Raw genomic sequence first — 62,825 nt, forward strand, 5'->3', positions numbered from 1 at the left:
TTACACTGGAATATGAATTGGCTAGCGTAAAGTTATGGGACATAATCGTTTTAGAAGGAGAAACTCCAAGAAAATTATTTCAAAAAGACAGCCAATATAAACAAAATGAAATCCATAAACTCAAAGACTAAAAACAAATACTTGCTGAATTCTGAGCTGAACTGGAAAAATAATCAGAATAATAAACAAGATTATTGGAAGGAAAATGAAAAATACCTGTGACATAAGATAAACGAGCTAAAGATAATTTTTTCATTAAGGATAAATCTCAGAGTCATGAAGCTGAGCATGTACAAAGTCCATAATAACCCCTATGAAGCATTCTTGCCAAAAATACTCAACCTAAATCAAATCAAGCCTTTCAAACTTAAATATGTACAGAGTGAAACTATATGTATAAAATTAGCAAAACAGATAAATTATATTATAAAATGTTTATGGCTACCCACATATGTACTAACAATATTTAAATGCGCTTTGAAATAACAACATCAATATCAAGGTAGTAGCTAACCTGAAAGGAAGAGGAGAGGAATTGGAGAAGAGTAGACAAGGGGATATAATTATATCTGTAACATTTATGTCTTAAGATAGATGTTAAGTGTTTCTTACATCATTGTTTTGTAAGACTGAAATATTTGCTGTCTTTTTTTAAAAGCCCCTGAAAATGAATTTAGTAATTTCAACAGACAGAAGAGGGGCTATAGAATTACTTAACACCAATCAGGCTTCTGTTTCTCCATCAAGGATAGTAATCTTCAAATTGGGAATGGTAGGACAAACATTAATATGAGGAAAGTAAATTTCGGGACATACAAGGAGATAATGAAAGAATAACTACTTGCCTTAAATGAGTGCAAGTCTTCATATCCAAATAAAATGGCTATAAGGATTCAAAATACCAATTGCAGGTAGATTGACCACAGGGCCCCTGAAGGCCATTTTTAAGAAGTGTGACTCTTGGCTGAGATTGGCAAATATCCAAATTTTCAAAAACTAAAAAAAAAAGAGAGAGAGAGAGAGATGAACTGTGGAATTAGGCTGAAAAGCTTGACATGGATCCCTGGCAAAATTCCAGCATTAATTATTTTAGGAGACTTTATGAGCTTAGCATTAACCAAGAATAATGTAAATGAATTATATCTCAATCGGGCTAGATTATTTAAGTCATAGTCTGAGGATCTGCTGTGTAAGGAAGGTATCTTCATGTCTGCAAAGGTTATAGCAAAGTCTCTCGTAAATGTACCCTGTGATATGTGTACTGGCCGTTAATACTGTTAAGAAGATTTATATCAGGAAGAAAGACTGTATCAACTCAGCCTGGAGGGTGAGTTGTCACGGTCTTTATAGACCGGCACCTGGGAACTGGAGTCTACGAAAAGAAAGACACAGGGGACCCAAGTCTCAAGTGAAACAAGGGTACTTTATTTGTAGCAGCGTGTGCTTTATATATCTCCATACAAGAAAGCTTTAAGCAGCAAAAATAAAGTTGAGCAAAAACAAAACTAGGCTGTCAGGGAATGTTCAGCTTTAAGGGATCCAATATGTTATTCTTTTCTTTTGTGTGCCGTTTCTCAAAGATTCTCTATTCCGTATCAGTTCCTGGAAAACAGGAATGAGCAGAGTTGCATGCAGTTCTTAGGACTGAGATCATGAGAAAGGGCACCTTCTTGGATTCCTTTCAGTGACTCCCTTCAGTGACCTTGAAAGTGAAAGTGAAGTGGCTCAGTCGTGTCTGACTCTTCGGGACCCCGTGGACCATAGCCTACCAGGATCCTCCGTCCATGGGATTTTCCAGGCAAGAGTACTGGAGTGGGTTGGCATTTCCTTCTCCAGGGTATCTTCCTGACCCAGGAATCAAACCTGCATCTCCCGCATCGTAGGCAGATGCTTTACTGTCTGAGCCACCAGGGAAGTCTATTCAGTTATGCCCCTCTTACTCAGGATATGGAATGCTTTCTGGCCCTTTGAAGATCGTTATTTGCTTGGCTATGTTTTTGCTCAATTTTTTTACTGCTTAAAGCTGCCTTGTATGAAGATATATAAACATGCTTTTCTGCAAATAAAGCACCCTTGTTTCACTTGAGACTTGGTTCCCCTGCGTCCTTCTTCTCGTCAACTCCAGTCCCCAGGTCCCGGCCTACAAAGACCGTGACACTAGGCGAATAACAATTGTCACAGGGGCCAGAAGACAATCCATATCCTGAGTAATAGGGACGTGACTGAATAGATTACATTAAAGTAAAAGATCACTGAAGGGAATACACGCATGCACTCTGTCTCATGACCTCAGTCGTGAGAACTGCATGCAGCTCTGCTCATTCCTGTTTTCCAGGAACTGATAAGGAACAGAGGGTCCTTAAGAAACAGCACACAAAAGAAGAGAACAACATGTGGAGTCCTTAAAGTTGAACGTCCCCTGACAATTCCCCCTTTTTTATTATTTTTGTGAAAAAGGCCCTGACCAACTGAGTTTATTTAGTTTGAACAATTTTAGTTAAAAGGCATCGGTATATTACAAATATAATTACCAGGACAATTATCAATGTTACAGTTCCAGACCCAATACTATGAGTAATGCTTCGGAACCATCCTCGAGGGTCTAGCCCAGATAATTGATCAGCTAGCTGTTCAGCTAAAGTTTCCAAATTGTTGGAAGAGGGCAGACTCTTAGAGAAGGCTCTAAAGATTTTTTTTTTTAATAATTGTACATTTAAGGAAGCATTATCATGTTTGTCTTGCAAGTGAAATTTGATTTGTTCCCAATTATAAGCACTATAGTTGAACCGAACAGGAGTGATACAATTGAGTAGAATTCCAATCACATTTTAGTAATACTTGTTTTTGTAAATCTACTAATTGATCTCTGACCCACTGGATGACTGTTCTCAGTTCCTGTATTTTATCTTGAACTTTTTCACCTATCTGAGCCTGAGTGGCCCACATAGTATGAGCATCTTTGGTCCAATTTTGAATGAAGTTTTGTGTTTGAATTGAAGTTTGTAAAGCGATGCCTGCTACAGTGGCAGTAGTGCAAATGGCTATTAATCCCAAAATGCCAAGAATTAGCCATCCAATGAATTGTTTAGATCACCAGAGTAATTTATTGAGTAACCGGGAGGCAAGTCCTGCCATGAGACCCTCCTCTCAGGGTCGTTGGAGATCTACTGGCAACCACAGACTGCATCAAGATCAAAGAATCAAAAGGGATTCATTTTTTATACAAATAGAGGAGTTAAGACAAGTATATAGTTTGCAATCTATAGAAGTTACAGAACTTATTGAACTGTAAGTTCCATATGGCTATAACAAAAGGAAGAGGAACATAAGCCTGTATGAAATATAAATGATTATAATGAAAGAAATAGTCACTATGAGTACGACTGGTCCTTGTGAAGTATCCAGTCCAAGTTCCAACTTCTTTGGTGCTCACAGCAAGTTTCTAGATGTCCCTTTGTTCAGGCCCAATCCGTTTATTGAGAATGATTTGAGGGTGAGGAGGTGCCATTCCACCGTCAAGCCAGCCAAGAAGTCCTTTGTCATGGAAATGTTCCATCGTAGTTTTGGTAACCTTCCATGCTACTTGAGTAGCATAATCCCATATAGTGCAATTAATGTCATCTGAGTGGTTAGATAACCACGTACCATGGGGTCCCCAGTCGGCAATGGTGTAATTGGCCACAAACATTAATTTCCCTGATTTAGCTTGACATCTATCCCAATAAACAGGAGTATATTTAAAGTTCTTATAAGTAAACCCCTTGCATAATGACTTTTGTCCTTTTCCTAGAGTTTTAGTAGTGTTGACATGGTTCTTATAGAAAGATAGGGCAGTAAACAGTCCAAGCAATGTACAAAAGTTCTTTTTTGGAGGCAGGACAAAAGCCCACATTTGTCAACTAACATTAATACATAATTCTGTTGGACCCATGCATAAAGGAAGGCTTTCATAACCTAGAGAAATATTAATTATTCTTCCTTCTTCCTCAGGATGAGAGGGCCCCTCCAAGCTCCAAGGAGGAGGCATATGTACTGAGTCATTGGTGGATACAACCGGTCCTTTATCTGTCCATTCTACAACCTGCAATAAAGGGGGGTTAGATATATAGGCCCAATAAGTATGCTTAATCAAATCAGCTTGAGTGGGGGAAGCAAAAGCAAGCATAGCAACAAAAATATTTTCAGGATTCCAAGGTATTCCCTGTTGAGAAACCAGATTTTCAGCTTGATTAGTAAGGGTTTTTATCTGTCCCCAAATAGGGAGGACATGAGGTTGATGATGTCGAGGGCAGTGCTTCTTGGAGATTTTTAGAGCCTCCATTGCCTGTATTGAAATTTCTTCCTCCTGGGGATTTTGTCTTTTTTTTTTTTTCTATTTTGAATACTGGAGGCTCCCTTGGGAGAATCTTCCGAAGAGGGAGCCAATTGATTTTGTTGGATCCACCTAGAGAAATGCAAGCATACCCCTTTCCCTGTAAGATTAATTTTCCAGATTTCCATTGTTTAGTTAGCCTGTCTTGATACCAAATGTGAAGTCAAGTGGGCCTTAGAAACCATCACTATGAACAAAGCTAGTGGAGGTGATGGAATTCCAGTTGAGCTATTTCAAATCCTCAAAGATGATGCTGTGAAAGTGCTGCACTCAATATGCCAGCAAATTTGGACAACTCAGCAGTGGCCACTGGACTGGAAAAGGTCCGTTTTCATTCCAATCCCAAAGAAAGGCAATGCCAAAGAATGCTCAAGCTACCACACAATTGCACTCATCTCACACACTAGTAAAGTAATGCTCAAAATTCTCCAAGCCAGGCTTCAGCAATATGTGAACCGTGAACTTCCAGATGTTCAAGCTGGTTTTAGAAAAGGCAGAGGAACCAGAGATCAAATTGCCAACATCCGCTGGATCATGGAAAAAGCAAGAGAGTTCCAGAAAAACATCTATTTCTGCTTTATTGACTATGCCAAAGCCTTTGACTGTGTGGATCACAATAAACTGTGGGAAATTCTGAAAGAGATGGGAATACCAGACCACCTGACCTGCCTCTTGAGAAACCTGTATGCAGGTCAGGAAGCAACAGTTAGAACTGGACATGGAACAATAGACTGGTTCCAAATAGGAAAAGGAGTACATCAAGGCTGTATATTGTCACCCTGCTTATTTAACTTCTATGCAGAGTACATCATGAGAAACGCTGGGCTGGAAGAAGCACAAGCTGGAATCAAGATTGCTGGGAGAAATATCAATAACCTCAGATATGCAGATGACACCATCCTTATGGCGGAAAGTGAAGAGGAACTAAAAAGCCTCTTGATGAAGTTGAAAGAGGAGAGTGAAAAAGTTGGCTTAAAACTCAACATTCAGAAAATGAAGATCATGGCATCTGGTCCCATCACTTCTTGACAAATAGATGGGGAAACAGTGTCAGACTTTATTTTTGGGGGGGCTCCAAAATCACTGCAGATGGTGACTACAGCCATGAAATTAAAAGACGCTTACTCCTTGGAAGGAAAGTTATGACCAACCTAGATAGCATATTCAAAAGCAGAGACATTACTTTGCCAACAAGGGTCCATCTAGTCAAGGCTATGGTTTTCCCTGTGGTCATGTATGGATGTGAGAGTTGGACTGTGAAGAAGGCTGAGCGCCGAAGAATTGATGCTTTTGAAGTGTGGTGTTGGAGAAGACTCTTGAGAGTCCCTTGGACTGCAAGGAGATCCAACCAGTCCATTCTGAAGGAGATCAGCCCTGGGATTTCTTTGGAAGGAATGATGCTACAGCTGAAACTCCAGTCCTTTGGCCACCTCATGCGAAGAGTTGACTCATTGGAAAAGACTGATGCTGGGAGGGATTGGGGGCAGGAGGAGAAGGGGATGACAGAGGATGAGAAGGTTGGATGGCATCACTGACTCGATGGACGTGAGTCTGGGTGAACTCCAGGAGTTGGTGATGGACAGGGAGGCCTGGCGTGCTGCGATTCATGGGGTCGCAAAGAATCGGACACGACTGAGCGACTGAACTGAACTGATACCAAATGGGCAGAGGAAGAGAGGTGCCCTTCAATTCCTCGAAATGTTTTTCTGATCTTGTCAAGATATCTCCTTGTGATAAGTTTAAAAAATTTAAAACAAATAAAGCTGTATTAACAGTCATTATAGGATTAAAGAATATATTGCATTAGAATCTAGTAAAGTCTGCTCTGGATAAGGAAGATAGAAGTGTTCCTGTGTATTCCCCCTTTTTTAATTTTTTTATTTGTAGTCTCAGTGTGTGATGTGCTCATTCAACTATGTTCTGTGTTTGTGAATTATAAGGAATACCTGTAATATGTTTAATAGGAAATGATTGTAAAAATTGCTTGAATTGCCTAGAAACATAGGCAGGACCATTGTCTGTTTTTATAGAACTAGGAGTTCCCATTACTGCAAAACAAGCTAATAGGTGAGTTAATGTGTCGTGTAGCCTCACCTTGAAGAGGTGTGGCCTAGATAAAAGAAGAATTTGTGTCAAGACAGACATGCAAGAAAGAAAATGGAGAAAGTTCAAGGCAACGAGTTACATCCATTTGTCACAGTTCATTGGGTTGTAATCCTCGAGGACTGATACCTTGTGCAATGGGTCAAAAATGTAGGGGTCTACAAGTAGAGCAATTATTGATTTTCTTGGCATGGTGGTATGGAATTTTTCAAATTTGGTGTAAGGAGTCAGCATTATTGTGCAATAGAGCATGTTGCTCCTCAGGAGTAGCAAAAGAGACGAGTTTATCAGCTTGTTCGTTACCATGAGTCATGGGGCCAGGAAGGCAGGAATGTGTTCAAATCTGGGTAATATAAATGGGGGAAGTGCGGCTCCTAATAAGAGACTGTAGTTCGAGAAAAAGCTATTGAATAATAGGTTGATTGGAATTTATAGTAGAGGTTTTTATATTTCTTAATATAAAAACTGAATATAAGGAGTCAGAAACTATATTAATAGGGTAAGGATATAGGTGAATAACCTGAATAAGAGCATATAATTCATTTTGTTGAGCAGAATGAAATTTAGTATAAAAGACTTTATAGTCTTTGAGAGACCAGAATGAGGTTTTGGGGTTTTTAGTCCCATCTATATAGAAAACATCAGCTTGAGGTATAGGTTGTGATGTAACAATGTGAGAGATAATAAATTAAGTATTTTTGAAGAAATTCCAAAGTTTGTTAGAGGGATAATGAAATGAAATTTCTCCAAAATATTCCAAGAAGGCTATTTGGAAATCGGTAGAAGTTTGTAATGCATTCTTGAATTGAGATTTATTAATAGGTATTACAGTTTTATGAGGATCGGAGCCAATTAGAGTCTTAGCTCTATTTCTTCCTTTGATAATGATTAGAGTGATCAAATCAAGAGAGGGTGTAAGTGACCTTGTCCCTCTAAAGTGAGTATATATCCATTCTATTGGGTATTCTTGTTGGGCAAGAAGTCCTGTGGGTGAATGGAGAAAGGAGAATATAAACAACTCTAGAGGTAATTCAAGTCTAATATGAGTAAGAAACTGCTTTTGCAATTTATTTTGTACTAAACAGAGATTCTTTTGTGCCTCTTGTGAAAGTGAACAAGGGCTATTTAAATCTGGATCTCCTTTCAAAGTATTAAATAGATTAGTCAGTTGATAACTTGCAATGTCTAAAGAGGGTCTAATCCAGTTTATGTCACCTAAAAGTTTTTGAAAATCATTCAAGGTTGATAATTTACCAACATGAATCTATGTTAGTTGGGGAGTAATATGTTGTCTATTAACAATAGATCCTAAGTAATGGTAAGGTGTAGAGGTTTGAATCTTTTCAGGGGCAATGATTAATCCAGAGTCTTTTAAGCATCATTGAGATATGTCAAACATCTGTTGAGTTTCTATAACAGATGGAGCTGAAAACAATATATCATCCATATAATGAATGAAAAGAAAGTTAGGAAATTGTTTTCTCACAGGTTCAAGGGCTTTGGCTACATAATATTGACACATGATGGGAGAATTCATCATTCCTTGAGGCAACACAGTCCATTGATACCGTTTATGAGGCCCAATATGATTAGGATAAGGAAGAGAGAAAGCAAATCTCTCTGTCTAGAGGGTGTAAGGGCATAGTAAAAAAGCAATCTTGTAAATCTGTAATAGTAATATGTCAGTTCTGAGGAATAGTGGTATGTGATGGAATTCCTGGTTGCAATGCACCCATAGGTTTCATAGATGCATTAACTTTTCTAAGGTCTGTTAAGAGACGCCATTTGCCAGATTTCTTTTTTATTCCAAAAATGGGAGAATTCCAAGGGGAATAAGATTCCTCAATATGTTTTAATTTCAATTGTGTATCTATAAGTTCCTTAGTAGCCTCTAAGGGGCTTTTGTAAGGGGCCATTGCTCTGTCCAAATAGGCTAGTCATTTCTGGCTTCTTCTCTGATTACACTACAGGAAATAGCAACTTCCAGTCTAGCTGAAAAATCAGCATAGGCTTCATTAGGCCCTTGTAATATCTTAGTAGCTACCTTTAGGTTCCCCTTGAGGAGTAATTCAATCCCAAGCTTCAAGGGCAACTTCTTTCAATTGCTCATGCAACAAAGGAGGGCATTGTATTTGAGCTTTCACCTCATCAAATTGCCCTGTACCGGTTAACATTTCAAAAGTAATTTGGTTTGGGGGAGTGCCAGCTCGAGCACTAGAATTGGCACGATCTAGGGCTACATCATTAAACCACATTGTCCACTAAAATCGAAATTGCCTTCATCGGGGAACCAGGGATTACGTTCAACCACCGTTTGGAGACAAGCCTCTATTCATTGACGTGAAACTGAAAGTCCCTGAACCTTAAATAAATGGTGAGGTAAAGTAGAAAAGTGGTGGGGCTTTCCAGCCGTTTGTCCCATAACCCCGCACTTACTGACCTCCGTAGGTCCTAACAGTCACTCCGTCCACCTGCCAAGGGCGTTCACCAGGTTCTTGTTCAGGCGCCTCTTGTCACGGTCTTTATAGACAAGGACCTGGGGACTGGAGTCGACAAAAAGAAGGACCCAGGGGACCCAAGTCTCAAGTGAAACAAGGGTACTTTATTTGTAGCAGCGTGTGCTTTTTATATATCCATACAAGGAAGCTTTAGGCAGCAAAAATAAAGTTGAGCAAAAACAAAACTAGGCGTATAGTAACAATCATCACAGGGCCAGAAGACAATCCATGTCCTGAGTAATAGGGACGTGACTGAATAGATGACATTAAAGTAAAAGGGCACGGAAGGGAATCCACGCTCTGTCTCATGACCGCAGTCCTGAGAACTGCGTGCAACTCTGCTCCTTCCTGTTTTCCAGGAACTGATAAGGAACAGAGGCCCCTTGAGAAACAGCACACAAAAGAAGAAAACAACATGTGGATTCCTTAATGTTGAACGTCCCCTGACACTGAGGAACCATGTATTGCATCTTTCCTGCAGCCTCTTGCTCAATGCCTTTGTGTAGTATTCCCTGAACTCAATTTCAGAATTAGGTACTTAGGGATCAGTCTAATCAAAACCCAATTTCCTTTAGAGGAGAAGGATACATTTATATTAAATTGGAGAATTGAAGAAAATTTTTAATATGATGATCATTATTTAGCAATTATGAGCTATGCACTTTCATATATAATATATTGTATTTTCATCCTCACAATGTTGTTGTTTAGTTCTTCAACTCTTTTGCAACCCCATGGACTATAGCCCACCAGGCTCCTCTGTCCATGGAATTTTCCAAGCAAGAATACTGGAATGGGTTGCCCATTTCCTTCTCCATGTATGAACCAGCATCTCCTGCATTGGTAGGTAGATTCTTTACCACTGAGCCACCAGGGAAACCCTAACCTTACAATGAGCTGAGATTAAAGAATTTATTACAGTTTTACAGATGCAGCAACTGAGATGCAAAGCAGTTAGATGACTTGCCCAAAATATCAAGCTAGTGAGTGGCAGAGCCAGGAATCAGGTCTTCAAAACATAAGACTGATGAACTTTCCATAGCACTGTTTTGTAACTAATGTGCCAAGTACTTTCAAATCTCTTTTATTTTTGAATAGATAGAAGCCCTGATAGGTCTGAAAGACTGCTTTTTATCAAAATAGCCCCAGTATGAGATCCAGGACTCTGGAGTCATTCGTTTCTTTTCTAATTTTATCCTCCTTTGTAGTTTTAGACAGAATTTTAATCTCTTGGGCCTCAGGTTTCTCAAGAGTGAATGAATGAATCTTACCTTGGTCAAAACTAGGGTCTCTTTCAGACTCGCAGTTATATTATTTGAATCATGAAATTTGATGCCAGGTAATGTGTTAAATGATTTCCGTATATTGTCTCCTTGGACCTTGCTTAGGTTCTCATGTACCTGATTACCAAGTAATTTAGTATGAATTCAATCTCATAATGAAGTTAATTTTATTTGATTTTGATAAGCTGTAAAAGAAGTTATAACCATTCACAAAGCTATGCAATCACTCATCCCACTGAAAGGAACCAAGACTCCTTGGAGAAATGGCTAATTCCAGGTCTGGAGCAGGAAATAGAGAAAATGATCCTGAAATATCTTGTCCTGCCAGAACTAAAAAAAAAAAAACTATCAAATATTCAGAGTTAGATGAAAAGAACACAGGAAACAAAATAAAGGGACTCCCACTGGCCAAAGATGGAATCACTTAAACATCAAAAATAAAATATAATAATGACTGCAATTAAGACTCATTTGACAAAAATAAGCTCAAAATGGATTAAAGATCTAAACGTAAGGCCAGAAACTATAAAACTCCTAGAGGAAGACATAGGCAAAACACTCTCCGACATAAATCACAGCAGGATCCTCTATGATCCACCTCCCAGAATATTGGAAATAAAAGCAAAAATAAACAAATGGGACCTAATTAAAATTAAAAGCTTTTGCACAACAAAGGAAACTATAAGCAAGATGAAAAGACAGCCTTCAGAATGGGAGAAAATAATAGCAAATGAAGCAACTGACAAAGAATTAATCCCAAAAATATACAAGCTGCTCATGCAGCTCAAAACCAGAAAAATAAATGACCCAATCAAAAAATGGGCCAAAGAACTAAACAGATATTTCTCCAAAGAAGACATACAGATGGCTAACAAACACATGAAAAGATGCTCAACATCATTCATTATCAGAGAAATGCAAATCAAAACCACAATGAGGTACCATTTCACCCAGTCAGAATGGCTGCTATCCAAAAGTCTACAAACAATAAATGCTGGAGAGGGTGTGGAGAAAAGGGAACCCTCTTACACTGTTGGTGGGAATGTAAACTAGTACAGCCACTATGGAGAACAGTGTGACGATTCCTTAAAAAACTGGAAATAGAACTGCCATATGACCCAGCAATCCCACTACTGGGAAGACACACCGAAGAAACCAGAATTGAAAGAGACATGTGTACCCCAATGTTTACATTAGCCAGGACATGGAAGCAACCTATATGTCCATCAGCAGACGAATGGATAAGAAAGCTGTGGTACATATACAGAATGGAATATTACTCAGCCATTTAAAAAGAATACATTTGAAGCAGTTCTAATGAGGTGGATGAAACTGGAGCCTATTATACAGAGTGAAGTAAGCCAGAAAGAAAAACACCAATACACCAATACACCAACGCATGTATATGGAATTTAGAAAGATGGTAATGATAACCCTGCATGCGAGACAACAAAAGAGACACAAATGTATAGAACAATCTTTTGTACTCTGTGGGAGAAGGCGAGGGTGGAATGGTTTGAGAGAATGGCATTGAAACATGTATATTATCATATGTGAAACAGATCGCCAGTCCACGTTCAATGCATGATACAGGGTGCTCAGGGCTGGTACACTGGGATGACCCAGAGGGATGGGATGGGGAGGGAAGTGGGAGGGGAGTTCAGGATGGGGAACACACGTACACCCGTGGCAGATCCATGTCAATGTATGGCAAAACCAATACAATATTGTAAAGTAACTAGCCTCCAAAAAATAAATAAATAAATAATTTAAAAAAAAAAAAAAAAGACTCCTTTGAAGGGAAAAAAAAAAAAAAACTCCTTGAATGTTTTTTAAAAACCTGTGAGTTAATGATGCTCAAAAAGAGAAAACAATAAGAAATATTAGTTACCAATTACTGCATAATAAACTACCCCCAAATTTAGAGTCAAACAGCAAATATTATCTCACACAGTTTCTACAGGTCAGGAACCTGAGAGCAGCTTGAAGATTGGTTCTGGTTCTGTCTTAAGGTTGCAGCCGATTTGTTGACCCAGGTTGCAGTCATCTGAAGGCTTGGCAGAGAGCTGACAGTTCCACTTCTAAACTCACTCATATGGCTGTGGGCAGAAAGCTTTAGTTCCTCCCCACCTGGGTCTCTCCTTAATGTATGGCAGCTGGCTTTCCCCAGTGTGAGTGATCTGAGACTATGGGAGGAAAAGAGAGACCAAATGGACACCACAGTTTCTTTTATTACCTAATATTAGAAGTAACATCGGAGAACGTAATGGCAACCCACTCCAGTACTCTTGCCTGGAAAACCCCATGAACGGAAGAGCCTGGTAGGCTGCAGTCCATGGGGTCGCTAGGAGTCGGACACGACTGAGCGACTTCACTTTCACCTTTCACTTTCACACCTTAGAGAAGGAAATGGCAACCCACTCCAGTATTCTTGCCTGGAGAAGCCCAGGGACAGAGGAGCCTAGTGGGCTGCCGTCTATGGGGTCGCACAGAGTCGTTCACGACTGAAGCGACTTAGCAGCAGCAGCAGCAGAAGTAACATAATATCATTTCTGCCATACTCAATCGGTCACACAAACCAATTGGTATAATATGGGAAGAAGCTACACAAAAGTATGAATACTGGAAGGCAGTGCTCATTGATGATTATTTTGAAGAATAGTTAATGTGTAATAACAGCAGCCATGGCACCTAGGGCACGGCTGTTTACCCTGAAAATTGGCAGTTAAATAGAAAGGTAAACATTTATTTTGTCTTTTCTGTTAGAACTCACATTTCAGAATAACCAAACAACCGTGAATTGATAGGTTAAAGAGATAAAATCCTTCTTTTAAAAGGAATTCCAAATCATAAATATGAAAAAAAAAAAAAACTGAATTAGAAAATCCCGGTTTTGCAATAAAATACTTGATTCAGGCAAAGATCATCAGTGGATGAAACCACCAGATGAAAGGTTGATGAACTTTACCTGGAAGGATCCAACTATTGGAAAGATCCAATCGATGTCAGCCTCACAGAGAGTGAAATTATCTGACTTTATATGCCTCCTAATGTAAAGCAAACGGAAGTAGGTAGCACCACGTAAAAATAATGCTTACCCATAAAGGTAAACCAAACTAAACCTTTAGAGCTAACATCTAGTTAACAAATACAAGGCTAGAGAAACAGATTAAATGGGGATGGACTTAGACCAAGCCAGCATGTGGAATATTCAGGACAAATGACCAAATGTGTACGATAGGGGAGAAAGTGAAAGATGGAGGAACTATTCTAGATCTAAGTATAAAAAGAGTTAAGACAAATAACCAAATAAAGTACATAGACTTTAGATCTTGATTCAAAAAAGCAGCATATTTTATCTATTTGGGAAATTCAAATATGGACTCAGTATTAGATGGTACCCGGGAGTTATTTTAATTTTGATAGGTGGGATAATGACATTGTGGTTCTATTTTAACAGATGCATTCTGAAGAAAGTAAAACAAGAAATAACACATTTGGGCTGCGGTTGCGGAGGGTTTCTAGGGAACTCCTCAACCAGCGAGTTGATGATTTCCTAGAAAGTCACCGGAAATGATTATTGAAGGACTAGGAAGTGGAGCTAGAATAGGTTCCTTTATTTTGTCATTTCTAGAGGAGAATATCGGCAGGAAGGTCTGTGTCGCCAGCCAACATGGGATGGGACTGTAGCTGACGGGCTCCCAAGCTGCCACTGGGGTCTCCAAACCCACCGAGGGGCGGCTGGAAGGAGGCCGACACCGCCACCTGCTTCACTTAAATCATAGTATTAATACACCTCCTCCCAGGGGCCCGGAACGGCGGGCGGGGGTGGGGCGGGGCTTTGGGGCCAGGTTCCCCAGGATCTGGAGTCCGCCGCGGGCTTTTGCCCCACCAGGGCTTTTTCCTCCGCCTCCCCCGCGCTCTTCTTGCTCTCAGCGGCCCCTTACTTTTTTTTTTTTTCCTCATTTATTTTCCTCCGCAGCATCCATTCGTGCGTTCTTTCATTTGGCCAATTTCTAGCTGAGCGACTGCTGGTGCAGGCACTGTTTTAAACGTTGGGAATAGGTCAGTGAACAAAATAGACAAAAAGTCCGTGCTCTCAAAAGCCTAGGAGCTTACATTATAGGGAAAGGAAGACCTACAATAAACAATGGAAAGTATATAATTAACTTATGCACCTTGTTGGAAAGTGCTGTATAGGTGAAAGCAAGGCATGTCGGGATTGGAAGGAGGGGGTAGGCTGTAATTTTAAATAGGGCACCTAGAGTAGGTTTCCTAGGGAGGATTACATGCAAGCAAACAGTTGAAGGAGGCAAGATTATTCATCTTGAGGATAGCTTGAGGTAGAGGGAACAGCCAGTGCAAAGTCCCTAAAATGGAACCGTGCCTAAAAAGGAAGAGAAAGATCTGTGGGACTGAAGGGGGTTGAATGGGGGGGAGAATAGTAGGAGAGGTAATAGCAACCCTGTAGACTTATATGCCACTGTAAGGACTTTAGCTTTTATTTTGAATGAACAGAGGCGATGCAATGAGATTCTTTAGGGCCTTATATGCTACTCCTTATTTTGAGTAAGATAGACGCTTAAAAGCAGAGAGCTGAAATAATCCAACTAAGTTTTAAATAGCCCACTTTATTGTATTGAGAAAAGACAAATAGAAGACAAAAGACAAGGACAGAAGCAGGAGACCAGTTTGATGGCTAACACAATACAGGTCAAGGCAGGCAATGGTGGCTTGGGCCAAGATGGTGGCAGGAGAAGTTGTGTTCTGGATTTCTGGATATATTATCATCTTCAATTTGTTCCTCTTCTCCCTCATCTCTCATAGATACTCCAGATTCTCAGTGATTCCTTCTTTTCACTTTGGTCACATCCCTCTATTCTCTCTTCCCTTCATCAAATATACAGGAAAACAAGGTATGGGATCACCTCTAGCTTATTACTGCTGATAAACCCCACATCTAGGGCAGTATTGATACATCAAACCAAAAAGCAGCTGCCCTGTGGGTCAAGAGCAGTCTTTTGACTGGTATCACCAAGGCTATATCCCTGAAGGGAGGCTGATATCCACTGGAGCCACTTCAAAACTGGTTATCTGGGCAAAGCCAGGATTGACTTTAGGAGCTGGATCCAACCAGCAGAGAAGAAACTGGGACAGTGTTAGAAGACTGGAAAAGAAAAGAAAGAAAGAAGACTGGAAAAGAAGACATGCAGCAGGTAAAAAGAGGAGAATCTGCAGTATATCACAAGGAGAAAGAAGTGAGTCCAGGAAAGGAGGAAAGCATTGGAAGTGTGGTGAGGTTGGATTGACTGTGAGGAAGTTTTCTCCTTCAAAATACTTTTTCTGGATTACCTGGTGATGTTTTTAAGTTATAGAATAATTGGATGCCATTTCTGTTTTTCATAAGGTATATCAGAGACTGAGCCCATGTTTTTCTCACCCTTTTTGGTAGTTTGGAGAGTTGACTTCCATGAATAGAACTTTATAGTTGGTTGCATAACCAACCAATATGCAGCTTCCCATAAATTTTCTGTCCCTCCATAACTTCTCCAAATGTTTTCTATTCCTTGCAATAGATCGTGATATCAGATGAGAGTCCAGGATCACCAAACCAGCTTTGCATCCCTGATAGCATGTTCCTACAGGAAAGAGGTAATGTACACAGGGTATTGTGGCAGGAGTTATGGCAGCTAAAACTGGGGCAGGGACACAGACTAGGTGAGAGATGCTTCCTGGGGCCTGGAAATTTGCTCATTATTGAGTATTTATAGAAAAATCTATTATTTCTATACTAGGCTTCGCCTGGTATTGACAGGAACTAAATTATTCAGTTTCTGCCCTCATCGTAAATCAAATTTGGAAAAAAATAAAAATTCATAAGAAAAGATTCTTCAAAGCAGTTTATGGAAGATAGTGAATGTATTCATCCACTTATTATATGTTCAACTCAATATATATATGACAAGTAGCTTACATATGTGTATATAAACATTTGCACATGTTAAACTTGTATAATTTGGTAACGTCTCCCCAACCACAGTTTTACCAACATGTAAATTTTGATTGTATGTCATTTTATTTCTGTACATCTGTTAACCCTGAGATTTTTACATTTTAGTATAACTGAGAAATAGAAGATAAAGCCATGGCAAAAGAAGGAGCAAAGGTTTTGTTGTGAAACTCTGGGAAAAATAAAGAAGGGGAAATGTGGGACTGGGCTTTAGATATGCGCTTCGGTGGCATATATGAAGAGAAAAGTGGATAAGATTTGTATGCTGTGCTAAGTCTCTTCAGTCGTGTCTGACTCTGTGCAACCTTATGAACTGTAGCCCACCGCGCTCCTCTGTCCATTGGATTCTCCAGGCAAGAATACTGGAGTGGATTGCCAGTCCCTTCTCTAGGGGATCTTCCCCATCCAGGGATGGAACCAGCATCTCTTACGCCTAACCAGCATTGGCAGGCGGGTTCTTTACCGCCTTGTATAGACAGAGGCTGTTAGACAGAGGCTATTAGACAGAGGACTAGGCACCTGGACACCCCTAAAATAGGCTTTTAGGATGATACATATTACGTGCAAAGAAAAAAAAAGGTAAAATGAATTTCTAAGCATATTATTGGAACTTCCAGAAGAGAAATCTTGAAATTTCTACTGTAAAGTAATCATAAAGGAAAACTTAATACTATAGAACATATTTATCACAAATTTAAGAGGTAGAAAATAATAGATATTGCTTAACATGGTTGTTAATTTTATTTCATTTTTTTAAAGTTTAAAAATATATATAACTTTATGGTTCATATCCTACCTGAGTATTCCAGTCCTTTTTCTCAAAAGATATTGAATTATCTTCCTATAAGTGATTTTTAGAGCCATAAAGTTTACAATTACTTAGCATAATATGTAAATGAGTTAATCTCATCCTGGATAATATCTGTACATTGCTTTAACTAATAGTTTTGTCATGGGCTGAATGTTTCTATCCCCTCAAAATTCATATGTTGATGCCCTAACCCCCACCCCAGTGTTATGATATTTAGGGGTGAGGCTTTGGGAAGTAATCAGTTTTAGATGAAGTCATGAAGTTGGGACCCCAATGATGAGATGAGTGTCCTTAGAAAAGGAAGAGACTCTCACCCATGTGTGAATTCCCCCAAGTTCATTTTTAACTGATCTTTCAAATTCAGAAACTAAGAAATAAAGTTTAAGAATCACTACAGTGAAGAGAATTCCCTCGCACTCCAGTCGTTAGGACTGCTGCTGTTGCCTAAGTTCAACCACTGATGGAAGAACTAAGATGTCACAAGCCGAAATGCACAGTTCAGTTCAGTTCAGTCTCAATCTGTCCGACTATTTGTGACCCCATGGATTGCAGCATGCCAGACTTCCCTGTCCATCACCAACTCCTGGGGAAAAAAATCACTACAATGGTTACCAGGGGCTGAGGAGAAGGAAAAATAGAGTTGTTGTTTTGTTGTTTAATGGGTATAGAGTTTCAGTTTTGCAAGATGAAAAAGTTCTAGAGATCTGTTATGATTTTCAGTTCAGTTCAGTCACTCAGTCGTATCCAACTGAACTGCAGCACACCAGGCCTCCCTGTCCATTACCAACTCCCGGAGTCCCCCAAACCCATGTCCAATGTGTCAGTGATGCCATCCAGCCATCTCATCCTCTGTTGTCCCCTTCTCCTCCTGCCCTCAATCTTTCCCAGCATCAGGGTCTTTTCAAATGAGTCAGCTCTCTGCATCAGGTGGCCAAAGTATTGGAGTTTCAACTTCAACATCAGTCCCTCCAATGAACACCCAGGACTGATCTCCTTTAGGAGGGACTGGTTGGATCTCCTTGCAGTCCAAGGGACTCTCAAGAGTCTTCTCCAACACCACACTTCAAAAGCATCAATTCTTCTGCACCCAGCTTTCTTTACAGTCCAACTCTCACTTCCATACATGACCACTGGAAAAACTATAGCCTTGACTAGATGGACTTTAGTTGGCAAAGTAATGTCTCTGCTTTTTAATATGCTGTCTAGGTTGGTCATAACTTTCCTTCCAAGGACCAAGCGTCTTTTAATTTCATGGCTGCAATCACCATCTGCAGTGATTTTGCAGCCCGAAAAAATAAAGTCTGACACTGTTTCCACTGTTTCCCCATCTATTTGTCATGAAGTGATGGGACCAGATGCCATGATCTTAGTTTTCTGAATGTTGAGCTTTAAGCCAACTTTTTCACTCTCCTCTTTCACCTTCATCAAGAGGCTTTGTAGTTCCTCTTCACTTTCCGCCATAAGGGTGGTGTCATCTGCATATCTGAGGTTATTGATATTTCTCCCGGCAATCTTGATTCCAGCTTGTGCTTCTTCCAGTCCACCGTTTCTCATGATGTACTCTGCATATAAGTTAAATAAACAGGATGACAATATACAGCCTTGACGTACTCCTTTTCCTATTTGGAACCAGTCTGTTGTTCCATGTCCAGTTCTAACTGTTGCTTCCTGACCTGCATACAGGTTTCTCAAGAGGCAGGTCAGGTGGTCTGGTATTCCCATCTCTTTCAGAATTTTCCACAGTTTATTGTGATCCACACAGTCAAAGGCTTTGGCATAGTCAATAAAGCAGAAATAGATGTTTTTCTGGAACTCTCTTGCTTTTTCCACGATGCAGCGGATGTTGGCAATTTGATCTCTGGTTCTTCTGCCTTCTCTAAAACCAGCTTGAACATCTGGAAGTTTGCGGTTCGTGTATTGCTGAAGCCTGGTTTGGAGAATTTTGAGCATTACTTTACTAGCGTGTGAGATGAGTGCAATTGTATGGTAGTTTGAGCATTCTTATGATTTTAGTGTGGTACATTTGTTACAAGCGATGAGCCAATATTGACACATAATTATTAACTAAACTCTAAACTCCCTAGTTTGTATTGGAGAAGGAATTGGCAACCCACTCCAGTATTCTTGCCTGGAGAATCCCAGGGACTGAGGCTGCCATCTATGAGGTTGCACAGAGTCAGACATGACTGAAGCGACTTAGCAGCAGCAGCAGCAGCAGCAGTTTATATTAGGATTCATGCTTTGTGCTATACAGTTATATGGGTTTCTACAAATGAATAATACTGTATATCTGCTATTAAAGTAGCATGCAGACTATTTTGATGCCCTAAAAATTCTGTTCCACATATTCATCCTCTGCCCCCCATTGTGAATATTTTAACACTATTGAAATACTTAGAAATAGTTAAAATGGTAAATTTCCTTTTATATTTTTTACCACATTTAAAAACAGTGTTTAACGTAAGGAACACTTAGGAAAAAAAGCCACTACAAAGTAACAAAACTTTTGTAATTTATGAAGAAGATATGGTAAAAATCCAAATGGGATGCATATGGAGGAGAGTTTGAGTTAAATAAGAGTATGCTTTGTCAAAAATTTAAGATTTAAACATTTTACTGTATATAAATTTTACTTTAAAAATAATGTAAACAAATATTCAACTTTAGTTAATGATATGTGTCATAGTGTTAGGGGTGATGTATGCTTATGTCTTCAACTTACTTTGAAATGCAACAAAAAATAAAATGAATTTATAGATAGTTAGATGGACAGATACGTGATAAAGCAAATATTGCAAAATGTTAATAGTAGAATGTCAGTGGTGAGTATATGGATGTTCCCTATATAGTTCTTTCAACTTTTCTGTATATTTGAAAATGTTCATTATAAAATGGTGATTGAAAAAAAAAATTGGGAGGTTAAAGTTTATTGATATTATAAGGAAAGAACTGTTATGGAACATTTCAGAACAAAGCGTGTATCTGCTGTGAGCTCTGTGCCTGCCAGGTGGTTGGTTTCCCAACCAACCAACTTTCTGAGACAAAGAGTTATAAAGTAACAGACTTTCAGAGGAGATAGTGGGGAAACTGTGTGGAATCCACAATGATTGAACACAGACCTGTTTTGATCAAAAGCTAAGGGTGACATAGACCAAAGAAGAACCTTCTTGGCATATTTCTGAAGAAAAAAGCCAATTTTTTCCTAAATCGAGGTTTTGGTGAAATTGAAGTGAGAGTTTTGGGGTCCTGAGGCCAAGGGATGAACCTAGAGTCTTACCAATAAGTGACTTCGGACCAGAAAGGAATGGTCTTAAACTGGGGAGTATGTTGATAACTGTAAAGAAAGATAAACCACCATAAACACTGAAGCTACAGAAAAGCCACGTTGGCCTGCAAGGAATAAAACAGGGCCCCATTAACCCGTAATGTGAAACTGTACTTTTTTCCCAATCCATATGGATCATACTTGGTCATTTGTACACTCTGAAAAAGTTTCTTCTGCATTTTAAAAAGTGGTGTGTGTTATACTATACTGGAAGGGCAGTTGGGGGCGGGGAGCAGAATTGCTTAATACTAGGGAATTAACAGGAAAAAGACTCAGAATCAAAGCGGGGAAGTGATTTTCTCTAATAACAAGAGAAAAAATGTTTCTAGTGAACTAAGTGGAGGTAGACCAACTAGTAAGTTACATAAGGAAGTAAGCTTTGGACCTATCCCTTTTTATTTATATTTATTTATATTTCCTTTAAAAAAATACTTATTTGGCTGCATTGGGTCTTAATTGTGGATGCGGGGTCTTTCAGCTGGTAGTTGCAGTGTCCAGGGTTCGTTGCTCTGTGGCAAGTGGGATCTTAGATCCCTGACCAAGGATCGAATTTGTGTCCGAACCACCAGGGAAGTCCCTCTGTGGATATTTCTGATGCATACCTCTCCTTTTTTCCCCTCCACCTCCACCCCAAGTCTTTCTGGACAAAATTACTGCAACATTCAAATACAGGAAGCCAAGCTATCATATTAAGCTGGTAGTCAGTGATTTGGGCCTCTTAGGTCTTCTAGGATTAAGGGAGACAGAGTAAAGGATTTAGTAGGTGAGAGAAAAGAAGACTGCACTTACAGTTGGCTTGGCTGCTAGCCAGGTCATGATACCTCACACTGGAAACTGAGACTAGAGGAATATCAGAGAAAGAGGATAGTGTAATGCAGTCAACTTACCCCCTAGATCAGAACTTCATAAGCTTCTAGGTTGAGGCAGGAGAGGATGAAAGTAGGCTTCATTAACACTGTGCTGAATTGACTCTAGGCTTATTTCCCTTCTCTCAGCTCTACCATTTCCTCAGTGCCCTGCCTTAGCCAGAGATGGAAGCCAAGGAAACCTGCCAGGAGCAAAACATACAGTGATGAGCCAGCCTCAAGTGAGCTAAGGCCCCTTCCTTCCTTCCTGAAAATATATCACTGTCTCCTAAATGTGGCCTTGTCCTCACTCCCAAGTCCAGGTGCTCCCTCTCATAAGGGGTGCTTTTTTGGATGACAGACCATTTGTGGATTGTTTGTTTGTTATTTTTTGCTACTGAAAGCCTATGCTCCTTTTCACCTTGTCCCCAGATAAACACCGAACAGTAACAGCCTTTCACTTCTGTAAACCTTCTCCCTACAAATTCTTTTCTTCTGCCTCTGTTTCCTGAGGGAACTATGAAATTTCCTCCCACAAAAGCAGGAACATGTTGTTTCAGGAGTCAGTGACATTTGAGGATGTAGCTGTGAACTTCAGTCATGAGGAGTGGCAGTGTCTGACCCACGCTCAAAGACACCTCTATAAAGATGTGATGTTGGAAAATTATGGGAACATGGTGTCACTTGGTAAGAACGTTCCCTGCACTTGGCTTAGTACTTTCTCCCTTCCTTTTTCTTTTCATTGCTTTGTTGATGAGTATGGGGTCTCATATTGAAAATCAGAGCCCTTGTTCTTTATCATCAGCATCTTCCTCCCAAATTAGTTTTGAGTTGTCCCTGTTTACATAGCAAGATGTAACTTAGTTGCTGTTTTCTGATTCTCTGAAATGAAACTCTCTCTGAATAGAACAGAAATGCTTAGCTTCTGTTCTCCCTAGATTCTTGCCTCCTTAAGCCTCTCATTTTCTATTAAATGCTCTGTATCCATCACCTAGTCATGAACTCCTTCCTAGTGGCTGAAAGCAGATTAGCCTTCCTCTACAAACTCCCATTCTCCTAAAAAGAACAGGGAAAATATAACCAACCAACAGTTTTCCAGAAACTCTTTCTTTGCCTTTGTGAGTATTGACTTCTGAGAAAGTCCTTCAACCTGTTTCATTTACAGGTTACCAGACCCCTGAATAAACCCTTTTCTCTGCCCAAATAAACATTTCTTTCCTATTTTCATATGCAAACAGAGGGATCAAGGTAAATGTTAGGACAGTTCTTTGTTGCTATACACACTTATTCCTTCTTCCTCTGTACAACCAGGATTTTCATTTTCTAAACCACCTTTGATCTCCCGTCTGGAGCAAGGGGCAGAGCCCTATGTTCAGGATCGACAGGACTGGGAGTTCCTGAGCTGCTCCTATCCAGGTGAGTGCTAGAGAAGCTGTCTGTCCCCTTGTGTGTTCCACGTGACAAAATGATTATAGAATGTTCTTAGTGGTGGGCCATCCATCCTCAAGGGCCCAGAGGGAATCTATTTAGGAAATCTTAAAGGCAGAGAAAACATACTATTTGGGTAATTATTCTGTCATTATCTAATTGGCTCTTTGCAACATATCTAATAGAATTTTTTCGATTTCTTGCAAAAAGGCTCTGACAATTTATCTGCCCTCTGTGTATCATTTACTGCAATGCTCAGAGAACATTGCTTTTCTGCCTCTGCATTTCAGGGGGTTTTGTTAGTTTGTTTTTTCTGGACCTTCCCTCTTTCAGAGCCCTGAGCCTTTGACCCTTGTCTTTTTCTATTCTCTCTTGTTGTGAAGCTGGATGCCTGCCACACTGACAGTGCTAACCTTTACCTCTTTCCTGGGCAGCAGTCTCATGTTTCTAACTCCTGATTTTTATTTGAATATTGCATTGTCATCTAGGAAGCAGCATATCTAAAGACAAACTCATCTCTCCCTCCAAGGCTGTCTCTTCATTAAGCTCTCCCTATTTCTATATCTGGTTCTACCTCTTTCTTACTTTTCTTTCCATTCCCTGAACCTCTTATGTAGTGAGTCATGAAATATTACCAGCTCTTCATTTAAACTATTTTCTACATTTATCATTCAAAAAAAATTGTCCTTTGCTGACACGGCAACTCCAGCTTCCCTATCCAAATACCTACTCTTCTGTCCTACCTTCCATCTAAAAAGCATAATTGGGCAACTGTTATGTGCCAGCTATTACATAAGGTTCTACAGATAGACAGTCAGATAAGATATGGGCCCTGACTTCCAGAAGCTTGTTTTCTAGTGGGGAAGGCAGATAGGTAAAGAAGTAATTTGGCAAAACTAATACAATTATGTAAAGTTTAAAAATAAAATAAAATTTAAAAAATAAATAAAAGTATCTTTATGGAAAATTAAAAAAAAAAGAAGTAATTATACAGTCCAGTATAATGGGAGTTACTGAGATATATAAATAAGGATAAGCACCTGATATACATAAACAGAGAGGAAAAACACCTAAATCTGACCTGGGGACCAAAAGACTGCAGGAGGAATGACAACTGAACTAAGTTATGTGGAATAAGTGAGGTCATTTCGTTGAAGGAGGGGAGAGTCCTTCTAGGCAGAGGGGAATAAGAATGTGAACTGTGAATAGTTCAGTATGACCAGAGCAAAGGACTTGTAGTAGCCAGTGGAGACACTACAGGAGCAGTGGACAGGGGCAAGATCATGACTGAATGAGTTTTTGGTAATCTACAGACCTTGAACTTTATTCTTATACTAACAGGTAAGATGATTAAGTACTTATTTCAGTGTTGCAGGTGCTTTACATACATTGACTCATTTCATTATCATGGGTAACCTAGACCCCATTTTGCTGATAAAAACAATGGGTCACAGAGAGAAGTTACATCATCCTCCCAAGTTGGCACAGTTGTTAGGTGTCAGAACTAGGACAGTGAGCTGGGGCTCTTGACTGTACATTTTACTTCCTGTCTGGTTAACTATGGAGCACCATTGAAGTGTTTTAAGCTAAAAAGTGATGTGATTAGATTTGATTTTTAGAAGGAATAATCTAGAAGCAGTGTACAAGATGGATTAGAGAGGAAGCAGACTAAAGGACTTTTGAGGGGTATTGAAGTTAGCTAGTGAGAATGCACTAGAAATAGAAATGAAGAAGGGATAGAGTTAGGAGATAATAAAAGATAGATTTGGACTCTGGTTGCCAATAGTAAAAATTAACTCAAGCTAGCTTAAGCAAGAGAAAACAAATTTACTTATTATTCAGGGTGTCAAAGAACTTAAGAGCAAGTATACAGGAGGCTTAAGAAGGGCTGGAATGCCATCAGGCCCTGCTCTCCAGCTGTCTTCTCTGCTACTCTGTGGGTCTGCTCCATTCTTCTTTCTTGGCAGATCGATCTCTGCTTGTCAGTCCCAGTGACAGAGCTTTCCATCCCCTATACAGCACCCATATCCCAACACCACTCAAATTTAAGTGCTAAAGATCCAGCCGTCTTCAGAGCCGGGCCTTACCTGCTTTCACATCATGATTCCAGAGTTCATGAGGAGAGAATCTGGTCTGGTTTGGATCAGGTCTTCCCCAGATCTAACCTGTCCTACCCAAGTGGGCAGAGGTACACCACAGAAATATGGCTCTCCAAGGTCCACTGTCAGGAACAAAGCAGACATATCCTTACAAAGGGGGCTGCACTGGCACTTGAGCGCCACCTCTGCAGCTCACTTCACCTGTAACATTTGTAAAATGTTAGTGAGTATTAGAATGAGTTGAAAATGATTTCCAGTTTCCTGTTTAGGGGCTTAAGTGTATGAAGTTAGAGTTTGCGAAACTAGGAGATTCTAGAACATGGATAGACTTTGGAAGGATTTATGTCAGGTTTACTCAGTTTTGAATATCTTCGTACTTTTCAGTGTTTCAGCCTCCTTTGACCTTTGCCATAATGTTAGCAATTCTTCAAGCGTGAGAAAGTCATTTACTCTTCCAACAACTTACCATTGCTTCCCCTGTCCAACTCACTTATCTCCTTTCCTCTATCTGACAATTTTATTTTCTTGTTTAAGTATCAGCTGCCAAGACATGGCCTGAGAGTGAGAAGGCAAGATCAGAACAGGAGGTTTTTGAAAATGGAGAAGTATGCTGGGTGAAATTTAAAAGTCTCCTAAAAGTTGTTTCCCAGGATCCAGAGGTTGGAGAAGTTTGTGTACAAGATGTCAAATTAGAGAATCAATGGGAAATGCCTGTGAGAGAGAAATGGAGAGAAGAGAAAGAAAGCTGTGATAAAGTGACTTTCAGGAAAGGAAAGAACCAGAAGGGACTTATAAAACACTTCAGTCCAAACTCAGAATGTATTCTGTATGGAGTTCTTACAGAAAAGAAACAGCATGAATGTACCCGATGTGGCAAAAACTTCAGTTGGCATTCTGACTTAATTCTCCATGAGCGAATTCACTCTGGCGAGAAACCCTATGTGTGTAATGAGTGTGGGAAAGCATTCAAGACCAAAAATCAACTTTCCATGCACCAGATAATCCACACAGGGGAGAAACCCTTTAACTGTACCCAGTGTGGGAAGGCCTTCAGTAGTAGATCCGCTCTTTGCCGACATAAAAAAACCCACAGTGGGGAGAAGCCACACCCGTGCAGTGACTGTGGGAAGGCCTTCAAGACCAGGTACTGTCTCAGGATGCATCAGATCATCCACACAGGAGAGAAGCCTTACGAATGCAGTGACTGTGGGAAGGCCTTTCAGTTTAAGCATTCCCTCATCATCCACAGCAGGAGCCACACTGGGGAGAAACCCTATGCATGTGAGGAGTGCGGGAAGGCTTTCAGCGGGAGTTCAGACCTCATCAAACACACAAGAGTCCACACTGGGGAGCGACCTTATGAGTGCAATGAGTGTGGGAGGGCCTTCAGCTGGAGCTCAGACCTAAGCAAACACAGAAGACTCCACACTCAGGAGAAACATTGTGAGTGCCCTCAGTGTGGAAAAGCCTTCAGCAACGAAGCAGAGCTCACCAAACATAGAAGAATCCACACCAAAGAGAAGCCTTATAAGTGTAAGGAGTGTGGGAAAACCTTTCATCATAACTGTAAATGCCGGGCTCATGAACGAGGACACACTGGGGAGAAGCCCCATCGATGTGGGGATTGCGGGAAAACTTTCCAAGATCAACACTGCCTTACCATCCATCAAAGAATCCACACCGGAGAGAAACCTTATAAATGTTCAGACTGTGGTCGAGCTTTCAGTGGGAAATCAAACTTGACCAATCATCAAAGAATCCACACCGGAGAGAAACCTTACAGGTGTGAGGTGTGTGGAAAGGTCTTTCATCAGAGCTCAGTCCTGAGACAGCATGAAAGAATCCACACGGGTGAGAAGCCATTTACCTGCCATGAGTGTGGCACGTCTTTCCGTCAGAGTTCGGCCCTGATTGGACACAAGCGAGTTCATACTGGAGAGAAACCTTATATATGTGAGGAGTGTGGAAAAGCTTTCAGAGTGAGCTCAAATCTTACTAGACATAAGAAAAGAAAACATAGAGTGTGGGAAACCCACAAACGTGGAGAGAGTGGGAAATCTCTCCAGTAACTGGTTCTCAGACCTTTTCATTCATCAATATTTTGACCACCAACACCTGAGAGTACTGATTCTGGTGTTTACACTTTATCATTTCTTCTTCTACTTCTTATACTGATCACTCTTGTCTCCTGTGTTGGTTCTTCCTGGTTCCCTGACCCCTCTAATTGTGAGATCTCTCAAGCCTTTGTCCTTGACCTTCCCATTCAGTGTTTCTTTGGTGAGCACATTCACTTCCAAGATTTTGTCTATCAATAATAGTACTGCAATACTACATACTAGTGCCCTACACATGCCAGGCACTATTCTTTACAGTTTTAAATAATTTAATCATACAACGTCCCTGTGGGATGAGGAAATTGAGGCATTAAAAAAATTAAGAAACCTGTCACGGATCCTGTAACTGGTAAATTCTAAACAAATGCCTGCTGAATGCTCAGACTTCTCTGAGCAATTTCTATAATCCTGTACCACATTTCTTGAATGTGAGGCTATACCTCAGTTTAGCACAGAACATTTTTTTGATTAATAAACATTGATCACTTTTAGTAAGTTTTTTATTTTTTTATTTTTTTGGCCACAGTTCTCAGTTCCCTGACTAAGAACCAACCCTGTGCCCCTTAAGTGGAAGTAAGGAGTCTTAACAACTAGACCACCAGGGAAGTTCCAGCAAATTTTAAATTAAAGCTTAAATGGTACTCTTCTATATAGATTCAGAATTTCTGAGATTCAGCAGAGGAAGGAAGACAAGGCAAAGGCAGATTTTTTAAATTACAAATAAATAGAAATCAAGTGTGAGCTTTCCAGGTGTTGCAGTGGTAAAGAATCCACCTGCCAATGTAGGAGATGCAAGAGATGCAGGTTCAGTTCCTGGGTCAGGGAGATCCCCTGGAGCACTACATGGCAACCCACTCCAATATTCTTGCTTGGAAAATACCATTGACAGAGGAGCCTGGTAAACTACAGTCTATGGGGTTGCAAAGAGTTGGATGTGACTGAGTACACACTGAGAAGTCAAGAGTACACAGCTCAAGTGGAAGTTTACATATGGAAGAGCATGAAGCCTGTCCCACTTTGTTATAAATGTACTAAAAGGTCTTCAAGGTGTTGATTTCTTAAATATTTGTTTTATCTATCTGCATGACATATGAAATGCTCTTTCACAAGGATTAATAAATGTATATCTTTTCAAGTCTTTCAGTGTCTCTTAACATCTATCCTTTCTCTTTCAAATGTTACAGATTCTTACTGCAGACAGAATTAAATATACACATGCAATAAGGCTAAGGAAATGGCAACCCACTCCAGTATTCTTGCCTGGAAAATCCCATGGACAGAGGAGCCTGATGGGCTACAGTCTGTGGGATCACAAGTGTCAGACACGACTAAGCAACTAAACCACCACGTTCAATAAGGCTACTAAGATAGAAATTGAAAATCCTAGAAGAGGATGCAAGTGTGTGTCAGTTAACATAATGACCATAATTGAGAATTAAATTTAGTTCTAAGTTCCCTGACTGGTCAAGAAAGAGATGAGCAGTGGGTTACCCAGTATTTGTCAAAGGTGTTTTACAAGCTAATTTTTTTTAAAACTAACACGTTTAGGAAATGCTGGCTAGGTGGGGATTTTTCTTCCCTTAAAGACTTCTCAGGGTTTATAATATGCTGATGTCGTTTCTAAATCTTAAACAAAGGAACTGTAAGAAGCATTGCTTTCCCAAAGGGAAGGACAAAAAGAATCCTGTTTGGAGGAGCACCTTCATGCCCTCTTGTTGCACAGAAAACATTTTGGGAAATGGTTACACCTTAGCTAATTGGACAGAGTCCAAGATATACAATTTCCTAGTAACAAATTCCAAAGGGAATTACATGGCTTATTACACAATAGACAGATTAAACACTGGTCTTCAGGTTCAGTGTCTACAGTATATTAGAGCATGTTCCTTATATAGGCATTTCTTATATAGTTTGTTGAAGAAAACTGAGATGAAAACATTTCGGCTCTAACTCTAAAATTGCTTCTATGGAAGATGAAACTCTGTATATGTGGTTTTCAGATGATAGATACAGTGTGACTTAAGAACAGAGTTCAGGATGTGTCTGGAGAATTCAGAGTGCTTTTCCAGTCTTTTTTAAGTATGAAGACCCCTTATTTGATGATGAAAACTTTTCACCAACACCTCATGCATACACGTACTACAAGTAGTTGTACTTTAATGCTGATGGCAAAGTGTTGTCATGTTCTCCAGAAATCTGAGGTTTCATTAATTACAACAGCGTACATGCTTTTGTAAAATGTATATACATGTTCAGGATGTTTATTTCACCTGCAAATTATGACGTGCATTTAGATTTTGGACTCAAAAGTCCTTAGCCTATGATGAGAACCCTCAAGTGCATCCTTTCATGTCGCTTCTTTAGTCCATCTTCTAACAGAATCTGGCAAAGTTTCAATTCCAGTTAAATTCTGGACAATTCTGGAGTGTTGCTGTTTTGTGTTATTGACTGCACAGTCATGTCTTTCAAACACTGATTAACTGAAGGAGGTGGCAAGCCTGACATCCCATTGTGAAAGTTGAGCAACCTCTGTATTGGGCCCAGATAGAGTAGACTTCATCCTCATGAGTCCATCTTCAACATGACTGTTGTCTCCCTAAAATAGTCCTATGATTGTGACACCTGGCTTTATTTGTTTTTATTGAAGTATAGTTGATTACAATATTTTGTTCACTTCAGGTGTACAACTGCCTTTAAAACTCCCAACTGACTCTCAGTCCTGCACTAAAAACCCCCAAATTACTAGCTCAAACTCCAGGAATCTTTTGATACTTCTTTAACACTGAAAATGAACATTATGAAAAAACGCTTAAGAAGTTTAGGATATTTTACCTGTGGAAAAGTCAGCACATTTTAAAAGAATCCTAAAGTGGGGTGACAGAAAAGGCAATGGCAACCCACTCCAGAACTCGTGCCTGGAAAATCCCATGGACGGAGGAGCCTGGTAGGCTGCAGTCCATGGGGTCGCTAAGAGTCGGACTCGACTGAACGACTTCAATTTCACTTTTCACTTTCATGTATTGGAGAAGGAAATGGCAACCGACTCCAGTGTTCTTGCCTGGAGAATCCCAGGGACGGGGGAGTCTGGTGGGCTGCCGTCTATGGGATCGCATAGAGTCGGACACGACTGAAGCGACTTAGCAGCAGCAGCAGCAGCAGCAAAGTGGGGTGAATGCTCAGTTACTCAGTTGTGTCTGACTCTTTTTTAGACCTCAGGGACTGTAGCCCACCAGACTCGTCTGTCCATGGGATTTGCCAAGCAAAAACTGTAGAGTGGGTTGTCATTTCTTCTTCCAGGGAAATTAGGATAGACTCGACTCTGCTATATAGTTGTAAATTTCGGAAAATGTTTGTATGCCCTCAGGTCAAGAAAAGATTTTTCAAACAAGGAGCCGAAAAAAGACGATTTTGATACTTTTCTCCATTCCCATCCTATAAGTATTTCCAAATTAGAGAAGGACACGAAGGAAGTGAGCTGAGAGAGGCTGGAGAAAGGATAGTGACTATTTTCAGTATAAATTATTCCCTCGGAGGCACTGACAGGATCTATATTGAATTGCAGGGCATTCCCAGGAATCTAACATCCAGTCATTTGTTTGTAATAAGGATTGTATGCATAAAAGCACTTATTGTTTGTGTTATTGATTGTTGCATCCTCAGGGCCTAGAATGATGCCGAAAATATACTGGCCGCTCAAACAGAATGAACAACAATGTATAGACTAAGAGATTATTTGAGCGCATGTTTTCCGTTGAGCATTGTTTTGGGGTAGTTACCTATGGCCCTTGGGTAAACAGAAGTCAAAATGGGGGAAGATAAGGACTGACGTTGTAGAATATTAGAACTGCCCACTTCGGGCATGAAGAAAAGTCGTCTAACATCACGCAATCTCACAATAAAGAAAACAGCCCTGGCAGCGGTGGGATTCGAACCCACGCCCCCGAAGAGACTGGAGCCTTAATCCAGCGCCTTAGACCGCTCGGCCACGCTACCTCTTCCGGCGCTTGTTTCTTCCTCATTTTTACTAAGAGTGATAGTCTTCCCTTTACGGTTCCGTCACGTTCCCGTTCTAGGACATTTATCTGGCGTTCTCCTCACCAATACTGCCATAGAATTCTGCCTGGCATTCAACCACCACCCAGCCTGATCCCTAATACCCTATTTCCCCACAGTTGGGAGCAGCGGGGAAGGAAATCAGGGGATCCGAGCCGCCCGCCCGTTTGTAACCAACCCGGGAGGAAAGAGCTGCAGGTGGTCGTGTGGGTTGCAGGTCCACGGTGGACGGTGATGTCCCCCGCAGCCGCGACACAGCTGAGAGTCCAGGAGTGGTTTTGGATGAGGGGAAGCTAGGGGGGAAAGACAACCCGACGAAAGGAGCACAGAGCCCAGTTCTCAGGACGAACGCGGTCTCTGCAGAAATGCCCCCAGGACCAAAGGCACTGGGCGGTTCATTTTGAAACGCCAAGGTTTGAATCAAAACTATAAAGAGAGGCGGGTTCCATCCCTGGGACGGAAAGATCCCCTGGAGAAGGGCATGGCAACCCACTCCAGTATTCATGACTGGAGAATCCCATGGACAGAGGAGTAGCCTGGCGGGCTACAGTCCATGGTGTCGCAGAGTCAGACATGACTGAAGTGACTTAGGCTGCATACATGCATTATCCTTAGCTGCAATAATTTATCAATTACCAGGTGTTATTTTCTAAGGAGATTACCTTAGGAAAATCTCTAAGAAAAAGGGTTCTCAACAGAGCAAAAGCAACATAGTCACCCCCTACTCTTCCTAAAGCTTCTTTCCCTAGTTTCTCCGTATATCCCAAGCTAGGAGCCTCTTTTCTCATCTGCTGTGTCATTTCGAGCCCTCTCCGTGGTTCTCCCTCTCGGTCCCTCACAACACCAGTAGACTCTCCTCCACTATCAGTATTATTAATATGTACTCCCACCAGTCCTGGATGGCAATATGGACATAATTTGATGGAAACTGACCACTTTGTGACAAGTTTAACCCTCAAACACAAAGAGCAATGATATCCTCCTGCTAGGTACTAACTAGTTTAATACTTCATCAGCATCATCTTGATCCATCAAAGGCATCAATTTAGAGACCAGTTTTCTCTTTCTGGGGTTTGCATTCCTACATGGTAAACTAACAAGGGGAAAAAAGAAAATTGAAGAAATAAATTGAGATAAACTGACTATATCAAAGATTGGGCATCAGGAGCCCACTCATTCATTCAACAAGTATTGATCCTGGGCACCTGGGCGCTAAGCTGTACACTGAGTATTCAGTAGAAACATTTGACCAGTGCTATCCTCACCCTCAGAACTACCAGGGAAGGCAAACATTCATCAGGTAATTATAACTCAGGGTTGTAAATAAAGGAAGGCTGCATCCACATTTAGTTGGAAGAGCTAACTTAGCATAGATCTGGAAAGGCCTGGTTGGAAGAATTTATGAATGCACTGAGGAATGTATGTTGGAGTGAGACAGACCTGGTGAGAAGTGTAATAAGGAAAGTTTGGGTGGAGGGAGGCCAGGGTCAAGATTGAACCTGCAACCCATTTCCTCCAACAGGCCCTCTCTCCTGGAGGGAAGACAGAGATTCATGAAGAAGTGAGAAATGCAAGCAGAGAGAAAGAGGTGAGGGAGAAATGATCTCCATGCAGAAGAAGAAAATTCAGGTAGCTTTCAAAGAAGAGTCCTTTGTCTCTAATCCAATCAAGTTTATGTGGAAAAGTTTTAATATTTAGAAGAGCATTAAACACATTTAAGGGTTCTACCCAGACTCCTCTCTAAAAAACAGATATTAAAAAGAAATGAAGCAAAAGATTCTTGCTACATAGAAAGGAGACAAAATATCATTAAAAGAAGATGTTGTTCAAGAGGTGTTTGCCAAAAAAAAAAAAAAAGAGGTGTTTGCCATCAGGCCTATAGGTTGATTTCCTCTGAAACATTAAGCAAAAAAAAACACAAAACAGCTTCAGTATACAGAGAAATTCAACAAACTACTACTTTTATGCTTAGAGAAAAATAAAATTTCTTATATAAATTGATATTACATAGGTGTTAAAATGTATTAACATAAGAAGACTGTTGGCAAACTAACAAAGGAGTGTCCCAGCTCAAAGAGGTTTTGAAATTTGGGGATTTATATTTGGGGGTTGGGGGAGAGCAGGAAATGTGCAATTAGTTAGAAAGAGTACTACTGTTTCATTTAACATGATCATAAAAACACCATCTGTTTGTAGAGTAAGGTCAGGGACACCATGATTTCTATTTGGAAATTTGTGAAGAGTTCAAATGCACACTGAACTTTTATAAGAAATGAGAAGGAAATAATAAGCAATACACCTGTGACTGTTATTTAGACAAACCAAGTAACAAAGCTTCGTGCCCCAGTACTGTCAGACAGAAGCTAGTTATCACAAAGGCATGAAACTGTCAAAAGTCAGGAGAATAACAGGATCCGCTTTTCCTCAAGTAGTTATCAGTAAATTTCTCAGGTGCGCATTCAGACATGCTCAATACTTTGCCTGTTTCTTAGTTTTTGACAGTTTTCCTTTAATGATCTAGCCTTCCCCTATTTTCTTTCTTAGCAAACCCCAGACAAATTGTAAATTCGTAGCTAAAGAGAGGTGGAGGCGCTGGGGAGATCAGGCAGTCCGGAGCTCGCCTAGGCCCAAGATTCAATTACCCTGCCAGTATTTCTGGCGATCTCCCTTCTCCCAAAGCAGTGAAACTAGAAAATCCACCAGAGAGAGTGCTTTTCAAAATTCCAGCTGCTCTCCCGGATTCAGAAACTCGCCCACAACCAGCGAATACAAACGTCCAGAAAATAGCTTCTCGATTTCTTTCATCTTCATTCGTAACTGTTTTTTCATTATGTTATGCTAATCTCAATCAACTCCTAAAGCTAATCAATTGCCTCCAAAATTTGCCTCTCACTGGATCATCCAATCGAATAGATTAAAATTTTGAGGCATTTAGGAATAGTGGACAGCTTTTTGATCAATGACAAGTAACTAACTCATTTACCCATTCTTTGTAAACCATTGAAATTTACATCATTTGTCATTTTGAGCTTAGAATATCAAAACCATTGCAGGGCTTCTAAACCGAAAATGTTTCATATGGAAATTAAAAGTTAGCTTGCATACACTTCTAAAGTTTCCCCTATGCGGGAACACTGGTAGTAAAATCAAAAACGAGCTATTTCTTCCCTGACCGGGAATCGAACCCGGGCCGCGGCGGTGAGAGCGCCGAATCCTAACCACTAGACCACCAGGGAAGGTGCTAGAAAGCTGTCAAGAAAAACCTACGAGGCTAACGCTTCTTAGGTACAAAGTGACACTGTGATAGGATCACTTTCGTTTTTACAAGGACCTCCTGTCCGCACCCGGAGAAGGCAATGGCACCCCACTCCAGTACTCTTGCCTGGAAAATCCCATAGAGAAGCCTGGTGGGCTGCAGTCCATGGGGTCGCGAAGAGTCGGATACGACTGAGCGACTTCACTTTCATTTTCCACTTTCATGCATTGGAGAAGGAAATGGCAATCCACTCCAGTGTTCTTGCCTGGAGAATCCCAGGGACGGGGGAGCCTGGTGGGCTGCCGTCTATGGGGTCGCACAGAGTCGGACACGACTGAAGCGACTTAGCAGCAGCAGCAGCAGCCTGTCCGCGCCAACCAATAAAATATGGAAGAGAGGAAGATGTGGCAACGCCGAAGAAGAAGAAATCGGAGCATTGTAGCTTCACAGTCTCTTTCCCTGCTCCAGACCTGTGGAGTTACTCAGGAATAAATTGTACATTTAACGAAGTCATTACAGCAGTTCTTAAAACATTAATTTGTAATTGTCTTCTCTTTCTCCTTATAAACTGGTGAGCCATTAGAAGATGAAAGTCCTTTTAAAATTTGTCTTTGACTTCCTCAGGCGCTTATCGTGATGTTTATCAAACGAATTCTTAATAAGTAGTGACTAAAAGGACAGAGAATAAAGCCATTACACATTATTTTAAAGGCTTGTGGGCGGAGCCGAAATAGCTCAGTTGGGAGAGCGTTAGACTGAAGATCTAAAGGTCCCTGGTTCAATCCCGGGTTTCGGCAGGAAGGCGATTTATTTTAGTGTTTATTAAAATACTGAATGTACTAATGTAAACAAAATACACACAGAACCAAAAAAATAGGAGACTTTTTTTCCTCAAATTCATAAAGGAAGACACAAGAGGATTGTGCAATAAGACGATTCTTTCAGTCGGAGAAGCCTAGGGATGGACTTCTACATTTAACTAAATGGAAATAGTTCCAAATGTGCTAAAGGAAAACCACTTTCCCTTCTTTTTTGTAATATTTAGTGTGTATCTTCTTTCTTGGTTCGGATTCTGTTCCATTTATGCTATGATCCTCTTTCTTCAAACCTGCATCTTCTTCATTCCCATGGAATTAGTCCAGCAACCGTAAGCCAAAATCAAGGGGACTCCACTTTCTCCCGTTCATTTCTACTTAATGATGTCCCCTTTCCCCCTAATCTTATTCTCTGCCAGATTCTAATGCAAAGGATACTAGTCTCCCAGGTAGATATGAAAAAGAAAAGTTTAATATGAGGAATATCAATTACATTTTTTTCTCGACATCATTTTCCTTCAGTAAAAATTTATTGAATAAGTGGACTCCTATGTAATTCTGAAGAGAAAGAGAGAGGCAAGGCAGGAGAACTGAAGAAAGTTTCCTAGAAAATGAAGTCATCTGAGTTGAATTGAAGAGGTGGCTCCTGGCTGGAAGAGAGTACGTGGCAGGGTGCGTGGTAAACTGAGCCAGAGCCTTGAAAGAAAGAAGACTCATGATACTCCTGTGGTTTATTTTTTCCCTATCTCCTAATTTTCTGGTTCTTCACATATTCCAGCCTCTTGCTACTCAGAGGAAAAGTTTTCCCTCATTTCCAAGGTTAATTAATACTCCAGCTGAGCTTTTGACAACCTTCTCCTGAATTCCATTCTACCCTTGTGTCTTTGATCTCTCTCCCTCTTACCTGCCTCTCTTCAGACTACAAAATGCCTAATCCTCATCTTTAGACAAGAAGAGAACACATGCTCTCCTGTCTTGCCCTCAGGTTTCTTCCCCAGAGGCTTTCCTTCCACTCACCACCAAACTTGTGTCAGGAACAGTATTTGTCTTGGCTTCCTTGCCTTAATTGCTCATCAGCTTACTTCTGCCTTCCAATCCTAAGAAAACATTACCATCAGCCACTCAAGTTTCTAATGCTTTGGCTTTTCCCCCAGCCCTAATCTAAATTTTGTGCAGAATGCAAACTATTGACAACTCTTCCTTCTCGACACAGTCTTCCTTGGACCTTTTCTTCTCTGTGCTTTCCGGCTGCTCTGTTTCCATCTTCTCTCTCCCCAGCTTCTAAGGACTCTTTTCAGAAATGGCTTCTTCTCAGTGTTCTGACCTCTGTCTTTTTAAAATTCATTTTTAACTTTTAGATGATTGTAAGTTCACATTCAGTTATAAGAAATAATGAAGAAAGATATCATGTATGCTTTACTGAGTTGCCCCCAATAGTGACACATTGCAAAATTATAATGCAGTATCAGGAGCAGGGTATTGATATTGATAAAGTCAAAGTACAGAACATTTCCATCACCACTAGGGTCCTCAGGTTGCCCTTTTATAGATGCTGACCTCTTACTCCCCCCACCCCAACATCTGGCAACCACTAATCTGCTTTCCATTTCTACAACTTTGCGATTTCAAGAATGTTATATAAATAGAACCATATATACAATATAATCTATTGGGACTGGCTTTTTGCACTCACTGTAATTTTCTGGAGATTCATCCAAGTTGTTGAACCTTTCGTAGTTCGTCCTTCTTATTACTGAATAGTATTCTGTATATTATTCACCACAGTTTGAACATTCTCCATTGAAGGACATTTGGGTTGTTTCCAGGTTTCTACCAGTATGAATAAATATACTGTAAACACTTGCAGATAGTTTTTATGTAAACATCAGTCATCATTTCTCTGGGATATATGTTCAGGAGTGCAGCTGTTGGGTAGCATGGTACTTGCATATTTAGTTTTTAAAGAAACTGACAAAATGTTTCCCAAAGTGGTTGCACCTAACCCTAACCCTAAACCCTAACCCTAACCCTAACCCCTAATCCTGACCCTAACCCTAACCTATCAGCAACATATATAGCCTCATCAACCTTTGGCGTTGTTACTAGTTTTATTGTAGCTCTTCTGATAGGAATCTAGTAACATCTCATTGTGGTTGTAATTTGCATTTCCCTAGTGGCTAATGATGGAGAAGGCAATGGCACCCCACTCCAGTACTCTTGCCTGGAAAATCCCATGGACGGAGGAGCCTGGTAGGCTGTAGTCCATGGGGTCGCTAAGAGTCGGACACGACTGAGCGACTTTCCTTTCACTTTTCACTTTCATGCATTGGAGAAGGAAATGGCAACCCACTCCAGTGTTCTTGCCTGGAGAATCCCAGGGATGGGGGAGCCTGGTGGGCTTCCGTCTATGGGGTCTCACAGAGTCTGACACGACTGAAGCGACTTAGCAGCAGCAGCAGCAGTGGCTAAAGATGTTGAAAATATTTTCGTGTGTGTATTTGCCATCTATATATCTGCTTTGGTGAAATGTCTCTTCAGGTCTTCTGTCCAGTCGAGGAAGAACTTTTGCGTACAGGTTTTTGAGTGAGAAGTTCCTGAAAATAACTTAAAGTTCAGACCTGTTGCACATCTGTCTTGGATTATACACTTGTCAGGTAATGCAATATACTGAAGCAGTACTTACAAAATGCAATAGAGCCTTACTGTTTTGCGGAAGGCTGATTTGCAGAGTGCAGAAATCCCCGGGATAATAAGTCATTAAGAAGAGTTTCTTCCAGTTTGCCTGACTGCACCACCCTACCCCTGTGTGCAACATGTAAAGATAAAGCAAACAGGTAGTGTTAAAAAAAATAATAATAATAAAGTCAGGCCCAAAATGGAGTCATTTATGCTAAGCCTCATTGTCACCAAGCCCAGACTTAGCGTTTTTGCCCGCCTGGAAATGTAATGTAAAACCAGTCAATCAGGAATTACCTGATCAGTATTAGTTAGATAATCTAGCTCCTGCCATCCCCTAAAGGAAAGAAATTTAGCAATAACTAGGTTCATGCCTGGAGAATCCCAGGGATGGGGGAGCCTGGTGGGCTGCCGTCTATGGGGTCGCACAGAGTCGGACACGACTGAAGCGACTTAGCAGCAGCAGCAGCAATCATCTTTTTTCCCTAATATACCTTCCTTGTTCCTGCTCACTTCTACCAGAGCCTTCCATTTTATACAGCTCCTCGGAGCTCCTTCCTATCCGCTAGATTGGATGCTGCTCCACTGGCATCGATTTTTGTTCAAATAAAATCTTTTTTAAAATTTAAGATGCCTCAGTTTATCTTTTAACAGCAGTATGCGCCCTGAAGTCAGGTGGTTGACCGAGAATAATGCTGAGGAAAAAATGATTTTTTTTTTTTTTTAAGAGAGAATCCTGTAAAGGGAAGGTGAACAAAAGAGACCGGGTCTCGTCGGATGTCCGGGCAGAACTGCAGGCACTGCTCGCAGGCGCGGTCCCACCGCCGCCCAGCACGGGGAGTTTGACCTGCTCCGTGTCCGGCCTGGGCCGGGTCCCCCCCTCCTTAGACAACCTGGTACCCCCGGGCTCCCCCGGGAGCCCCATGTTGGTGCCGGGCCCAGTGCGGACGCCCGCTCTACACAGCGCCGGAGTCCCGAACCCCCGGGCACCCACGATCCGCCGGCCTCAGCCTCCCAAGAAGCTGGGATTACAGGCGCGCGCCACCGAGCCCGGCGCTGGGAGACGAGGCGCCGCGGGCCTGGAGGCCGCGGCCGGCTGCCCTGCAGTGATGCGGTGCGGGACCCACGCGGCGACTCCCTTGTTCCCAGCCCACTACCCCCTCAAGATTGCTGGAAGGGGCTCAAGAGACGCAGAAAGCAAGGGCAGAGATGTGAATATGCTTCTTTTATTGTGTTGTCCTGGGAATCTTTGCATAAACGGCCGTAAATGTATCAGAGGATGAGCGTTGAGCGTTCTTCGCAAATTTCAATGCGCGTACAAAATCACAGGGGGGTCTCGCCAAAATGCAGGTTCTAATCATATGGATCTGGGGGTGAGCTCTGAGATTCTTCATGTCTAAGAAACTCCCAGGTGTGGCCAATCAGCGGCCCGTGCGGCAAATTCTACACTCTTATTTAACAGTGACAGCTTTATATTAGAACATTATGGAGAAAAATAAAAGATACCCACAGTTGTGCCTTCCCAAACGATCGTAGGCATCTACCCCACCACCCCCGACCCCGTACCCTTTTTAGTCCCCGCCCTCCTGCATGCACAACTTTTTGCCTGGTTGAAACCTTGACATATGTACAGTACCATGTTGGATGCATTTGTTTGCTGCTTTGTGCTAAGTAATAAATAAACGCAGTATGTGTGTTAGTTGCTTAGTCGTGTCCGACTCTGCGACCCCATGGACTGTAGCCGGCCAGGCTCCTCTGTCCATGAATTTCTCCAGGCAAGAATACTGGAGTGGGTTGCGATTTCCTGCCCCAGGGGATCTTCCTGACCCAGGGATCGAACCTAGACCTCCTGCATTGCAGGCAGATTCTTTACAGAGATAATAATAAATGTAGAGAAGTGTTCAATTACTGCTCTGTCAGCCAACATTCACTGAGACCCCTCTTTGTGCTGTCCATCTGGGGAATCAGAGAGTACAAAATGCACTCTTCTGAGGAGCTTATGGCCTGATTAAAAAAAAATGCAAACAAATAAATCAGTGAGAATTAAAAATTGTATTCTTCCATAGATGTAAGGGCAGGGTTTTGTGTAGAGGACATCATCAATCCAGGCACCTAACCTAAAGATGGGGAGGGTTTATTGGAGGAGATGATAGCTGAAATGTGTCTTAAAGATGAACTATGATTAGGCAGGTAAGGAAGGTGTGGTCAAGATTTATAATAAATATTATTGGGTCTTCCTCACAGGACACACAGTTTCTGAAACCCTAGGACTTTCCTAATTGATGAGAACCATAAAGGTGCCTTTTGTTATGTTAATGAGGGAATTTTGGAACAACTCACTTGGAGGGGTCAGATTGCAAGGAAACTAATCTTCTGATTGAAGGATTGAAACTCTCAGTCCCACCTTCAACTCCAGGGAGGGGAGAGTGGCTAGTTCAGTTCGGTTCAGTTGCTCAGTCATGTGACTCTGCGCATGGACTGCAGCATGCCAGGCTTCCCTGTCCATTGCCAGCTCCTGGAGCTTGCTCAAACTCACGTCCATTGAGTCAATTAAATTACTGATGGCCTATGATTTAATAATAGTGCCTATATAATGAAGCATCCATTAAAAAAAAAATTTTTTTTTTTTAAAGGACAGGGTTTGAAGAGTTTGGGGCTGGAAATGTGAGGACTTGGAAATGTGAGGACTGTGACCAGCTCAGAGAAGGGATGGAAGTTCCATGTTCCTTTACCCATACCTTGCCCTTTGCAACTCTCCCTTCTAATTATTCCAGAGCCTCTTATAATAAGCCAGTAAACTCATACAAGCTCAACATTCAGAAAACTAAGATCATGGCAAATGGTCCCATCACTTCTTGGCAGACAGATGCAGCGGAAACAGTGACAGACTTTATTTTGGAGGGCTCCAAAATCACTGCAGATGGTGACTGGAGCCATGAAATTAAAAGAAAGAAAAGTTAGACCAACCTAGACAGCATATTAAAAAGCAGAGACATTACTTTGCCAACAAAGGTCCATCTAGTCAAAGCTATGGTTTTTCCAGTAGTCATGGATGGATGTGAGAGTTGGACTATAAAGAAAGCTGAGCACTGAAGAATTGATGCTTTTGAACTGTGGTGTTGGAGACTTGAGAGTCCCTTGGACTGCAAAGCGATCCAACTATAAAGGAAATCAGTCCTGAATATTCATTGGAAGGACTGATGCTGAAGCTGAAACTCCAATACTTTGGCCACCTGATGTGAAGAACTGACTCATTTGAAAAGACCCTGATGCTGGGAAGATTGAAGGTGGGAAGAGAAGGAGACGACAGAAGATGAGATGGCTGGATGGCATCACCGACTTGATGGACATGAAAAGTGAAAGTGAAGTCGCTCAGTCATGTCCGACTCTTTGCAACCCCGTGGACTGTAGCCTACCAGGCTCCTCCGTCCATGGGATTCTCCAGGCAAGAATACTGGAGTGGGGTGCCTGGGAGTTGGTAACGGACAGGCAGGCCTGGGGTTCTGCAGTCCATGGGGTCGCAAAGAGTCGGACATGACTGAGCAACTAAACCGAACTGAAACTCATATATAAAATGTTTCTCTGAGTTCTTTTATCTAGCAAATTAATCAAACTCAGAGAGAGGAGTTTTTTAAAAATCTCATCTATAATCAGTTGATCATATGCACAGCTGACAACCTGGACTCGTGATTGGCATCTGAAGTGGAGGGCAGTCTTGTGGAACCCAGCCCCTAATTGGTAAAATCTGACATTATCTCTGGGTAGATAGTGTTAGAACTGAGTTGAAGTGTAGGATACCCAGCTGGTATAAAGAACTGCTTGGTGATGTGGTGGAAAATCACACATGTTGGAATTATGTCAGATCCATAGGGCATGGAAAGATTCTTTCCATGAAGCATCAACAGGTACAAAGCTGATGATGAAATGATGAAAGTTGCTCAGTTGTGTCCGACTCTTTGCGACCGCATGGACTATACAGGTCAGTGTTCTGGCCTGGAAAATTCCATGGACTGTATAGTCCATGGGCTCGCAAAGAGTCAGACAGGTACAAAGCTGAAAAGGTGTCAAAATCCCTAGTTCCAAGTTCAAGTAGACCTGAGCAGAGCATCAACAATGTACAGGCCAGAGAATAAGATTAAGATGATGTTGCAGATGAAAAAAGAATTAGCTTGTGTGGTAGTTAGTCTCCCAAAACAGACCCCAATGTTGCAGGTCTCTCAGTAATCACACCTTTGTGTAGCACATTTTCACAATTAATCTTGGCTGACCTAGTAGAATTTCATTGAAATGACGTTTTGCCCATTCCAGGCCCATCTGAGTCATAAGAACCCCAGCAGCTTCTGATGAGGTTTCTTGAAATGCTCAACCTGAGAAGCTCCCTTTCAGAACCCAGGCACACGGAAAGGCCACAGTCAGGCACTCTGGGCAACAGTCTCAGCGAAACTCCTAGCAGATCACAAACACCAAATGCCAACACCTGTCACATGAGCTGTCCATCTTGAACAAGTCAGTCCAATCAAGTCTTCAGAGGATCGAAGTTCCTGCTGACATCTCCTGGAGCAGAGTTGCCCAGATGAGCCCAGTCAACCAACAGAATCAAGAGAGATAATAAAGTGGTTTTCTACTGCTATCACAGCAAATGTAGTGGCTTGAAACAACACAAATTTATTATCTTAGAATTTTGCAGGTCAGAAGTGATACATTTGGGGACTTCACTGGTGGTCCAGTGGTTAAGACTCTAAGCTCCCAATGAAGGGAGACTGGATTCAACACCTGGATGGGGAACTAAGATCCCACATGCTATGTGTCCAATAATAAAATAAAACAATTAAAAAAGAAGAAGAAGTGAGGGCAGGGTATTGGCAGCCTGCATTCCCTTCTGGAGGCTTAAGGGGAGAATCTGTTTCCTGCTTCACAGAGTTGTTTTTTGCAGTGGTAGGACTACAAAAGAAGTCTCTGTTGTCTGCTGGCTGTAAGCTAAAGGACACTCCCATCTTCTAAAGGCTGCTACCTTCCTTGGCTCTTCAAAGCCATGAATGATGTGTCAGAGTCCTCAAAATCATATCTCTTTACCTAGTCTTCTTTTCCCCCACCCCACTTCTAAGGACTCGTGATTAGGATCATCTTCCTGTCTCATGGTCCTTAATCACATCTGAAAAGTACCTCTTACCATGGAAGGTAACATTCACAGGTTCCAGGGATTAGAGAATGTTTTTAGAATGGCCGCTATTCTGCATACCACAAACCACTGTGTTTTGGAATTCTTTGTTACATATTAGTAGATAGTGAGGACACAGTGGGAGCCTTATCTTCAATGCCACACACTTGAACTTTACCTCAAAGTTCCTTCTCTATTTCCTCCTCTTCCCAGTCTCTAAATTATGGAGTTCTCTAAAGTCCCTACCTGACCCCTCATGTATTCCCGGCATTTATCTTCTCCCTTCATGAGCTCACCTGATCACCTGACTTTAAACGCCACCTACACCCTGATGATTCCCAAACTTTAATTTTCAACCCCGCCTCTCCATTAAACAGATCCATTTACATGACTGACATTTCCACTGAATGTTCAAAAGGTATCACAAACTTGGTATGTTCAAAGGTCTCTTGATTTCCTACCCATCCCCAAACCTGCTACCTCTCCAGTTCTCTTAATCTTGATAAATAATCATAGCAGTAATTAAAATGTGTGAAATAAAACTTAGATTCCAAATAAGTTATATTGTACTTTTAGCAAATAAGAAGATTCTGTTTTTCTTGCTATTTGGCTGCCCCTTTCTGGTATTATTATTATTTCATTCTTAAGTAGTCATATTTCCCAGAAAATGAATCATTTTTTCAGTGTATGAGTTTTTGTCACGATCAACATAACATTAAACAATACTGGAGAAAGAGCATATACATTTCTGATTTACTATAGTACTTTTTCTTATTCCCATCCTTAAAGCATTTCCAAATTAGAGAAGTACATTCTTCTTATCCCATTCATTGACAATAAAGATTTTACAGCAGGCCAAACCTCAACGTATTTTCTATGGCCAGCAACAATGACAGCCACGTTGGAGGCCCAAAAAGTTTATCTCATTACATTTGTATGGGGTTAAAAGTCTCAGTAAGTGCTTCTGCACATTTTGAAGAAAATAAAACTGACTATAAACTTCAATAAACTATGAAAACCTCAACATCATGAGTAAACAAGCCACAATCTTTTAAAGCAATGCTATATGCACACGGAGTGCAGGACATTTAGCAGATAAGACCTTTTCATATTCTTTGGTAAGGCTAAATAGAATTTGCCAAAATTCACATTTGCACCTCTGCAAATTGTGCAGATAGGAGAAGGAAATGGCAACCCACTCCAGCGTTCTTGCCTGGAGAATACCAGGGACGGGGGAGCCTGGTGGGCTGCCGTCTATGGGGTCGCACAGAGTCGGACACGACTGAAGCGACTTAGCAGCAGCAGCAGCAGCAGCAGATGAACAAGGCCTAGTTTGTAGTTAAGCAAGATATCAACCATCATTTAAGTATGTAGCGGTTTTGTTAAATCTACATACAAATCAAGAATACGATTTTCGACACTATGTTTCAAGCGAAAGTCGTAGGAGCTAGGGAAACATTATTTGGTTGCCGTATTTTGACACATCACTTGAAGTTGTTATATTGTAGACAGCAAGCTCATCAGACAGAATCAACTCCACGTTGCAAGAGACCAATACATGGTATCGAAATTTACCTTTTTGTTTGCCTCCCAATTGCAACCTCTGAATCAGGACTTTTCAAGTGCTATACCCAACTCTATTTTTGAATGAGCACTGGTGTCATTTGGAGACTAAGAAAATCTGATTGGAAAGTTCTCTCCCGTCTAAACCCAGTTTTGGGAGATTCGGTCTCCCCATGTACTTTCACACCTCCTTTTTCACCATGCCCAAATCCAAATCCTTTTCTACATACTGTGCAGTTGCTTCTGTAATTTACCTCCCTAATCCAGTTGTATGTGTTCTTCAATCCGTCATTTAGACTTTTTCAGTGATCTGGGTCATGCTGGAATTCCCACGGGAGTTCGTTTGTTCCCACTTTCATTATCTAGACTCTTAGAAAATATGGTCATAATATCCGCAATGTTAAACATAAAGCTAACACTATTTGAACAAAAAGCACAGCAGTTAATCTACAGACACGGCCAAACTGTTGACGCCCACGACTACGGATAACTTATTTCGCACATTTAAGGTGCAGCACTCAGAGGGAGGCAACAATAGACCGCCCATTGTTGCGAACCAGAAATTACCATTGCCCTTATCAGCGGCCAGGGGGAAACAGCGACTGCAACTACAGAAGCTGAAAAAGATGTGCCGCATCCATCTACGTAAGTCAATGTTCCTTTCAGCCTTCCGGGGTGAGGAACCCCGGGGCTATAAAGTTGTAATAGGATTTTTTGTACTTTCCCCAACCGTCCGTAGCCCATCTCTGAATGGGCTACGAAATGGCCATTCTCTGAATGGCCCGAAAACACTGACTTTTCTCAACTAGAAAAGAGGTTTCCTGGAGGTGGGGCTTTCCCGAGACTTTTCCTGCAAACCAAGTGAAAGTGTTAGTCGTCGGTGGTGTCCATCTCTGTGCGACCCCATGGACTGTAGCCCGTCAGACTTCTCTGTCCCCAGGTAAGAATACTCGAGTGGGTTGCCATTTCCTTCTCCAAGACAGCAGGTAAACCAGGCTTTTCACCTATTCTTGTTTCTGTAACTACAACTCTTATACCAGCAGATTCCCACGAGTTTGCAGCAAGGACACCTTACTCTTTGAACCATCAAGTGCCACATAGTCCGGGAAACCCATTTGGACTTCCTCTGGACGGAGCGGTGGTCGAGGAAGATTGTAGTCCGTTGAAAAACTGACGGGACTGGGGGAGGTGTTTAAAAATGAGGACGAATCGCTTTCTGGGAAATTTGCCTGCGAAGGAGCAAACGATATAGAGCGACGGCTTGAGACCAAGGCGCCGAGTCAAAGGAAATGTTTAAGACAGTAAACACTCAAAAGTGTTCAAAATACTGATGCAGAAGAATCGAGTATTGAAGGAAAGAGGGATCATGAGAAAGGAAGTGGGCAGTTTTCCTCTTCTCTAGAGACCACAGAGATGGACGCCGGTGTAGTTTTAGTGCAGGTTTCTGGGCAAGACGTTAAGGAAATTTTCCTTCGGTTGTGAGAAGTGGAGGTCATCAATTCAGAACGAGCGAGATCAATAGCGACAATCCTCATCTGACGCAGGTTGTAGAAGCTGTTCCACTTGTGCAGAACAGCTTTGCATTTCCAAATTTTAAAGCGAGGGAAATATACAGCAAGACCAAAATTTAAGCAAAGTAAAATCCAGTGTTAAAGATATTTAATGAGGACGTGTCGCCATCTGCCTCCTTAGCGCAGTAGGCAGCGCGTCAGTCTCATAATCTGAAGGTCCTGAGTTCGAACCTCAGAGGGGGCAGTTAGCTTTTGCCCTCAGGCGTCAAAAAGTTATAGCCTCTCGTCAAAGTCTGCTTACTGGCCATTGAGTTGAAAGTGCCCTCGAAGAGGTTAAGATTAAACTTTATCTTCCTCCCAATTGGTAAGTACAAAAATATGCAGACATGTGCCTCTTTATGTGTAGTGACTTGTTTTCTTCATTTCTTTCCAATGGACAACCTCTTATCCAAATTCCTCTGATTACTATTTCTTCTTGGAGCAGTATCCTATTGGTGCACTCTAATTTATTGAAAAAAATAATGTACAGATATATTAAAATCTGATATTCAGTTTTCTCAGTAAGCTTTTTGTTTCCTCTTCAAATATACATGCCGTCTCCTTGCCCTGGCCTCCCTATCTAATCTGGTTCTAACTGGTTTCCCACCTGTACTACAGTAAATTGTTGTTCTTTAGTAGATAAATCATGTCTGACTCTTTTGTGACCTCATGGCCTGTACCCTGTCAGGCTCTGTCCACGGAATTTCCCAGGCAAGAATACTGGACTGGGTTACCATTTCCTTATCCAGGAGATCTCCCTGACCCAGGCATCCAACCTGCCTCTCCTACAATGGCAGGTGGATTCATTACCACTGAGCCACCAGGGAAGCCCATGGTATAGTGGTCCACAAAAAACATCCCCACCCAAAACCTCAGAAAAGGACCTTATTGGAATTAGAGTCTTTGCAGTTGTTTTGGGCTTGCCTGATGTAATCGGGCTTGCCGGGTGACGCTAGTGGTAGAGAACCCCCCTGTCAACACCATAGACCTAAGAAATGAGGGTTGGATCCCTGGATCGGGAAGATTCCCTGGAGGAGAGCAGAGCAACCCACTCCAGTAATCTTGCCTGGAGAGAACATAGAGAAGCCTGGCGGGCTACAATCCATAGGGTCGCACAGAGTTGGACACGACTGAAGCAACTTAGCACAGATGTATGCATATGTAATTAGTTAAACTAACATGAGGTCACACTGGATTGGGGGTGGGGGGAGTACCTTAAATTCAGTGGCTGGTGTCCTTATAAGAAAGTGTGTTTCATCCACTCTTGTACTTCCAATGCCTAGCACAGTATCTGACAAACAATAAAAGTGAAAGTCCCTCAGTCGTGTTCAACTCTTTGCAACCCCATGGACTGTATAGTCCATGGAATTCTCTAGGCCAGAACACTGGAGTGGGTAGCCTTTCCCTTCTGCAATAAAGACTTGTCAAATAAGCCAGTGAATTAAATAGCATATTAAATGCTGCTGTTTTTGTTTTGTGTGTGTGTTTGCCATATTCCCTGTAAGAAAGGTTTTTTCTATCAAAGGAGAAGTTATAAAAAATAAAGAAGTGATTCATTCTTAGAATAGTTGAACAGAAAGGTATATAGCCAGCTTGTGAATAAGATTCCTAAAATGAAGGCTCATTGCCAATCCTCTGTTCTTTGCACTTCTTGATTCTCCTTCCTCATAAGAACATTTTGGCGGGCTAATTTTGCCGGGTTTATCCTGGACATGCGCAAAGAACTAAAAGAATGGGGAAAGTAGTTAATATAAACCCTCCAATCAGGAACTTAACAAGTGCTACTCGTGGCCCTCATGGAGACCAATCGTCCAATAAAAACTTAGGTGACCTCCAGGAAAGATTTTAACTCTGGTCCTCAACCTATGAGGAGCAAAAGGAGGGAAACTGCGTCTTTGGGATAAAAACCGAGTGGATTCTGTGTTTGCCTCCAGACCTTAGTCTATAGGACTCCCTTCTGCAGAAGTAAACTGCCTTGCCGAGCCGTTTTCGATTTTGTGTCTTATTCCTGAGACCCCTAGAGCATTTCCAACATTCCCTATCACTATATTCAGTTCAGTTCAGTTCAGTCGCTCAGTCGTGTCCGACTCTTTGCGACTCAAGGCAATCAACACATCAAATTTGGATTTTTGCAATAATCCCCGCAAGGAGCCCTACCTACTGAAATTCGTCCTACAGTAATACTTCTCTGGCTTAGTCTGTGCTGGAAAAAGAGAGCACAATACTTAGGCTTCTCCTGCTAACTATCCAGACCTCAGACAGTCTATATTTCAGGGTAGTTCTCTTAACAGTTCATTCTGGTGCAGAATGGAAGAGGTGTATATTGGGGAACATTTTAACCACGTCCTCTTGAGCCTCAGTCTCTGATTCCAGGAGCCTGCATCTGCTACAGTTTAAGCAATGCAGTTACGGATTGCAGAGAGGCCAAAGGATTGGATTGTCTGGCTGTTAGGCAGTTCCTTAGAGAATCTTGATTCTTACTGGAGCCACCACTATTCTGAATCTGTTCCTCTCCTTTATAGAATTAGAAGCTATTTTTTAATTCATTCAGATTTCTTCAGACTTGCAGGACTGATCACAATAGCCAAATATTAGAGAAATTCCAAGCCAGAATATGAACATATTATAGCCATATTGATGTTTGATCAGCATATTCTTTCTCATGTAAAATAAACTCTACAGTGGAAAGCAACCAATATTGGAAGATTGCTCTATGCACCTGTAATCAGAGTAATGGAAGTATAAAATATTAATGACTATGATATCAGGCAAGGATGGTCCACTGTACTCACCACCGAAATAGTCAAGCCAAGCCCCTCAAAACAATAGAATTCCGATCCTATCATGATGTTTTTCTAAATAGGGCCACATTATCAGGTAGATATTCTTTTTACCCTTACGAAGCTTTGCAGTCCAGAAATGCCTTCTCAGCCATCCATTATCAACCAACTCACTTTTAGGAAATTCTTTTGTTCTGGTACAAGGCCGTGTACCCTAAGATTCATTCTTAAACGTTAGCTGCGACCGTTCTGATGTAGAAATCCCATATATTCAGCTCAGCGTTTGCTTGAGAGTCACTTAACACTTTTCCTCCGCGGAAATACTCGCGGAGGCGGAGTCAGAACTGGATATCAAAAGCCTAGGAAAGCGCCCGAACAGGGACTTGAACCCTGGACCCTCAGATTAAAAGTCTGATGCTCTACCGACTGAGCTATCCGGGCTCCCTTACAGATGGCTTGTTTCCTAAATATCCTAACGTGAAAAAAAGTAAAGTACACGGACTTTAAAGTACAAAGTTTAATTTTGTTCATATTCCTTTATCTTTATTCCTAAATCTATTTTTGCAGCCTTAAATAGAGCTCACAACTACTTCTGCCCCCAGGTCATGAGAAAAAAATAATTCTCATAACTGAGTGATAGTAACCAACTTCTTCTAAATATTGTATGTAACTAGAGATGTCACCTGGTCCATCTTGTCCTTCATCTTCAAAATTTGAGCTCCAAGTCTCCCCCTAAGCCCTTAAGAATGCCTAGCACAAAAAAAGCCTTTAATAAGTAGGCTTTAAGAACTTATTTTGAGCAAGCAGCTCAGCTTTGCCCTCGGCTTATAGAGTGGAAGGCCACCACCTCTGCCCTAGTGGAGTTTTTACTCTTTAGAAGGGAGTCAGCCTTTTAAATGACGAATTACATAATAAGTGTTTGGTTACTGTGATAAATGTGCTTAAGAAAAAGTACAGGTTACTGAGATGTGTAGAGAAACAAACATATAATCTCATGACCTGAATTTCCAAATTGAATGAAGTAATACAAGTAAACTCTTGGAATAGTGTCTGGGATTTGCTAATTGTTCGGTGAAAGGTAAGTGCTATCATCGTTATTATTTTTATTGTAAACTACATGAATTAGAATATCATATTTAATCATTTGGTCATGCTACCTTAGACAAATTACTTAATCTCTCATCCACTTTCCTCCCTCAAATCCTACAACAGAAATTTCTTCCTCAAAGATTGCGTTTAACATGATGATAGGAGATACATTTCCAATTATGTATTTATTCATGCCACTATTCAAAATAGATTTGAGGTGGTCTACACAACTTCACTGTAATAAGATAAAAAGAAAAACATTACTAGACTTAAGTTAGGATAGAGGTAGAAAATTAAAAATCTGCACAATAAAGTACCCCCCGTCTCCAGATCTCCAAGACAGTGGATTATAAGGGGAGGTGACCTCTTCCAGGGGTCAGAGAAGAATTTTCCAAGAAGACAATGTTTAAACTGAGAGTCAAAGGCTTTGTACTGTAAAGTTTATAGTAATAAACTGGACAAAAATGTGGCTCCCACATTCCAGGAAGTGCAAAGAGCAGAACACTTTGAGAACTTAATGAAGGCCTATTGTACTTATGAGCAGATCTCTTCTTGGGACAGTATTGTAAAAGTGGGGGCAAGTTGAACAGAAAGACAGAGACAAACCAGAGACTGACAGGCTCAGAGGCTATGGCTAAGAATGCATCATCCAGACTTTGTTCTTGCAGCAATATAGAGTCATTGGGGATTTTAAGCAGGGAGGAACAACATGGTCAGAGATAATTTCAAATAGAGCATACTGGTTTCACATAAAGAATGTGGCAGCATGGGACAAGAGATGATAGACTTGGCCTACTGACTGACTGTGTGGCAGTGCTGGGGAATGGCAGTACTGGGAACACTTGGGCGCAGACTCTTCCTTGGGACCTAGAGAGGAAGAAGTGTCAAAATCATTTCTCTCTGTAACTCATTGCCCTAATAAGCACTTTACTGGGAGAGGCAGAAATAAAAGAGAATAGGAAAGGGCACTTTGAATCTTTTGCGAATTCTCTGGAAAGCATAGAGTGTTTGCTCTGCTTTTGATCTGCCTTGTGGATACCTGAGGGTTCTGCCACCAGCAGCAGCAGGCAAGCTCTGAGTGATCAGAATACTGGAAGGAAGTGACCTTCTCCACAATTGTCAACATGAGATAACTGCATATGTGCTGAAGGATTCCAAAAACTTGTTCAGCTGATTGCATTCAGATCGGATCTCCTGAGGTTGCTGTTAAAAATCCAGATTTGTCTTGTCTGTCATGTCCCACTCAAACATAGGAAATAAATTCCATGAGATCAGGAGCATCTTCTGTTGTATACAGTGTGGTATCCTTCAGCCCCTATGTTATCAGTCAAGGTCTACAACTGGAACAAGAATTTTGGAGTAATCCTACTGAAAATTACTATTTTGTGTCTGAATCTTACACGGTTCTGTAAAAGAACAATTACCCGTTCGGTTTCATCAAAGCGAATTTCTTCGGTTTTGTGTTTATTTTTTTAAGACCTACGGAAGGAGAAGAAAACAAAACAGAAAAGTAAAACTGTAGGCTGCCCCCTCTGAGGTTCGAACTCAGGACCTTCAGATTATGAGACTGACGCGCTGCCTACTGCGCTAAGGAGGCAACTGTACCGCCCCTTTCAACAAAGGGTCTACCAACTTTATTGCAAGAAAAAGATTCTCGGAATCACAATGCCTCAAAAGAAGATGGAACTATGGTTTAATTCGCGTCTAAAATATCCAAAATTTGGAAGGCAGAGCCACGCAGCCCAGCTCGTTTCCCCTGAAAACTGTCCTGCGAAGACTTAGGGGCGGTGAGGGCAACTGAATCTGGACTTTGCAGAAGTTCTGTTTGCTATAACCAGGACCTGTGGAGATGCGCTACCTTCTGAAAAGCAAACAGGACTTCAATAGCAAGGACTGCAGTCTCTGCCTCCCTCATGAGGTTCCGTGGAGGAGTTTGGTCTCTTGAGATGATGGAGGGCGGGAAAGATGGGACCCTCGAGATTCTTTCCTCGTTTTTTTTTGTCAACCTTTCTCCAGGCTCAAACCAAACTCCCGGACTTGCTCACTCCTGTAGTCCGGGGGCTTACTCCGGAGTCCACGTGGATCTGGAGCCCACAGCATTCACTGGAACTCTCAGTCTGCGTGACTCTTTTTTCCTATATTGGTGACAGATGGGGCAGGTGCCTCTTCCCGCGCCACCTGCGGCGTCACCATTCAAGATGAACCTGGGAGCCATGAGAAAGTAAAGTGTCAGGGGTCAGGGGGTTCTCGGGCTGTGGTGGGAGTGGGGAGGGGAACGCTGGAGGAAGGGCCCCGGGGACAGTGCAGAGTGGCGGGGGTGTGGCGGGGCGAGAGAGAGGAAAAGGACCTGAAATGGGTAGCAATTTGGGTCAGATGATATGCACGTAAAAGCAGGGTTCGTAGGAGGTAGCGTGGCCGAGCGGTCTAAGGCGCTGGATTAAGGCTCCAGTCTCTTCGGGGGCGTGGGTTCGAATCCCACCGCTGCCAGGGTCATTTTGCACCTCAAGCTTGTCTAGGTGTTCCAAGTCCAACTCACACAACAATTCTCACAGGCTCCAACTTCAGGTAGGTTCCTCTCCTCCTACAACATCTGTTTTCCTAGAGACCAGAGAGAGATGACAGCTATAGGCACTGCCCCCGAAACAGTGTCCACCTCATGATAAACCTTCAACTGATTATTCCAATGAACAAAAAGTTACTGAGCATCTACTGTGCATGGTATTTACTCCCTCGTATTTTCATCACCCAGCAGTATAGAACACATAACAGACTTTCTTTAATTCATTCTTTCATGTAAAAAAGAAAAAAAATCAGATCCTACTGCGTACCACCTCCTAAGTACTTACTTAGGCCCCGTAAATGCAGTAGTACTTATTATGGATGCATTATTCCATATATGGTGGACTGATGAACGGCGGTCAGTCTCCCTGAATCCATTTGCAACTGGAGACAGATCCTGCCCGGCCGCAGTTCTCAGCATCACTGCAGCCTTCTCATTTCACATTTTAAATCCTATTTATGCTGATCTGAGATGTGGGGGTTCTTCTTACACTCCGCTGCCCTTCACCTCACACTAAATCGAGGCGCTTTCCCCACTCAGCAGGTGTCTCTGCGTCTTCTGTTGGGCGCCCTCGGTCTCTGCTCCAAGCAATTCCCCCTGCCCTCAAAGTTTCTTGCCCTTCAGCTCTGTAGTTGCTGTCTCCTGGAAGCCTCCCTTGATCTCTCTCCAGAATCACAATTAGGCACTGAGCACCTGGATGGGAACAAGGAAGGAAGTCCCTGCCCTGGTGCCTAGGAGAGAAGACAAGCAATAGAGGCATAATGGCCACTGCTGCTGCTGCTGCTACGTCGCTTCAGTCGTGTCCGACTCTGTGCGACCCCATAGACGGCAGCCCACCAGGCTTCCCCGTCCCTGGGATTCTCCAGGCAAGAACACTGGAGTGGGTTGCCATTTCCTTCTCCAATGCATCAAAGTGGAAAGTGAAAGTGAAGTCGCTCAGTCGTGTCCGACTCTTCGAGACCCCATGGACTGCAGCCTACCAGGCTCCTCCATCCATGGGATTTTCCAGGCTAGAGTACTGGAGTAGGGTGCCATTGCCTTCTCTGATAATGGCCACAAGAGGGCACAATTTCCACTGGTAAAGAATCCAACAAGGAAACTATGAATGACATTGTAATATATAGTTACTAAAACAAAGAACATTACCTCAAGACAATGTATAGAAGGACATACTTCAAATTGTTTCCAGTGGTAACAGTGTTAGAGGACAGGGAGATTATAAATTGTACTTTAGACACTTGTTTGAGTTGTTAGATTGAGTGGATATTTATTTTATAAGTCCAATAGGTGAATTCACAAGTCTTGTAACTTAAAAAATTTTTTAAGCCCAATCTGATAAATACAGCAAAGAAGAAATGGAACAAGCTGGGGAGCTTGTAGCAGGCCTCAGCTCAGCCATCCCTTCCTCTGGCAGGTTTTCCTCATTGCTACCTGACACTAATGGCGTATTCCTGTTGTTTTGCATTGGTCATGCTCTGTTATCACTCTAGCCATCACTTATTTTAGTATTTACCATAACTTTTGGAATTGGAAAATTTTGTGTAATTGTCTGCTTTTCTCTATGCATCATAAGCTTTGTCAGGTATAGAACCATATTTCTCTCACTTCTCCACATCATGAAAACTAAACATATTTCTGGTAAGTAGTAATGAATAAATAAATACATGAAAGAATATCTTCCTCATTTGTGAAGTAAGGTATATAGAGCTGAGGCACCAGGAAGACCTTGAGATCTTCAGTTTGAGGTAGGGTCATGGGTTCTAAAGCCCAATTTCTACAGGACACTCCAGCTGAACTTGGTTCTTGACCACTGATTTAGCCACACTGACTTGCTCTTTTTGGATTCAGCTCTGCTACTAGGTAAGTGTAAACCGTTCTTGCTCAGATTATGAGGGAACAGATTGCTTCTGGATTGTTGGACCCAGTCATTTCTTCCCCTAGACATTCCCCTCAGTGGTTTTTGTTGACATTCACCTTGCGATATGAGGTTCACATTCACCTTGTGAACCAACCATGGATGATTCCAAGGGAAAAGAGCAATCTTCTGAACTCCAAACTCATGAATAAATAAACCAACCCATGGCCAGATCGGAGAAGGTGGTGGCACCCCACTCCAGTACTTTTGCCTGGAAAATCCCATGGATGGAGGAGCCTGGTAGGCTGCAGTCTATGGGGGCGCGAAGAGTTGGACACAACTGAGCGACTTCACTTTCACTTTCCACTTTCATGCATTGGAGAAGGAAATGGCAACCCACTCCAGTGTTCTTGCCTGGAGAATCCCAGAGACGGGGGAGCCTGGAGTGCTGCCGTCTATGGGGTCGCACAGAGTCGGACATGACTAAAGTGACTTAGCAGCAGCAGCATGGCCAGATGCCCTATCTTCCAGCTCCATAACCACTATCCTTCCCTGAGATAAAAAAATGTGCTAAGGTTGAAAAAACATTGATTTATGCCCCTTTTTGCCTTGTCTAGCCTCAGAGGACAATTTAAAGGATATTGCTGAAGAGTAGGCTTTTGAGGTTCTGGTTTAATTTTAAAACCAACAGATACAATAGAATAGAGAGTTGATGCGCATGGAGTGAAGAATTTAGGAGAACTGTATAGTGACCTGGGCAAAGTCTTTGAATTTCATTGTTGCCCTCTCTACCTCCCCAAAGATATATTCACTTCAATCCACATTTACTGAGCACGTGTTTTGTGACAGGCAACTTGCTCGGTTGTAAATCCAGCAAAAGGATGAATGGCAGAAAAATGATTCAGGAATTCATAAGCAATTCATTCTTAGGAGACTACCAGAGGTCCATGAAGAATGTAGGGTCAGTAATTAATATTTAGACTGACTAAAGTAGTAATTTATACTGAGTATTTTTTCCAGTGATGCTACATGTATGATCTCTTTATTATATGTTGTTCTTAACAATTACTAGATAAATAATCATGCTATGTCAATAAAATGAAAATTTAGAGAAATAAATGACCATGCCCAGCACTATGACGTCCTCTCTTGGCCATCCACATTCCAGGACACGTTTGTGGGGCCCTATGGCTACAGTCCATGGGATCGAAAAGAGTCGGACACGACTGAGCGACTTCATTTCATTTCATTTCATTTCATTTCATGGCTACTGGAATGTCGTACCTGGGAGCTAGAACCTGGAAAGGAACCCTCTACTTGGCAAAAAGCCACAATTATGTCCTTTAGACTTGTCAGATTTAGCCTATGGAGAGAAGGAAAAAGACACCTCTCCAAAAAAGTCCGACTCTGGGCTATTTATTCAGTCCTTCTTTAATTCATGCAAGCATTCATTGATTCATCCTTTAATCTATGTGTTCATGCAGCAAGCGGAGAAAGAAATGGCAACCCAGTATTCTTGCCTTAGAGAATCCTGTGGACGGAGGAGCCTGGTGGGCTGCTGTCCATAGGTTCACATAGAGTCGGACACGACTGAAGCGACTTAGCATGCATGCATGCATTGGAGAAGGAAACAGCAACCCACTCCAGTATTCTTGCCTGGAGAATCCCAGGGACAGAGGAGCCTGGTGGGCTGCCGTCTATGGGGTCACACAGAGTCGGACACGACTGAAGCGATTTAGCAGCAGCAGCAGCAGCATGCAACAAGCCATAGATTAAGTTTCTATTAATACTATGTACCAGAACCATCAGGTGTCAAAGGTGAGAACCTGTCCTGTACTTAAGGCATCTCAGAGCGAAAGGACAGATTTTAAAATGGCAAACCCATAATTACACCTAAGCAGGAAGCACCAAGAAACTCTGAGGTTGCTCTGGAGGCATCTGCAGGTATGCTAGAATGAAAAGCGAAGCTGTAGAAAAAATACATATATGTTAATTTTTCTTTTTTCCCTTTTGAAGGGCAAGATGGAAATCCACTTTGCTTTTGCATGTGTCGGAAATAAAGACAAAATCAAAACCGCCAGAGGTAACCGTTTTCTCAGATCAGGATCCTGCCCTTACCTAGACATCAAGGGAAAGAAATATGGGAAGAAGTCTCAGGGAAAACAACCAGGGAAGGTTTCCCCTCCCAACAACCTCCCACAACCTCCCACCCTTGTGTTTGGCCTCTCTATCGCCCTTCGCCTTAAAAGTGCCAGATTTTCCATCCCTCTTAAAAAAAAAAAAAAAAAGCCCCCATAAATTATAAAAGAAGAAAAAATCAATTAGGAAGAAGAGCAGAGCTTTAGGTTAAAGTGGCAAGTTTCATTTTAAATTGTTTTTTATACATCTCTGTTGGTAAAAATAAATAATAAAAAGCACAGGGATAGAATAATTTTAAATGAAATGCAGCCTATAAAAATTGTGGATCACTATGCTGTGTACCTGAAACGAACATTATAAATCAACTATACCTCAATGGGAAAAGGAAAAAAAAGGGGGGGGGGGGGCACAAAGAGATATCAGATGGACAGTGTATCAAGTCAGCAACAAGAGCGGTTCCATGGTGTAATGGTTAGCACTCTGGACTCTGAATCCAGCGATCCGAGTTCAAATCTCGGTGGAACCTTCCCTGCTTCTTTCCTTTTCACATTCCAATCCCTTAACAGAGTGAACCAAGCTACTTTCAGTTTCTGTACTTTTAATTTTTGATAGGTTCGGCCAGTGAGAAAGGGCATGAGACTACGATCCCAATAGCCCGCGAGCTCAGGACAGTCTGTAATCACCGAGTCTGTGTACATGTCTTTCCGTTTCCATCAGGCTCCTTTTGCTGCCAGGACGCCCCTAGGTTAATAAGCGTTCGGTGAAAAGCGCCTTTCATGACAAATCGGAGCACAGAGAAAAACGGGATCCATGATAAGTAGCAACGGAAAAGAAAGGGGTCGGACCTCATTAGGGGTCAGTCGTTAGGGCTGAAAGGCGGGGAAAGTAGAAAGAAGAACGAATGCAATGGCTGAGAAAGTGTGATCAGGAGAGAAAAAAAAAGTCTGTCAGAAGTGGGATTCGAACCCACGCCCCCATTCGGGGACCAGAAACCTCTATCAGAGGAAGCTTGTTTGAGCTTGAGTCTGGCGCCTTAGACCACTCGGCCATCCTGACAGGTTGGCTATCCTCTATAAACAAATAAAACCTTCAGATTCGCTGGACCTGCATTCCTCACGAGCTATTGAATTCTTTGGTAGTTTAAGGTTTCTCCGGAAAAATGGGAATCCTTGCTAATTAACTAAACCTTCTTTCTCAGTAGAGTCAGCAACTTTGAACCTCTGGATCCCGGGTATGGTTTGACGTTTGTTCCCTCTCCTTCCCTCTGTGCTTCCCTGTAACCCCAGGATGTTTAAACTCAAAGATCCTAATGACCTGGGACCGATCCCCGACTGGACAGGAGCGAACTCCCTTTACTCGTTCCCAGAAAGGACGCAGAGTGCGAGCTCTATTCGCGAGAAGGTTCCTGGCAAACCAACCGAACTGGCGGGAATTCAACGACGAAGTAGTGACGGAGCCCGTGTAGACCTGGGGAGAAAACTGGTGAGTTAGTATAGACCAGAAAGGGGACAGGTGAGTGGGTTTTACAGACCTTGAGCATGAAGACTGGATGTGGATGTGAGTTTCAGAAAGCAGTAACCAAAAACAGGAAGTAGCAACCAAAAAGAAAGTTGATAAAGTGGAATCCATCAAACCTAAAAACTTTGGTTCATAAAGCTCTTTCTCGGCTCCATCTTCATGGTAGCAGCAGTCAGATCAGATCAGATCAGTGGCTGAGTCGTGTCCGACTCTTTGCGACCCCATGAATCACAGCACGCCAGACCTCCCTGTCCATCACCAACTCCCGGAGTTCACTCAGACTCACGTCCATCGAGTCAGTGATGCCATCCAGCCATCTCATCCTCTGTCGTCCCCTTCTCCTCCTGCCCCCAATCCCTCCCAGCATCAGAGTCTTTTCCAATGAGTCAACTCTTCACATGAGGTGCCCAAAGGACTGGAGTTTCAGCTTCAGCATCATTCCTTCCAAAGAAATCCCAGGGCTGATCTCCTTCAGAATGGACTGGTTGGATCTCCTTGCAGTCCAAGGGACTCTCAAGAGTCTTCTCCAACACCACAGTTCAAAAGCATCAATTCTTCAGCGCTCAGCCTTCTTCACAGTCCAACTCTCACATCCATACATGACCACTGGAAAAACCACAGCCTTGACTAGACGGACCTTTGTTGGCAAAGTAATGTCTCTGCTTTTGAATATGCTGTCTAGGTTGGTCATAACTTTCCTTCCAAGGAGTAAGCGTCTTTTAATTTCACGGCTGCAGTCACCATCTGTAGTGATTTTGGAGCCCAGAAAAATAAAGTATGACACTGTTTCCACTGTTTCCCCAACTATTTCCCATGAAGTGGTGGGACAGGATGCCATGATCTTCGTTTTCTGAATGTTGAGCTTTTTTTTTTTTTTTTTTTGAGAGTAAAGAGAAAGTTGGCTTTATTACTGATTAAGTTGGTGGGGAAACATGGATTTAAATGTGGGCTTAAGAGGCTTAGAGATACTCCTGCTAAGTTCAGAATGCTTCCTCCAGTTGACCCTGGCTCAGCCCACACAACAGGGAGCTCCTTTCCTTTAGCCGAACAGAACATCTGGTCTGAAGGCCATGTCTCCCTAAAGCAACTGAGCCTGGCCCTGCTCAGCTCTGTCTCCCGACCTCACCTGTCGGATGTGTCTCTCCTGCCAACAGGAGCAAAGAATGAAAGGTGATGAGCAGTTTTCCCCAATAACTTTCACCTCTGGGGTATTGAATGCACATCATCTGCTCTCTTTAGAACATCTCAAGTTGAGCAATAATGTCTTCCTTCCAATTTAAGTGCATCTCTGCCTCAATGAATGTTGAGCTTTAAGTCAACTTTTTCACCCTCCTCTTTCACTTTCATCAAGAGGCTTTTGAGTTCCTCTTCACTTTCTGCCATAAGGGTGGTGTCATCGCATATCTGAGGTTATTGATATTTCTCCCGGCAATCTTGATTCCAGCTTGTGCTTCTTCCAGTCCACCGTTTCTCATGATGTACTCTGCATATAAGTTAAGTAAACAGGATGACAATATACAGCCTTGACGTACTCCTTTTCCTATTTGGAACCAGTCTGTTGTTCCATGTCCAGTTCTAACTGTTGCTTCCTGACCTGCATACAGATTTCTCAAGAGGCAGATCAGATGGTCTGGTATTCCCATCTCTTTCAGAATTTTCCACAGTTTATTGTGATCCACACAGTCAAAGGCTTTGGCATAGTCAATAAAGCAGAAATAGATGTTTTTCTGGAACTCCCTTGCTTTTTCCATGATCCAGCGGATGTTGGCAATTTGATCTCTGGTTTCTCTGCCTTTTCTAAAACCAGCTTGAACGTCAGGAAGTTCACGGTTCACATATTGCTGAAGCCTGGTTTGGAGAATTTTGAGCATTACTTTACTAGAGTGTGAGATGAGTGCAATTGTGCGGTAGTTTGAGCATTCTTTGGCACTGCCTTTCTTTGGGATTGGAATGAAAATGGACCTTTTCCAGTCCTGTGGCCACTGCTGAGTTTTCCAAATTTGCTGGCATATTGAGTGCAGCACTTTCACAGCATCATCTTTCAGGATTTGGAATAGCTCAACTGGAATTCCATCACCTCCATTAGCTTTGTTCATAGTGATGCTTTCTAAGGCCGACTTGACTTCACATTCCAGGATGTCTGGCTCTAGGTCAGTGATCACACCATCGTGATTATCTGGGTCGTGAAGATTTTTTTTGTACAGTTCTTCTGTGTATTCTTGCCATCTCTTCTTAATATCTTCTGCTTCTGTTAGGTCCATACCATTTCTGTCCTTTATTGAGCTCATCTTTGCATGAAATGTTCCTTTGGTATCTCTGATTTTCTTGAAGAGATCCCTAGTCTTTCCCATTCTGTTGTTTTCCTCTATTTCTTTGCATTGATCGCTGAAGAAGGCTTTCTTATCTCCTTGCTATTCTTTGGAACTCTGCATTCAGATGCTTATATCTTTCCTTTTCTCCTTTGCTTTTCGCTTCTCTCCTTTTCAAGGACAAAGAACTGCAAGTCGGTGACTAAACCGTGGCTACTAAACCGTGGTTACTGCGTAGCCACGGTTTAGTAGCCACGGTTTAGTCACCGACTTGCAGTTCTTTGTCCTTGGTCAATAGCTACACACACTGGACGTGACAGGCCAGGAGTTGTGGTTGTTTAGTCTCTAAGTCATATCTGACTCTTTGTGACCACATGGACCAGCCTGCCAGCTTCCTCTGTCCATGGGATCTTCCAGGCAAGAATTCACATCTTCTGCATTGGCAGGCCAGGAGACGGTCACCCATCTAAGTTCGTGTAGCCTCCCTCAAGGACATCACTCAAGTTGTGCCCGTGGCAGGGATGCCCCCAGAGGATGAGGCTACCCTGGGCCAGTGTGGGGTGGAGGTTCTGAGTACCCAACAAGTAGCTGGCCACATGCTTACAGGTGAAGTCCGTGGTCCCTGCTGATGCTGGGTCAGAATCCCAAAGTGGCCAAACAGGAGAAAAAGAAGATGGGCTGGGCCAAGAAGTATATGCAGTATAACCAGAGCTTTGTCAATATTGTGCCCACCTTTGGCAAGAAGAAAGGCCCCAAGGCCAACTCTCAAGTCCTTTGTAATCCTGGCTTTCTCTAATAAAGCCACTTAACTCGATCAAAAAACAACAAAACACACCATTAGAAAAGTGAGCACCAGAGGAAAGGCTGTGTGAGAACCAGAAGGTGACTGCTTGCAAGCCAAGGAGAGGTACCTTAGGAGAAATCACCCTTGCTCACACCTTGACCTTGGACTTACACTCTCCAGAAAATATACTGAAAAAATTAATTTCTGTTGTTTGAACCACACAGGCTGATGTTTTGTTACAGAAGCCAGAGCACACTAATACAAACATCTTCCATGGTAGCTGAAGACTCTTAAGAGTCCAAGACAGAAGATATCAGTCCTCTGTAGGCCAAGCGCAGCATCATGTAGAGTCATTCTGCTATACTCTGTGGGTCAGAGCATTCTAGGCAAGTCCAGATTCAAGAGAAGAATAGAACTGCACCTCTCAATGATACAGTGTCACTATGCATATGGAGAGGAAAGAAACTGATGGTGACACTCTTGGAGGTAGCTAGCCATCCCTGCCCCTACCTAGCCCCAGTGGCCTGTGAGCTTAATAAGGGCAGAAAGCAGAGGGTATTTACCAGTCATTCAGTGAAATCCCCCAAGTCTTGCTGTTTGAAAAAATGGGTCAGATTAGCTTTCTTCCCCAATGTCTCCAAAGATTTTATCCTCAGGAAATGGAAGACAGTTAAATTTGGGGAAGCTAATTGCCAATTCAAAAAGAAATCATATTTAGAGAATTCCCTGGTGGTCCAGTGGTTAGGACTTGATGTTTTCAATGCCAGGTCTGGGAACCAAGATCCCACAAGCTGCACATCAGGGCATGGCAAAAAAAATAAAATAAAATGACTAAAGGAATCACATTTTTCAGTATCAGCATTACCTGAATATGCTTTGAATTCTCCTAACCTATATCTGCTGGATCATGGAAAAAGCAAGAGAGTTCCAGAAAAACATCTATTTCTGTTTTATTGACTATGCCAAAGCCTTTGACTGTGTGGATCACAATAAACTGTGGAAAATTCTGAAAGAGATAGGAATACCAGGCCACCTGACCTGCCTCTTGAGAAACCTGTATGCAGGTCAGGAAGCAACAGTTAGAACTGGACATGGAACAACAAACTGGTTCCAAATAGGAAAAGGAGTACGTCAAGGCTATATATTGTCACCCTGCTTATTTAGCTTATATGCAGAGTACATCATGAAAAACGGTGGACTGGAAGAAGCACAAGCTGGAATCAAGATTGGTGGGAGAAATATCAATAACCTCAGATATGCAGATGACACCACCCTTATGGCAGAAAGTGAAGAGGAACTCAAAAGCCTCTTGATGAAAGTGAAAGAGGAGAGTGAAAAAGTTGGCTTAAAGCTCAACATTCAGAAAACGAAGATCATGGCATCCTGTCCCACCACTTCATGGGAAATAGATGGGGAAACAGTGGAAACAGTGGCTGACTTTATTTTTGGGGGCTCCAAAATCACTGCAGATGGTGACTGCAGCCGTGAAATTAAAAGACGCTTACTCCTTGGAAGGAAAGTTATGACCAACCTAGATAGCATATTCAAAAGCAGAGACATCACTTTGCCAACAAAGGTCCGTCTAGTCAAGGCTGTGGTTTTTCCAGTGGTCATGTATGGATGTGAGAGTTGGACTGTGAAGAAGGCTGAGCGCTGAAGAATTGATGCTTTTGAACTGTGGTGTTGGAGAAGACTCTTGAGAGTCCCTTGGACTGCAAGGAGATCCAACCAGTCCATTCTGAAGGAGATCAGCCCTGGGATTTCTTTGGAAGGAATGATGCTGAAGCTGAAACTCCAGTCCTTTGGGCACCTCATGTGAAGAGTTGACTCAT

The 62,825-nt window shown here is 41.9% G+C and overlaps 1 protein-coding gene and 9 non-coding genes across 11 annotated transcripts; 5 read left to right on the forward strand and 5 right to left on the reverse strand.

Moving 5' to 3' along the window:
• The first annotated feature begins 13,855 nt into the window (after positions 1-13,855).
• On the forward strand, positions 13,856-28,026 carry ZNF311 (zinc finger protein 311). 2 transcript variants are annotated; one of them, XM_027524664.1, is made up of 7 exons: positions 13,856-13,910; positions 15,164-15,514; positions 15,833-15,908; positions 21,398-21,489; positions 21,808-21,934; positions 22,559-22,663; positions 25,309-28,026. In XM_027524664.1, exons 2-7 carry the CDS (start codon positions 15,464-15,466, stop codon positions 26,841-26,843), a joined length of 1,986 nt encoding a protein of 661 aa, XP_027380465.1. In that variant the 5' UTR covers positions 13,856-13,910; positions 15,164-15,463; the 3' UTR covers positions 26,844-28,026. The 2 variants fall into 2 exon arrangements, with proteins under 2 accessions (XP_027380465.1, XP_027380466.1); XM_027524665.1 differs by lacking the exon at positions 13,856-13,910 and having other exon boundaries at positions 13,917-15,472.
• A 2,773-nt stretch (positions 28,027-30,799) lies between these two features.
• TRNAL-AAG lies at positions 30,800-30,881 on the reverse strand. Its single transcript has one exon. It is a non-coding gene; the product is annotated as a tRNA-Leu (tRNA).
• A 3,224-nt stretch (positions 30,882-34,105) lies between these two features.
• TRNAE-CUC lies at positions 34,106-34,177 on the reverse strand. The gene has a single exon. It is a non-coding gene; the product is annotated as a tRNA-Glu (tRNA).
• A 744-nt stretch (positions 34,178-34,921) lies between these two features.
• On the forward strand, positions 34,922-34,994 carry TRNAF-GAA. The gene has a single exon. It is a non-coding gene; the product is annotated as a tRNA-Phe (tRNA).
• An 11,097-nt stretch (positions 34,995-46,091) lies between these two features.
• On the forward strand, positions 46,092-46,164 carry TRNAM-CAU. The gene has a single exon. It is a non-coding gene; the product is annotated as a tRNA-Met (tRNA).
• A 2,943-nt stretch (positions 46,165-49,107) lies between these two features.
• Positions 49,108-49,180, reverse strand: TRNAK-UUU. Its single transcript has one exon. It is a non-coding gene; the product is annotated as a tRNA-Lys (tRNA).
• A 2,172-nt stretch (positions 49,181-51,352) lies between these two features.
• TRNAM-CAU lies at positions 51,353-51,425 on the reverse strand. The gene has a single exon. It is a non-coding gene; the product is annotated as a tRNA-Met (tRNA).
• An 808-nt stretch (positions 51,426-52,233) lies between these two features.
• TRNAL-AAG lies at positions 52,234-52,315 on the forward strand. Its single transcript has one exon. It is a non-coding gene; the product is annotated as a tRNA-Leu (tRNA).
• Positions 52,316-56,836: 4,521 nt separating this feature from the next.
• On the forward strand, positions 56,837-56,908 carry TRNAQ-CUG. The gene has a single exon. It is a non-coding gene; the product is annotated as a tRNA-Gln (tRNA).
• Positions 56,909-57,327: 419 nt separating this feature from the next.
• Positions 57,328-57,438, reverse strand: TRNAL-CAA. The gene is made up of 2 exons: positions 57,401-57,438; positions 57,328-57,373 (listed from the first exon to the last, which is right to left on the reverse strand). It is a non-coding gene; the product is annotated as a tRNA-Leu (tRNA).
• Positions 57,439-62,825: the final 5,387 nt, after the last annotated feature.

The sequence above is a fragment of the Bos indicus x Bos taurus genome, chromosome 23 (genome assembly GCF_003369695.1).
Source record: "Bos indicus x Bos taurus breed Angus x Brahman F1 hybrid chromosome 23, Bos_hybrid_MaternalHap_v2.0, whole genome shotgun sequence".
Classification (NCBI taxonomy): Eukaryota; Metazoa; Chordata; class Mammalia; order Artiodactyla; family Bovidae; genus Bos; species Bos indicus x Bos taurus.

What these genes read in the sequence shown, in the direction of transcription:
- ZNF311 (XM_027524664.1), top strand. Translation starts at nt 15,464, where the DNA reads ATGCAGCAGGTAAAAAGAGGAGAATCTGCAGTATATCACAAGGAGAAA. An exon ending in TATATCACAAGGAGAAAGAA is followed by an intron (nt 15,515 to 15,832) that starts GTGAGTCCAGGA and finishes TCCTTGCAATAG; the next exon opens with ATCGTGATATCAGATGAGAG. An exon ending in CAGTGATGAGCCAGCCTCAA is followed by an intron (nt 21,490 to 21,807) that starts GTGAGCTAAGGC and finishes ATGTTGTTTCAG; the next exon opens with GAGTCAGTGACATTTGAGGA.